Genomic DNA, 72089 nt, shown 5'->3' on the forward strand with positions numbered 1-72089 from the left:
GGAAAGAAGACAGAATTGTACAAGGCCTGGGTTATCGTCAACAAGACCAACAACTGTATTCTTACTGCGAACTGCACCTGTATGGCTGGGTATGTAAACCAACATAAGTTTACTATTGTAAATGTTCATTATTTACCCAATTGTCAGTGTCAGCAACGTATATGTAAAGCCTAACGTACAAAAAATGCTTTGTTCAGGTTAGGGTCATGCTGCAGCCATGCAGCTGCACTAATGTTCAAAGTTGAGGTGTGGGTCAGGATGGGAAAGACGGAGAGGTGTTGTACTTCAGGGACAAATATGTGGATCCACACATCCAAGAGGTGAAACCAGCCAGACTAAGCGAGATCAGCTTCAGAAAGGCTAAAAGGACAGACACCCAACTGAAGCCAGTCAGATTAAAGCGTAGACACAAGCACAACATTCCAAGATTTGAAGTGGTCTTGTTGTGCGGCCAGACAAACCACATCTTGGGGCATCGCCGGATGGAATAGCAAACTGTACCTGCTGTGGGAAAGCAACCCTAGAGATTAAGTGTCCATACAAATACCGTGATGGTCTTACAGGGAGTAGCGAGGACACACAGTTCTGCTTAGACAAAGCACTACAATTAAAGAAGAATCATGAATACTACCATCAAGTTCAGCTACACATGTTTGTATGCAACACCCAGTACTGCGACTTTGTGGTTTGGACAAAGCAAGTTGTTGCTATCAACCGCATCACCAGAGATGAAGAAATGCTACAAGCAGTCCTGCCTAAAGCTGAAAAGTTCTTCAAACAGAGTATTTTGCCTGAGCTGTTAACACGCAGCATGGATCCACTGATGCAGTCACCTACAGTCTGCTCACACTGTCAAAGGCCAGACTTTGGAATGATGATTGACTGTGCATAGTGCAAGAACCATTTCCACTACACATGTGCCAGAGTAAGAAGAAAGGTTGTGGATTGGTGTTGTGAACAGTGCAAAAAAAAACAAGTCAGAATGAAATTTTCTTCTAAGCAAATGATTTAATACAGTACTAATGTTTTACATTTTAACACTTGAATGTGCAATTAATTGTGTTGATGACAATAAACAGTTACTTACAGAATAAATCTAAATTAAGCTATCTTGGGACTATACATTTACAAAGGTTTGTTAGTGCTCCACAAACAATCACTATATCGTCTAACAGGTCAACCTGTGTGAGTGGAATAATAGTTGTCAGAATTTTAAATTTTTTCCATCTACCTATTATTCGTTCAATGTGTATTCTCACATTAGACAAACGCCTTGATATGTCCACTTTTTGAGCAGAGAGCTGCTTTTTACCTTTGGTAAAGTGAGGGATCCTAAGTGTGGCACCACGTGTGGCAAGCTCATCTCTGATGGTAAAACCCCGATCTGCTAGTATCTCATCATTATGCTCTAGAAGGTCATAAAATCCAGACTCAGCTGTAATTTGTTTGTCTGAAACTCGCCCACCCCAACCTTCCGACAGAAAAGAAATGGCTCCTGAAGGTGACATGCCAATCAAATATTTAATAGTGTTGTGGCTTTTATAATTCGAGTACGTCTGGGCTCTGGAGGTTAAATTTGTGGGTCTATTGATAAAAATTTCTGTACAGTCAATAATGCACCTGCAATGTTTATATTTAGGTTTAAAACATTTTGGCATATTCTTTAATACTGCATGCTTGCTTGGCCACTTTATGAGAGGCTTTAAAGTCGCAGACATAACAGGGAGCCAACTTCTCAAAATGTTTGAAATCTCACTTTCTGTGACATTAAATCTGAAAGCAATATCCTTGTTGCAGAGCCCTAGTCTAAGTTTCATTAGGACGAGCAATAGATGATCCTTCAGGTTCATAGAGCCACGCACAACCTCTACACTGTCTTTAAGTTTGTGACTCAACCACTCAAATAAGACACTGGTCAGCCCTCTGAAAAACAGAACCTGCACTGCTTTACTCTTGATAGAGCTAAAGGAAAATTGTGTATTCATGAGTGTTGCCTTTAGTTCCTCATTCTCAGTTTTCAGTTTGTCGATCTCCAAACGCATGTTGACACACTCTGTAGAAAGTTGGCTGTACTTGTGTTTCAGATCATCATGGAGAACCTTTGGGACTGTGGCTTCTGAAATAGATATTAGATAGTAATAGACTTAAGACTTAATAAAATAAGCACTGTCACTTGTTTAAGTTGAGCTTTTCTCAATATTTTTTAAGGATGTTTTCAAACAGCATGTGCTAAACAGAATAATGATCAATGTCATTAACAACACAGTTATGCTGTATTAAACAATATATAAACAAAACCTGATTCATCCTAATAATGAATGCCCTACATTAGTTAAGGTATTATAAGCTCTTACCAGTGCATTGATCAGCACCAGGCTCCATTCTGCAGTCATCTGAGGACAGGCAAGCTCCAGAAGCCTCATCACTAGCTTCTTTGGACCGCTGTACATCATCTGGTGGTCTGTGGATGGTTTCTTCCCTTTTTCTTTTTCTCTTAAATCTGATACACAGAGATGAAGTCAAACAGTCAGTCCAAAACAGTTTAGTTGCTTGGTAAATCATAGGAGGTTATCAGGTACCAAAACCAAGTCAAGTGTAAATTACATAGCATAGCTTAACAGGGCTTCACAAGACAAAGTAGACATTACAAAAATCTGGTCTGACAAATAATCTAAAAACTATCTGACCTTACTTGCCATACATTCTCTGCATTTTGATGCATGCAATGTGATTCCAGTTAGCAACTAAATAAGGCTAAAATGACAATATTTACCTCTCAAGTTTTGTATCTCCTTTGTCTATTTCACACTGGGTTGCGAAGGAAAAGACAGAAGGTACAAAGTCGGGACTATTGAAGTCCATGGAGACCTCTCCTGTCCAAAAAACAATATTCTAGTTATTGACAGTACGATAGTGTAACAGGTCTATTTAGCCTGAGTTTGCCAAGCTTACGAGACTAGCTAGTCGTCAAGACAACGTAACACAATTTAAGGTAAGTTAGCTAAAACGACTAAAACTACATTATTCTGTGTTCTAGCGTTAGATAAGCGTACAACTTTACCATTATTTTGTTGTTGTAAGCCAAACCAAGTGATGTGTCTGATTGAGTGAAGCTCTAAAGTTAACTTACCTGATATAACAGGTACATTCAGCCTGAGTTTGCCAAGCTTACGAGACTAGCAAGTAGTCCAGACAACGTAACACAATTTAAGGTAAGTTAGCTAAAACGACTAAAACTACATTATTCTGTGATCTAGCGTTAGATAAGCGTACAACTTTACCATTATTTTGTTGTTGTAAGCCAAACCGAGTGATATGTCTGATTGAGTGAAGTTCTTAGGTTAACTTTAACCTGATATGAAGTGTGAACTGCAAAGTCTGGCATTTTTAATAAGGTCTTTGTTCAAATCGGATCTTCTGATAGCTTGTAACCAACGACGTCTGCGGTTGGCATTAAACGAGTTGTTATCTGCTGGTATTCTGTAAAACTTCAGGTCACTGTTTACAGAATTACGATTCTGGCATCCCACGGCACAACACGACATTTTTCTGTTTGTCTTTTGCCACCGTCTTGCGCGATTGAACCTGTGTGACGTCGTTCTGACGTAAGGTGAAAATTGGTCTATAGGTCTTGCTGAAGGTATTTAATGGTCAAAATATTATTCATAAATATTCGAATATTAATATTAATAAACAAACAAACTTTGAATATGATTTTTGGCCAAAAGTCAATGCCCTACTACAATATGTTGGATAGATCTGTCCAACTCGCCCCCTTTAATGATTATTTCATTCCCTGTCCTTAGGTTTCTCGTCTCTCTGATTGTCCTCACTCACCTTAATTGTTTTCACCTGTCCCTCATCAACAGTCCCCTACTAGTGTAATTAGGCCCCGTTTACACGAAGGGACAACGCAGATATTTCCACTCGGTTTGGCCTCTCATTTACACGAAAACGATTATTTCTAAAATCTCAGACCAAAGTGGAGATTTCTGATAACGCCGGTTATGTGTTGTCGTGTCAACTGGGAGAAACGGGGCTTTAGGTTCTCAAACGTGCCTTGATGTAAAAGAATACCACTAATTATTCTCACACTGTTAATTTCTGCCAAACCAATTTCAGCATCTTTTGAACACGTCTTTTGAATCATTTCGCTTTAAGGCCTCTCTCCTGAGTAATAATAATACATTTCATATCAGGGCGCCTTTCAAAAACTCTCAAGGGCGCCTTCAAATTAAGACAAGCAAAATACAATTAAAAAGAAAGCAAACACATTTTTTAATTAAACAATGAAATATTCATTAAATTAAGTGTGTTAAGTTAAGGGTAATAGGCCAGTCGGAACAGGTGAGTTTAATGGAGGTTTTAAAGGTCCCATGACATGCCACCAGTTGTGGTGTGATTAGCCGTTACAAGCCGTTTTGGAAATCGGCCCCTTATGACATCACAGGTGGGCGTGTCCACCGAGATGTGTGACGGATAAATCAGTCTACCAGCCTACCCAGTGGACTATAGCAAACGTTGCTCATCTAGCCAGGAACGAGTGTAAGGCTGGAGGAGCTCAGAGAGGTATGGAGGAGCGAGTTTAGGAAGGGCCTTGAAACTGAGGATAAGAATCTTAAAATGAATGCGGTGTTGGACAGGTAGCCAGTGTAGCTGTTGAAGAATAGGATTGATGGTCGTTGAGTCGAGTTTCCGGTGAATCGAATGGTGAATGAGACGAACGAGAGAAACAAACCAGTTTGGTTCGTTCGTCCTAAAGACTCGTTCATTCGAACCGGTTCGCGAACGAACGAGCCAACACTAGTAACGATAAGACAAAAGGGAGGCAGAATGGGCTCAGGGTTCATGCAAGGGTCCCCTGCCTAGTATTAAAGCGACCAAAGAACAAGGCTTACCTCGCCTGTCGGGAGTTCAGCCTCTTGGCGGACTGAATGTAAGAAGTTTGAGTGGTCCGTCAAACGATAAAGGGCTGCTTGGTCCCCTTCCACCAGTGGCACCACTCCTCCATCGCCAATTTCACTGGCAGTAGCTCCCGGTTGCCCACATCGTATTTTCGCTCAAGGGGGGTAAGCCTTAGAGTAAAGAAGGCGAACAGATGCAACTTCTTGTCTGAGGGAGAGGTTGGGACAGACCCAGAACTGTCTGGGTAGAAATACTGTGTTCTGATGGAGGATGCTGGCTGGTGTGTAGAGCACGGGAGATGAATAGATGATGAGAGACTGGCCCCACTACGTGGCAGAAGTGGACGGCATGACATATTCTGCAAAACATTGCAGCCTACTCTTTGTGTTTTAGTACTTTTCTTAGTTCCATATTTTCCGTATATTTCCACATATTTTCCTACTGTATGATAAGTTGGTCTCAAGCAGGTAAAACAACCTTGAGACCACTTGCCGCTCGAATCATTATATAAAAATGCTCTTAGAATTCATGATAAAAAAACACGCCAATATCCACATTGCAAAATCCTGGATAACATAATCTCCTTAATTTGGTAATTCGAATTGTGCATGCTAATGTTGGCTGAATGTTTTTAATCATACACAATGCTGCACCTCCTCGCCTAATGGTGTGTTCCAGATTCCTCCATTCTTCAGAGTCGGAAGTCGGGAAATTTCCCAGCTTTCTTGCGGCATTTCTCAGAGGCACGATCCCTTTTTGTCTTCATCTCTCGGAATTCTGGGAGTAGACCGAGGGCAGTGATGATGTCCTCAACAAAAATGGCTGCGCCCGTGAAGAGATTTATTAGTGCCAAGCACAAAGTGCGAAGGTAACCTATTGTAATAGTTTGTTTTATTATTATTATTATAGCGCCACATTTGGCTTACACAGCCTAAACCGCTCCCACGCTTTTTATGAAACTTACTACAGATTTAGAGGCTGACTCAAGATTAACATTTACTTTACTTACTGACTTAATATTTAACTGATTGGCCCAAAGGTCGCACTATAGCAAATGTCCAAAAATGCAAACTATGAACAAACATATCTCCGCTTTAACTTAGAGTCATGAAACTTTGTTCACACATGCATATCCTAATGATGAACAAATTTGCCTCAAGAACCTATTATTTACGACTATCTTGAACTTTGTTAAAAACACTCAATAGGCTCTGTGCACAACTCTAGAAGCGAACTTCCAGTGTCGCCAGGTGTCGGCATACTAGTTTCCGGTCTACTTCCCGTATCAGTTACCACGGCAACTATAAATAGTAAAAAGATGGAAAACCCAACCGAACAACGGAAATTTTATGTTAGAAGACTTCACAAGCTTCAACGGAGTGAAGGCGGATCAAACCAACACTGCTGTGTACCGTTGTGCTCAGCTTCCAGCCGGTATAATGGCACTTTAAGTTTCCACCGCTTCCCAAAAAACCAAATTCTTCGGGCGCAGTGGATCAGGAGGACGGGGTTTGAAGTCACCAACCACACGAAGGTGTGCAGTCGGCATTTCGACAACAAGTTGATCGCATCAACTGGAAAAGGGTTACGGGTCCTTTTGCCCAACTCAGTGCCTTTGTTCAACTGGAACAACTTCATCGCGAGGCAAACACGGGCTGGTGTGTGGGAGCGAAGAGAGAGACCGGCGAGTCCCGAGCCTTGCTCCGACCCCGAAGAGCCTGAGCTACCCGTTCCGATGGTCTTAGACCATGAGTACAGTGCTACTAGTACAGTGTGTGTTGACCGTGAGCACTACAGTGCTATACAAAAAGAGATTGAGGTGCTCAGACAGCAGGTCCAGAGCTACCAGCTGCATACTATATTTGGGCTCGAGCGGTTTGGTACTTCCCCAGAAGACATCCGCTTCTACACCAGGTCTTTAGATTTTTTATTGTTGTAGAATAAATTAATGTTTTCTGGGTATGTTTTTAAAATACGTGAACAGCTCTCAAACAAAGCACAACTAGTTCCTGTTTATACGTCACTGGCTTTAGTTGAAAGCGTAGAGCGAGGTTTTTTGGCCCACCCACTAGAATAGCAAAATGTGGTTGGTTTATGCATCAGTCACTCACTAAAGTATCATGACGTCTTAACCAATGAGTGAGCGAGCTTTATCCTTTTTCTTTTTTTTTTGCCTAGAGAGAACAATAAATACAGTTTTTTGGATAACACTTTATCAACTAGGCTATATTGGGCACTATAACCATGCACTAACACTTTCATTTCTGAAGCTAAACATGGGAGATCATTTACTAATTGTAATGTGTTGAATATAAATAAAACACTTTATTTTCCATTTACAGTGTGTATTTGTGTGATGTATTTTTAAATAGATTTCCATCATATGAGCATCTGATGGCATTCTGGAAACTAATCGAGACAGCAACGAAAAAAAAAGATTAGGGTCACTGTTGGTGACAGGTATAGGCAGACTGACAGGTCACGTGGTGTTGGGGCTACGTCAGTCAGGATCAGTGGTAAAAGTCAGCTGTTTACGCGCGGGTTTGGTTTGAATGAAATGTTTGAGATGAGAGGGGGTGGACGGGGGAAGTCCAACTTTGCTGACCGCACAATCTATTAACATTTAACGCACTTTAGCACCAATCACTTTAGGACTATGCTACTATGGAATGTTTTTAACTTATCTCTAATAAAACCAACAAAACGCAGTACCCATTTTTAAGTGATTCTTTGAACAAGCAGCGCGTCTGTCAGAAACATATTTTCCCGATCTAGCCTCTCGGTGACTAAATAAGTGGTTTGATAGTCGCCATACATTTGTCAGCAAAACTGTGACACAACCACATGGATTGGAGCCACGAAAGGACCCGACATGACACAAATGGACGCGTGGAGCAACAAAGGAATGCATGATATGCAAACAATGTAAGGAGGACGCGCACAAACAAACAGACAACAAGGACGGACTGAAAGGATAGGCGGTAACGTACCCCTTCCCGTTCCGTGACTGCTGTGATACATGATTGATTGGAACACTTTGATCTGGTCCCGCCGCTGAGTGGAAACTGTCTGTCATTGTGAATTGTGATATCACGCTGTGTTCGCGCCGCGGCCCGCCGGGCCAAGCTGTGTGTGTGACAAACTAACGTGCTCTGCTCTGTCTCTATGCTATCGCCGATGGCTTTGACTGTTTTATGTGGCTGCTTTGCTTTGGATTCTCTCATTGTGATCATTTACTTGTGCGTTCAAGATGAGTGGAACAAGTGTTGGTTCAGATGTTGGGAAACAGGACATGGGAAAGAGGAAAGTAATTCTAACTGAAAAGGCTTTTGCAAATAAAATTGAGTCCATACAAAAGGAACGAAAAAGGAAAGTGGATGAAATAAAGACTGTGATAAGCTCTATGAAAGAGCTCATGAAAGATGGAAAACATGTTTCAGCTGTTAAAGGGAAACTTGATGGCTTGATGAAATTGTCTCACACCTCTAATGAACTACATGCTTCCTTAATGCCTCTCATTCCTCATGATGAACAAGAAAAACAAACCGGTTGGTTCTCAAAAATCATTAAACATAAAGATGATTTTATTGAGGATGTTAATGCATGGTTTTCTGTAACCAGACTCAGAGGATCCCCAAGCAGGCCTCTGCTGGAGGCTAATAGGTCAAATGAAAGCCCTCTGCTACATGAGGCTGCAGAAGAGGAAAATGGAGGTGTGGAAAATGTGGAAGTGACTGGGCCTCAGTCACATAATGTTCAGGATGATATTCAGCCAGATGACAGCATATCAAACTATAGCAGCCAGAATCATGGTTCAAAATCTATCAGGTCAAAAGTGTCCTCAACTGCATCTGCCCGTGTCAGAGCCGAAGCTGAAATGGCTGCTTTAATAGCTCGAAAAAGGTTGCTCGAACAAAAGCATGCTCTTGAGGAAGAGGAAGCCAAAATAAGGCATGCGCTGCAAGAGCAGGAAGCTCGAGTCAGAAATCAAAAGGAACAACTTCAACTTGAAACGGACATGGCCGCATCGGCGGCTAAGCTTAATGTTTTGAGAACCTCTGGGTCAGGGGTACGGAGTGTTGCTTCTCAGAAATTGGATGGAATGGAAGCCTATTTTGAAAGTGGCCTCAACTTTAATGCAGAGACCTTTGTACGGCAAAATGTTGGAGATGTTGGAAGAGGACAACCTGCAGAGTTTGGAGGCACAAGGCCGAAACAAAGGCAATGTGATGGAAACAAACATCTCCAGAGGACCTCAGCCCCCACACAGGCTCAGAGCACAGTCCCAAAGGCTACAGGAGCCCCACTGTCTCTGCATAGACACACACAATCTGCTTCCGGAAACATCAGCAGTGAACAGGACACCATGATGTCTATAATGCAAAAACAAAATGACATAACTTCGATGTTGGTGCATCAGCAATGCATTGCTTCACTACCTAAAAGAGACATCCAACTGTTTGACGGTGACCCTCTGCACTATCATGCCTTTATGCAGTCATTTGAGCAGACCATAGAACTGAGGACTGACGATGCTGTTGACCTCCTGCATTACCTGGAGCAATACACCAGGGGTCAGCCTAAACAGCTAGTCAGAAGTTGTCAACACATGACTGATGGCATTGGATATGCTACAGCAAAGGCTTTACTCCAGGAACACTTTGGAAATGAGCACGTCATAGCATCCGCTTATATGGACAAGATCTTTGCATGGCCAGCAATAAAGTCGGAGGATGGAAAAGCTTTACAAGCATACAGCTTATTCTTGCGAGGATGTCACAATGCCATGAAAGATGTTTACAACCTATCTGACTTGAACACGTCTGCAAACATGGTCTCTGTGATCAAGAAGCTGCCTTACAAGTTGAGAGACAAGTGGCGAGCGAAGGCATGCGACATTCAGGAAAAGCATCGGAAAAGAACTATGTTTGCTGATATTGTGTATCGGACTTGGAGGTCGGAGGTCGCTGGATTGGACAGTGACTGGTACTGTGAAATGCCGAAGATCTTCACCCAACATCAAATGCCTGTTAACAGAGGTAACATCCCACGACAGCAAGATCTGGAAAGATGGCCACATCTGAAGCCTGTCTATCTGCCACAGATAGATGCAGACATGGAGATGTTAATTGGCTTGAATGTTCCCAGAGCATTGGGACCACTGGAAGTCATCCGAAGTGTGGATGGAGGGCCATATGCGGTCAAAACAATGCTTGGATGGACTGTAAATGGACCCCTTGGAGGAGAGGGCAGTGACGATCCTGTGTCTCAGTCTGCAGTTAGCATCAACAGGATCTCTGCTGTCACTCTTGACGAGCTCTGGAACCAACAATTCAAGACTGACTTCCCTGAAAACAGCCAGGATGAACTGAAAGGGCTGTCAAGGGAAGACTCTAAGTTCCTGGAAATGGCTAACGAGACTGTGGAACTGGTTGATGGCCATTATGTTGTTGGATTTCCGCTGAAGGACAACTCAATTACCATGCCCAACAATCGCAAAGTTGCAGAGCAACGTACTCTCAACCTCAAGAGGAGGTTTGGCAGGGATGCGGCATTCCAAAAAGACTATACTACATTTATGGACAACCTGATATCCAGTGGATATGCAGAGAGAGTGCCAGCTACAAGTCAGGAACGATGCGACGGCAAGGTTTGGTATATCCCTCATCACGGTGTATACCATCCCAAGAAAGGGAAGATCCGTATCGTCTTTGACTGCGCAGCATCATTTCAAGGCGCATCACTAAATGCACATCTCTTGCAAGGACCTGACCTGACAAGCGCACTGGTGGGAGTCTTGACCAGGTTTAGGATGGAGCCCATTGTTCTGATGTCTGACATTGAGGCCATGTTCCATCAGGTTCGAGTGCCAGAGACAGATGCAGATCTACTTCGATTTCTCTGGTGGCCCAATGGGGACTTCAGTCAACAGATGGTGGAATACCGGATGGTGGTCCATTTGTTTGGCGCAACGTCATCACCAAGCTGTGCTAATTTCGCTCTCCGAAAGTGTGCTGAAGATAACAAACAGCTCTTTAACCAGAAAGTGTTTGACACCATCATGCACAGTTTCTATGTCGACGACTGCCTGGCTTCAATAGCCTCAGAGGATGAAGCCATAACCCTTTACCAGGATTTGGTAAAGCTCTGTGCCAGGGGAGGCTTTCATTTGACGAAGTGGCTGAGTAATAGTCGTCGTGTGCTGGCAGCAATACCGGAGGAGGAAAGAGCGAAGGACGTTAAAGACCTGGATCTGGACCACGACATCCTACCAGTTGAGAGGGCACTGGGAGTGCGTTGGTGTGTCCAGTCTGACACCTTTAAGTTCAGTATAAGCTTTCAGGACAGACCGCTGACACGCAGAGGAATCCTTTCTACTGTCAGCTCTTTCTACGACCCTCTTGGAATCTTGTCCCCTGTGGTTTTCACAGCGAAGAGGATCATTCAAGACCTATGCCGGCAGGGGCTAGGATGGGACGATGTCATACCAACATCTGTAGCCCAGGAGTGGGTCAACTGGCTCAAGGAGTTACACCTGTTGGAGGGCTTCAGCGTTGGACGATGTTTAAAACCGCCCAACTTTGGAGAAGCAACCAGCGCCCAGTTGCATCACTTTGCTGACGCAAGTGAGGAGGGATACGGTACCGTCACCTACCTGCTGTTGCACAATGACTGTTCTCAGATCCACGTTGCCTTCATAATGGGAAAATCAAGGGTGACACCTTTAAAGCCTGTGACGATCCCACGTATGGAGTTGATTGCGGCTGTGGTGGCAGCTCGCATGGACACGCTATGGAGGAAGGAGCTGAGACTGCAGCTGCAAGACAGCGTTTTCTGGTCAGACAGTACATCGGTGCTGAAATACATCAAGAACCAAACATCAAGGTTTCGCATCTTCGTAGCGAACAGAGTCACAGAGATCCTCAAAATGTCTGAAGCTTCACAGTGGAGGTATGCGAGTACCGCACACAACCCTGCAGATCTTGCCTCCAGAGGCATGAGAGCGGAGCTGTTCCTCAAGAATGAGACATGGATATCTGGACCTTCATTTCTCATGCAGGAAGAGGAGACTTGGCCTGTTAACCCAGACAACTTGGGAGAAGTTCCACCTGGGGACCCAGAGGTCAAGGTGTTGTCTGCCGTTGTCTCTGTGGAACAAGAGGAGGATGCTGTGCTGAGACTGATCAACCGCAGCTCATCTTGGAAACGTCTCACGAGAGTGATGGCATGGATCTTGAGACTCAGAACCTTACTTTGGAACAACATGAAGAGGAGAGAAGTCACTGCATGTGATTCTCAGCCAGCATTGAACCTAACTAAACACAAAGATGTTCTTGACAAGGAGATTTGCCTCTCATTGGAGGAGATCAAAGGAGCTGAACTGGAGATAATCAAGATCTGTCAAAGAAGAAAGTTCTCTGAAGAGTTATCTTGCCTCCAAAAGGGAGAGTGTGTGAAAGGGAACAGTCACATTTACAGACTCAGTCCGATACTGGAAGAAGGTGTGTTGAGAGTCGGAGGCCGACTTAGTAAGGCTGCCATGCCCGAAGAGTCTAAACATCCAGCCATAATAGCAAAGGATCTCCACATCTCAGACCTCATCTTACGCCAGATACATCGAGAGGTGGGCCATGGCGGTAGGAACCATATGCTGTCAAGGCTGCATCAGCAGTACTGGATTCCTGCTGCAGGCGTTGCCATAAGGCAGATCATTTCCAGATGTGTCATCTGTCGTCGGCTGCACGGAGCTGCAGGTCAGCAACAAATGGCAGACTTGCCTAGTGACAGAGTTTCGACTGGAGAACCTCCGTTCACTTATGTCGGAGTTGACTATTTTGGACCATTTGACATCAAGCGTGGCCGGAGTCTTGTGAAAAGATATGGAGTTATCTTCACATGTTTGACAATAAGAGCTGTACACATTGAAGTTGCCTCATCTTTGGACACAGATTCGTTCATCAATGCTTTAAGGCGCTTCATCGCAAGAAGAGGACAAATCAAAGAGCTGCGTTCTGATAATGGCACTAATTTCATTGGTGCAGAGCGTGAGCTGAGAAGAGCTGTTGAAGGATGGAATCTGGAGAAGATCAATGATGTGCTCTCATTGAAAGGAATCAAGTGGACGTTTAACCCTCCCACTGGATCACATCACGGCGGAGCATGGGAGAGGTTAATACGTTCCATCAGGAAGATTCTCAATTCCACTTTGAGGACCCAAAGTCTGGATGAGGAGGGACTCAATACAGTACTCTGTGAGGTGGAGTCAATTCTCAACAGTAGACCTCTCACGAAGGAATCCACAGATCCGAATGACTTGGAGGCTTTAACACCTAATCATCTTCTGCTGCTTAAAGTCAAGCCCAGCTTACCACCTGGTCTGTTTCTCAAGGAGGACAACTATGCACGCCGGAGATGGAAGCAGGTGCAATACATTTCTGACCTGTTCTGGAAAAGGTGGATTAAAGAGTATCTGCCACAACTACAGGAACGACAGAAATGGACAAAGATCAAGAGGAACTTTGTCCCCGGTGACATAGTGATCATAATGGACGATTCTGCCACTCGCAATTCCTGGATCATTGGGAGGATTACAGAGACAATGCCAGACAGGAACGGACTGGTGCGACAGGTCCGGATCAAGACCCGCACCAGCCATCTGTGCAGACCTGTGACAAAGATCTGCCTTCTTCAGGAGTCGACGTAGTCATGAAGGCTTCCCTTCTTTTCCATGGATTTGGATTATATTGACTATTGCCTGACATGACCTTTTTTCGTGACTTTGGATTGACTTTACTTTGGGGCGGGTTCGGTTCAAGAAGGATGAAGACCTGCAATGGCCATATGAACTATGAACTCTCTCCTTGCGCACCAAAAAAATGTGAAAAATTGGAATTGTATTGTTTTTCTATTATGAATTTATGCGTTGGTAATTATTACTACTGTGTAATAACATGTAATAATTAGGGGCCGTAATGTTGGTGACAGGTATAGGCAGACTGACAGGTCACGTGGTGTTGGGGCTACGTCAGTCAGGATCAGTGGTAAAAGTCAGCTGTTCACGCGCGGGTGAGGTTTGAATGAAATGTTTGAGATGAGAGGGGGTGGACGGGGGAAGTCCAACTTTGCTGACCGCACAATCTATTAACATTTAACGCACTTTAGCACCAATCACTTTAGGACTATGCTACTATGGAACGTTTTTAACTTATCTCTAATAAAACCAACAAAACGCAGTACCCATTTTTAAGTGATTCTTTGAACAAGCAGCGCGTCTGGCAGAAACATATTTTCCCGATCTAGCCTTTCGGTGACTAAATAAGTGGTTCGATAGTCGCCATACAGTCACTAAAATCAACAGAAGTTATGCCACAAGCACAACTACTGAAAGCCCTTTAACCAGACCAACTGTAAGTATAGGCCTACCCCCACACACACACACACACACACACACACACACACACACACACACACACACACACACACACACACACACACACACACACACACACACACACACACACACACAATGGACATATAATAGTGAAGATAGACATAGCCATCATGATGTTTTCTCCACAGTGAAAAAATAGAGTAGCCATAGGACGTCGCCATGTAATGGCTGACAGAGAATGAAAAGTATGCTTCTAACAATTAACATTCATATAACATTTATCCATCCAGAAACTGCAGCCAATAGATGAGCTATTCCTGTTCCTCATGTATCTGTCCACCGGCTCCACCCAGAGGGAGCTTAGTCACAGATTTACAATACACAGGGCAACAGTGAGTCGGATCATCGTGACATGGGCCAACTTTCTGTACATCTTACTGGGCTCCGTGGCTATCTGGATGTCACCAGAAGCTGTGAAGGCCCATATTCCACAGGAATATGCAGGCTACAGTGACACTCAAGTCGTAGTTGACTGCACAGAGCTACGATGCCAAACACCATCATCCCTGCTCCTCCAGAGTGAAGTTTTTTCACAGTACAAATCTCACTGCACCTTCAAGGCCATGGTGGGAATGTCCCCGCATGGAGCCCTGACATTTGTGTCAGCCTTATTCGAGGGGTCCATGAGCGATAAGGAGGTGTTTCGACAGTCAGGCATAACATCCCTCCTCACACCTGACATGGCCATCATGGTCGACAAGGGGTTCTTGGTGGATAGCCTTGTGCCCGGGACGGTCCATAGTCCTGCCTTCCTCTCCAAGAGGACCCAAATGCCGGAAGTGGACGTCCTACAGATGCAGTCAATTGCACGTTTGAGGGCCCATGTGGAGAGGATGATAAGGAGAGTAAAGGAGAACAAACTCTTTGATTCAGTGATCCCTCTCTCCATCACAGGGAGCATAAACCAAATTTTTACTGTGGCATGTCTACTATCCAATTACCAGAATGGACCTCTGGTCAAGAGATGGAGACAGGAAAATTTGACCTAAGGCTAGCTATTGGTCTTTGCAGTGCTCATCATAGCACCGAAGGTCTAAGTTAATAAATAATCAAATCACTTTTTTTGTCTCAAAAAATCATTTCAAGTTTTCATTAATTGTATAGTTTTAAACTCTATTTTTGTCTTTGGCCAAAGTGCTATCTTTCTACTAAGTTACACTATATTTATTAACATATTCACTTCATACACCTTTAATATATTTCCAAGAAACTCATCTCAGGTCCTCTCACCATAACAGACTGTGCAAAGGATGGGTGGGGAAATTATATCATTCCCTTTTTGAGGTGAAATCTAGGGGTGCTGTTATTCTTATTAACAAGAATACTCCTTTCATCTTGCAGAAGGTTACTGCAGACCATCTTGGAAGATCTGTTGTGGTCACAGGTACCCTGTATAATGTACCTTTAATCTTGGCCAATGTTTATGCCCCAAATTGGGATGATGTGCAGTTTATGAAAAAATTCTTGTCCTCATTACCTTGTTTGAATACACACAGGCTTATTTTAGGGGGTGATTTCAACTGCGTATTAGACCCAATACTGGATCGCTCCTCGAACACCAACTACAATATATCAAAATCAGCTAGGACGATTAATGCTTTTCTACAAATGTATAATATGTCTGAACCCTGGCGCTCCTTGTATCCCAATTCTAAGCATTATTCATTTTTTTCCCCAGTACATAACTCCTACTCCCACATTGATTACTTTTTAATTGATAACCAGCTAATGCCCTCGGTTAAGGACTGCAGATATGAGGGCATTGTCATCTCTGACCATGGGCCCGTGGTTCTACAAATATCTTTTCCAAAGAAATCTGCTCGGCGTCCTTGGCGTTTTAGTAATGTTTTGCTTGGGGATGAATCATTTGTTAAGTATATTAATACGCAAATGTATATTTTCCTGTCCATAAATGATACGTCAGATGTTAGTAAATCCACCCTCTGGGAATCCCTAAAGGCTGTTTTAAGAGGGGAGATTATCTCTTACACCTCCTGGGAAGCCAGGTCGAGAAAACTGCGTCTTAAAGACCTTTCCGACCAAATTAAACAATTGGATTACAAGAACTCAAATTGCTCCCACGCGTGATTTTTTAAAGGACAGATTGACTCTGCAGACAGAATTTGACCTAATAACTAACCGCCATACAGAACAGCTCCTCCTCCAGTCTTGATCGAGGTTATATGAACATTCTGATAAGGCTGGCAAATTCCTGGCTCAACAGGTTATACAGTCTATGAACTCTACTCTCATTACAAACATCCGAAAGCATGATGGTCAAATTTCTAATGATGAGCAGGAAATGAATGATGAATTTAAGAGGTTTTTTTCATCTCTTTATACTACTGAGGTGATATATGACCCTTCTAAACTTGAACTCTTTTTTCAGAACTTAAATCCACCTCAAGTTAATGTATTATTAAAGGAGCAATTGGAAAAACCTATGTCTAAGGAGGAAATTAGGACGGCCCTTTACAGTATGCAGAATGCAAAAGCTCCAGGCCCTGACGGATTAGGATTTAGAATTTTTGAAAAAATTTGGAGATAAATTATTGCCAATCTTGCTATCAGTTTTTGAGGAGTCCTTTGTCCTTTGTCCACCAACCCTTTGTCAGGCCTCTATTTCGGTTTTACTGAAAAAGAAGGTCACCGTCTAGAGATCATTCTCCCTTCGATTATTTCACCTGACCAAACTGGTTTTATTAAAAAACGCCTATCTTTTTTTGATATTCGTAGACTTTTAAACATCATACATGCCGCAGACGGTCAACACTTGCCCGAGGCAGTAATCTCTTTAGACGCTGAAAAGGCGTTCGATAGAGTGGAATGGGGTTACCTATTTTGGTGTCTAGACAAATTTGGTTTTGGTCCAAAATTCATTTCTTGGGTAAAATTGCTATATAACTCTCCAACTTCATCAGTGCGCACTAATAACACCAATTCCCAATCTTTTCCATTACAACGCGGGACAAGGCAAGGATGCCCAATTTCCCCATTTTTATTTGCTATAGCTATTGAGCCCCTTGCAATGGCAATACGCTCCTCTCCTGAGATTCGTGGTATTGTAAGAGGGGGTAAGGAACATAAAACGTCATTATATGCTGATGATCTTTTATTATATATAACTGATCCACAGAACACCTTGCCCTATATTATGAAGTTATTAGACCTCTTCAGCAGCATTTCTGGGCATAAGATTAATGTTTCGAAAAGTGAGTTTTTCCTGTCAACTCTGCCGCTAAGTCCATATCCTTTAATTCCTGTCCTTTTAAGGTGACATCTGACCACTTCACCTACCTGGGGGTGGTTGTTACACGTGGCTTCTCTGACCTTTTTAAGCTTAATTTTGTTCCCCTTCTTCAATAAATGGTCCATGCTTCCTCTCTCTTTAGCAGAAAGAATTAATCTAATTAAAATGAACACGTTGCCCAAATTCCTCTACCTTTTCCAAACTATACCAATCTTTATCAACAAGTCTTTCTTTTCGCACCTAAATAAGATTATATCTGACTTTATTTGGAATAAGAAGCCACCCCGTATCCGTAGGGAATTTTTGCAGAGGCCAAAATCAATGGGTGGTATGGCTTTACCACATTTCCAATTATACTATTGGGCAAGCAACCTTAGAGCTATGGCATATTGGCTTAAAAACTACATCGACAATGAGACTCCTACCTTGGTTCAGATAGAGACAACTGCCTGCTTGCCATCGTCCCTCCCTGCTTTATTGTATTCTGCAATGCCTTTCACTCCAAGCTATGTTTCAAGTGCCCCCTTAGTTCATCAGTCTTTATGCATATGGGCTCAAGTGCGACGACACTTTGGTTGGCAGGCTGGCTCGCTCTGGGCCCCAATTGCGTCTAATCATCGATTTGCCCCTTCATTTCATAATGACTATTTCTCGGTCTAGCAAAAGAAGGACATTCTCATTTAAAGACATGTACATAACAGGTGTTTTTGCTTCATTCGAACAGCTCAAAACTAAATTTAATCTTCGGAATGTACATTTCTTTAGTTATTTACAGGTTAGGGACTGGGCACATAACAATACAGGAATGTTCCCTACAATCCCCGAACCTCAACCTATGGATAGTCTCTTTCCAGCAGACCTAGAGCTCAGGGGCACAATATCTGTTATATATACAAAACTTCCTTCTGTGCAATCAGAGTCTCTGGATGCATTGAGAGCGGCGTGGCAGGCTGATCTGAATGTACAATTTACAGATGTTGAGTGGTTGAATGTTTTTTTAAGAATACATTCTTCATCTATATGTGCCAGACTTGATCCAGTTTAAAGTGGCACACAGACTCCATCTCTCTAAAGCCAGAATCTCAAAAATGTATCCATCAAGTGATAGTTCATGCAACAGATGTAAAAATTCACCTGCAACACTAGCTCATATGTTCTGGCTTTGCCCGAAACTTGTTAGTTACTGGTCCTCTATTTTTGACGCTCTATCCAAGATACTTAAGAGACCAATAGCTCCAAACCCTCTTACAGCCGTTTTTGGTATTCAATGTGAGGGTGATAATCTTTTTAGAGCACAATCAAACTGTATTGCCTTTGTCACTCTTATAGCCAGAAGATTAATTCTACTTAATTGGAAGCAGGCTACTCCACCCTCCTTTAAACACTGGATTAGGGACACACTACAATTTCTGAAGCTTGAAAAGTTAAGATTTGCTTTAAAGGGTTCAAAGGACAATTTTAGCAATGTTTGGCAGCCTTTCATTACATACCTGGGCCCCGTTTCCCGATATAGATGGATCTTCGCTCGTAAGATGGTTCGAAAGAGGGATCTTTCGAACCATCGATAATTTATTTGGAGCGTTTCCCGAAACTCCTCTTAACGTGAACGCGCATTCGCTGCACTCAAGACGAACGTAGGATTGTACCTGTCCACTGACATGGTGCTGAAACGGGCTATGACGCAGGGGGAGACGCAGGAATGTCGGAGGAAAATGGGGTTAAAGAGGGTTAAAATATCTCCCCATCAAGGCCATCCGCAGAGTAGCCTACGAAAAGAATAGATTGCAATAATATGAATGCTAAAGATATTAAAACACAATTGATTAAGCCTAGGCCGACATATATATCAGTCCTGATCCTGAACGCACTGTGCATACATTTATTCACGGCATTTCCCCCCCTGAAATAATTCCATATTACAAAAATCCAAAATAGCTTGTGTGACAACTACATTTATCTTAATGTGCTGATTTCTGAAACATATTGCGCAGCAAAGAGAGCCGACTTTATCTGATTCCGCATAAGGTTTCTTTGATTGGTCACGTGAAATGACCCACCTATAAAAAAACCTGCGGAATATGGAAAGGGATTCTACAAAATGGCGGACAAGGCACGTAAGAGAAAAGCCTTGTTCAAACCTGAGGAACTTAACGTTCTGCTTGAGGAGGTGGAGGCAAACAAAAGCCTCTTATTTGACCGCTTCAAAGGTGCCCTCAACAACAAGCATAAATCTAAAAAGTGGGGAGAAATAGCTGAGAGAATGACTGCGGTCACTGGCATCACTAGGACCACTGTGGACGTCCGGAAAAAATGGCAAGACTTCGTCAGTCTTGCCAAAAAGAAAGCGTCAGAATTAATCAATCCAATATGACTGGTGCGGGGGTGCACACGGCGCAAGCCCTCAACGACGAGGAAGAGCGAGCCATGGCCATCATAGGCTACTCGGCATCCCAAGGCATCCCCGGGGGAGTGGATATCCTTGTGGGTGTCACGGAAGAGGGAGATCTTTCAAGTGAGCAATTGCAGGAGGATGAGGAACCCAGGATCCCCCACCAGTCCAACTCGGCTGCCCCCACCCGTCATGCTCACTTGAAGGTTATCCCTCTTCCGTGATACCCGCAAGGATATCCTCTCCCCCGGGGATGCCTTGGGAGGCTGAGAAGTCTATGATGGCCATGGTTGGTTCTTCATTGTCGTTGAGGGACTGCGCCGTGTTCACCCCGCACCGGTCTAATTGGTTTGATGTCGATCTTCCGACGCTTTCTTTATCGCTCCACATCGGACCTAGTGACCGCATTCATTGTCAGCTACCCCCCCCCCCCCCCACACACTTCTTAAAATGTTGCTTGTTGGTGTGGGCACCTTTGAACCATTTTTTCTTTGAGTTTTTAAATAAAAAAAACATTGTTTTTCAAACGATGTGTGAAAATCATGCAATTACTATGTTTCAGTCAAATGCAGCCTATGAACCACAATGCTCTCCACAAATGATAAAGCACACTTCAGTGGCCGCTGAGCGGCTGTGTTGCCTTCATTGTCGAACATGTGTGCATGTTTTAAGCTTTTAAAATTACTCTTGGTTTAAATCCTTGGGAGGAAAAAGATTTGTCTGGCTACATAGCATCATTAAAAAGTAATTTTAAATATAGGGCTACTACTATATAATAATAAAGACTATAATACATGTGGAAACACCGGCAATGAGTTTGATATACCCTTAACAAATTAACTGTTTAACATAACCGAGTGTCTGACTGATTGTTAATGTGTTGATAGTGTTGTGGAGGCATGACGCATTTAATTAACATTATTCGTTGGCAGGTTGTAGCAATTAGTCTCGGAACATAGGCCTATATAGTGCAAGGGGCCATGCAGTAGGCTACGTCAGTGCAAATAATGGCTGGTAGACAGCGTGTGCTAGCGCTCCGTGAGCAAGAGAGAGAGAGGCAGAGGCCGAGAGGCCGAGGCGTCCCCGGAGTCGCCTTGTTGCAATTAATGCTCGAATCCGGGACAACTTTGACCCCCTCGAGGTCTACAATGACTCTGCAGTCATCCAGCGCTACAGGCTGCCCAGGGAGCTCATCAGACAGCTTCTTGGGACGATCAGCGAAGACCTGAGACGCACAACCAGGAGGAACTTTGCGCTCACACCGCAAGTACAGCTCTTGGCCGCCCTCAGGTTCTACGCCACAGGGAGCTTTCTGCAGGTCGTCGGAGATGGCCAGGGCCTGTCCAAGGCGTCAGTCTGCAGGTCGGTCCAGGCAGTGACGTACAGCCTCCTCCGACTGGTTCCGCAGCACGTCCATTTCCACACCAGGGACGAGATGAGGGCGACCGAAGAAGATTTATTTTGGTCGTTCCGCATCCCTCAAGTGGCCGGAGCCGTGGACGGAACCTTAGTTCCAATTCTTACGCCCCATGTGGATGCCCATGTTTTTATATGCCGGAAGGGATATGCCGCTGTCAACTGCCAGGTGGTGTGCGACCATCAGGGCATCATCCTTGATGTCGTGGCGAGATGGCCTGGAAGCACACACGACTCCTTCGTCTTCCGCGAGTCCTCCATCGGCCAGCTGGCTGCAGCCTCCAGGGGAGAGTGGCGGTTCCTCGGAGACAGTGGCTATCCTCTTCGCCCTCACCTCTTCACACCTGTGACTAACCCGGGAGACGTCCATGACGAAGAATACAATGAAGCCCACCGGCGGGCCCGCTGCATCGTTGAGCGCATGATCGGGAGGTGGAAGTTGCGCTTTAGATGCCTTCACAAGTCCAGCGGAGGGCTCCAGTTTTCGCCGGCCAAGTCATGCGCTGTGATATGTGTGACGGCTATGTTGCACAACATTCCAGCTAAGGCTGGGGTAGCTTTGCTTGAACCGGAGGACATTGAGGACGAGGAAGATCGGTGTGAGGACGGCCTCCCTCATAACTACGCGGCTGGTTTTCATGCACGTCGAAGAGTGATTGTACAATTTTTTTTTTTTTTCTTATCATTTTTTTTTTTTACTTTTATTTTGCTTTGGATCCCAATAACTCCAAACTGTGCACACACACCTTTTATTTTATTTTATTTTTTATTTGTTGTTGTTGTGGTGGTTGTTGATGTCATTGTTTGTTTTATTGTTATTATAATAATTATTGATTTTTGTTTGTCTGTTTGTTTTTGGGGATAAAAAAAAATAAAAATTGTTACATTTGTAAAAGGATGTTTTGCTATATTGTGAAAAATCAATAAACAAAGTGGTAAAAAAATAAATAAAAATACATCACACAAATACACACTGTTATTGGAAAATAATTCTATCAAGTTTGCCTCAGAAATGACAGTGTTAGTGCATGGTATTAGTGCCTAATATAGTTGATAAAGTGTTATCCAAAAAAAATTATTGATTGTTCTCTCTCGGCAAAAAAAAGGAAAAGGATAAAGCTCGCTCACTCATTGGTTAAGACGTCATGATACTTTAGTGAGTGACGGATGCATAACCAACCACATTTTGCTATTCTAGTGGGTGGGACAAAAAACCTCGCTCTACGCTTTCAACTAAAGCCAGTGACATATAAACAGTGCGCACGAAGTGTGAAATTATTACTGCTCATGCTTGTCAGCATTGCCATTTCTATGATGTGATTTCGAATCGAAAATAAGGACAAATAATCCCAGGATGAAAATGATCACCAGCATAAGGATTAATGCAAAAGAGGAACATTGTCGGAAGGCTTTTTGCCGACAACTCAACGCTAATCATGGACTAATCACTGCAGGAAAACTGACTGGCGGCGGACTGTTTTTTTCATCTGACACATCGTCTTAATAACGGAATACTAGTGGATTTACCATGGGATTTACAAGCCAAAAATCATCGTGTTTGAGGATTTTACTGCACACCTGCTACCTACGGCGAGTTGAAAAAAGTCGGGGTGGCAGAGTAAACTAGCTCAATGTGCATCACTGATTTTGTATGGAGACATATATGCTATTTGATATCCAATACATTTTAGTGGAGTTTGAGGCAATGTGAAGCTGGTGTGTTTGTGTCTGTGTGCGGCTCGCGTGCCTGCACCGTGTTGGGGCCGTGGTGGGCGCTCTCGGCTGGAGCTCTCTGCGTGTTGTGGTGGCTGACGGGGAAAGTGCGCTTGTGTGTACATTTGTGCTGTTTTTTTTTAAATATACATGTTTGGATTGATTATTTGATTAAACATATGACCTCAGCTAAATCCCCCCACGGACACTGTTATAAAAGAAACAGGCGTATAACGGTTTGTTTATAACGGTTGGTTTATCGCTAGCTTTAACATACACTCAAGCTGTGAGGCTTCTCTGATTTCTTCATGGACCTGTGGCACAATGCTCTGATAATCACCTCCGATGTTCCCTTATCTTTGCTAGACACTAAAAAATGGACATACGTTGGTACAGTTAGTACAACAACGGACAGTTATGTGTTTTAAATACAGAAAAAAAATGTTGTCGCTAACAAATGTTCACTAAAAAGCCGGTAGTCTGTCACCTACCCTCAAAGTTACGCAAATAACTCGAAATATAGAGCTTAAATCCTTTTTCCCGCTTGCTTGTAGGGGCAAGGGAACTAGCACCAACAATGCGGTGAACATCGTTAACATTTATTGTCGGTAGGTCTTGGAGACATCTAGAAAAGCCAGACATGTTCACGCTATGGACTGGGTCAGTAAGTAGACCGGAAACTAGAATGCCGACACCGTCAGTTGACTTCCGGGTTCTAGTGCACAGAGCCTATTCCCCTCCTTGTGCTTCATAGTTATCATACCGAAAAACAAATAAAGTGAGTTAAAAGCGATCCGGATTGGACTACTTTCTTCAAGAACGCGGCAGCATGTAAACCCATTAATAGCCCTCCAGATACTCTTTGGTGAGACCCTGGGTTCAATTTACGCCGGAATTACACTTTAAACTACACCAGTGTCCACTACTTGTAAAGAAATTTCGCCCTCCTATCTTTCTGACATGCAAATTTGTCAATGACTTTCTGATTAAAGTCGGTCACCTCCATCACAGGTTTTTTCTCCATGGATAGGATGGCTAAGGCATTCAGCCTGAGTCATGGTGTTCCTGAGGAAGGTTTTGATCCTCTTCAGTGTTGAAAAACACCCCTCAGCCTCTGCAGTGGACATGGGTGTGGTGATCAAAATCTTTAGTAGTGTGACAGTCTCTGAAAATACCTCTGACAGGTTATTGACCATAAATATCTGAAAAAGGTCCACAACACCACAACAGTTCTTGAATTCCTCCTTCCCTTAGATGAGACTCAGCTCCGTCCTCAGCTTGCTTCCATTCAGCATTGGATATGCCTTTAAGGTGGAGCTCAGTGCAACTTCAGGGAATGAGTTGTGGTACTCTCTAGTAGGGCTGGGTATCACGGCCAAGTTCCTGAATCGATTCAATTTCGATTCTGAAGGCTTTAAATCGATTAATCACGATGCGATTCGATTCAATCCGAATCGGTTCCATCTGCTCCTAGATTGAATGATAATTTTCTTAAATTGTAAGGAAATATTCTTTATAGGCTATCATCATTAATTCATCACAAATCATTAATTGTGACTAAAATCTTTTAGTTGTGACTGTTAATTAACATCCTTAGCAAGATTTTACATTCTATTCAACGTGATGGCCTGCCTAATTCAATATATTAATGAAATTATCTCCATGCAACACACTGCAAAAGACATGTTTTTATTTTGTAGGTTACATTAATGACAATCCAGGCAACTATAAACAAAACTGCCTCCATCTTCCTAAAATATATAAATATAACCATTGTAAAGATTATACCATTTAAGATAAAATATTCAAGTATTAAAAAACTCCTTAAATTCATATTTTTTCAACATATTTACTAAAATATTAACATTAAAAATTCCTGCATCTTCCAGCAAGTAAAAGTTCAAAAAAGGCAAAAGTGCAAAAGTGCAAATGATGAACGTTGCAAAAATATCAACGAAAGTATATTATTTAACTCATTAAATTCATCAGAAACTTCAACCATAAGCCTCCATCTTGCAGTAAGTAAAAAAAGTGCAAATGTAAAAGTGCAAATGAACGTTGCAAAATAATATTCACCAAAGTATATTATTTAACTCATTAAATTCATCAGTAGCTTCAACCATAAGCCTCCATCTTCCAGTAAGCAAAAAAAGTGCAAATGTAAAAGTGCAAATGAACGTTGCACAAAATATTCACCAAAGTATATTATTTAACTCTTTAAATTCATCAGTAAACTTAGACTTTCAAAACAGTAACAGTCTCGCTTAGAGATTCTTGTTTAGGAAAAGGAGCTCATTGACATGCTCTGGGGTGATGCAGCTCCTTTTTGCTGTGATGATATCACCCGCAGTGGAAAATACCCTCTCCGATGCAACGCTGGTCCCTGGGACGCAGAGGTAGTGCCCTGCCAGGCGCGCTACGATTGGGAGCTCCCCTTCACGTGACCTCCACCAGGTCAAAGGGCTTTCATTCAGGGAAGAAGGTGGTTCTGCCCTGTATTTAGTTATCTCTTCCTCCGCCCGTTTAGATGGAGTTTTTCTTCCATCTGCATGTACCGATGGTGCTCTGTAGGCCTGTCCAAAGAGGGACTCCAACGCACTGCATTTCCTGGGCGAGGTCACCCTCTCTTCAGCTCCTTCCTCCTCCTCAGTCTCACCATCAGTATTTGCCTGTTAAATAACAGGAAATAATATTATTCACATAATTCAATAGAGAATGTTTTAACCAGTTAAAACATGACCCGTAATAAATGTATTGTCACCAGAATGACAATGACTTAAAGCTGTGTGTAATGTCATAGAAGTGCTATGGTAGTAAAGTGTTTTCAATGACTATAAATGTGATGATACACAGAGTAGTACAACATGTTTTTTAGACTGTTTATATCACACATTATCAAGAGACGTGCATTAGCAGCAGACAACCTTTTAACCATTCCATCAGAAAATGAATAGCCAATCATGATGTTGCCTGGCAATATTGCCAAAAAAAGTTGCCCTGTGTATCATGGCGTTAAATGTTCCACTGGTGGAACAGTGTTTACTATTTATTTATTTATTTAGTATTTACAGTTTAAATACTTACATCAGGTGCAGCAGTAGCAGCCTCAGCCTGGAAAATACCTCATCTTGCTCTTCAGCAGTAAGGGAGGGGAGGGCCTTAAAACGCGGGTCCAGCGCTGTCGCTCCATACAGCATCCCCTTCTGGGCACCATATCTTTAAGACATTTTCAGCACAGTGTGAGGATAAACCATCGGCATTATGGCATTTATACACTTAATCTCGCATACAAATACAACGAGAGAGAGAGAGAGAGAGAGAGAGAGAGAGAGAGAGAGAGAGAGAGAGAGAGAGAGAGAGAGAGAGAGAGAGAGCTTAGCATACCTTGTCCTTAAGTTGCTCTTCACAGCAGCCTTCAGGTCCCTCACCACAGGGGAATCCTGTTCGCTGGGGGTCATGGCATCCTGCAGCAAGGCGAGCAGTGGTGCGATTATGGATAGCGTTGGACGCTTGTCTTCAGATATGGCTTGTGTGGCTGCCTTCAAGGGGCTGCAAGGTCCGCACCAAATCTTCGGCAGTTGTCACGTCTTCCTCGGTCAAGCTGCACAAATCCCTCTCATTGCGACGGACGTCTGGTGACAGTAGAGTGGCAGAGATAGCTGGCTGCTGTTCCAGAAAACGCTCGACCATGTCCAGTGCGCTGTTCCACCGGGTCACAACGTCCAAAGTGAGCTTATGTGCTCGAAGTTGGAGCATCTTCTGTTTGTCTTTGAAGATATGTGTGGCCGTTGTGCTCCGGTGGAAGAAAGTTGCTATACACCTCACTCGACCGAGGAGACGTGACACTGCCGGGATTTTCAGGCCCGCTTGAGATGCCAAATTTAGAGTGTGAGCGAAGCACCCGACGTGCGTCAGCTGCATCAGTTCCACTGCCCGCACCATGTTGGCAGCGTTGTCGGTTACTACTGCTGGGGTCTTGCTGGTCAATCCCCACTCCTCTATGGCCCCTGACAGCATGCCAGCGAGGTTTGTAGCGGTGTGGCTGGTGAGCACCTCGGTTGTTTGTAACACATGTGACACCAGACACCACTCCGTGTCAATGTAGTGGCACGTCACTGTCAGGTAAGACTGCGTTGACAGTGATGTCCAGGTGTCGCATGTAATGGCAACCCTGTTAGCTGCCTGGATTTTGATTCGAATGGCCTCCTTCAGAGACTCGTACATCGTAGGTATTAATTTTTCAGCAAGGTGTTTTCGCTGGGGCATTACGTAGTGGGGTTCCATTACCTTGACGAGGTTCCTGAATCCGTCGTTCTCGACAACACTGTACGGGCGTAAATCCATGCAGATGAATTTTGCGATTGCCTCTGTGATCTTTAAAGCCCGCGGAGACTGTGACGGTATCGCCAGCATGTCCTTCAATTTCCTCTGTGCTGCTCCAGGCGGCTTGTTGCAAGCTAGCATTGTAGCATGGTACCGTGTAAGGTGATTCCTCAGGTTTGTAGTATTCCGACAATAGCTGAGTTCGGATTCACATATTCGGCAAACAACCTTAGATTTGTCCTCCGCTCCGTCCTCAGTCATTTTTAAATTAAAATGTTTCCAAACGTCCGACTTCATATGAGCCGGTGCTGGCTTGCCGAGCAGCGTTTTTCGTGCCTCAGCCATAACTTGTCTCCCAAACTAAAACTCCCGCCAGCAATGCGTTCGCCGTGTGTGCGCGCGCAAGAACGCAACGACGTAGAGTGTGCAGCTGCGTCATCATCAGAAGGCTGAAAAAGCGAGAGACACACCACAGATTTTTTCTGTGGAAGCACACAACACAGGGTGGAGGCGGAAAGAGGGGGAAAAAATCGATCTCGTGCCCTGTGAATCGATAGCGTGAAATTTAAACGAAATCGATCCAAAATCGATTAAATCGATTTTTTTACCCAGGCCTACTCTCTAGGGATGGGCATGAGTAATCAACGATCGACGAATTGATCTTTAAGAATTTCGTTGATTACGTAATTTTTTCATCGATTAAACTAATGCAGTGCGCAATTAAACATTTTACCACACGGGGGCAACATTAAAATTTGCGGCTCCTCCCCCGCAATAAGCATCCCGCTTTGAACGGTGAACTCTTTACGCCTAGCAACTATAAAAACTACAAAATGACTATTAATGCAGGCCATGTGGAAAATGCGCCGACTTTGGCTCAGCCTGGCTCCGCCCTCTTCCGCTACGTAGCTAAGATGGCTGCCGTTGAGTACGAAAAGTGTACATCGCCACACACTTCGCGATTTGACCATTTTCAGTACACTTACTTTCGCCCGATCTGAATCGGAACGCCCTACGTACTCAAACTTAGGCTAGTAAGTACGGATAGTATGGCTATTGGAACACGGCCATGTACTCATGAAACGGACGAGGCCGCGGCGAAGTCTGGTGTGGGACCATTATTATTTAAAAAATGACTTCTTGGGGAGCACTATAGGCCCACCACTCAAGGCAAGGTTAGCATTGAAGCAGAAATAAAGAACTATCTGAGCCCCTGGATTGTGGAAAGTTGTTCCCCCGCCTTGCCAAGTTAGCACGGAGGTATTTGTGCATCACGGCAACGTCGGTCCCCTCAGAGCGGGTGTTTTCGGCGGCTGGACTGACGGTCACCAGGCTGCGGTCGCGTCTGACCCCAGAGCATGTCAACATGCTCATCTTTCTGAACAAAAATCCGTAGACTTTTTGGTTAAGTTGTAACATGATTGTTTTTTTTATATGATCGTTATTATTTTGGGAGGTAACTAGGGTTGTGTTTATTTTTAGTTATGTTTATGAGCACCGGCTTCGAGCTGCATGCTCCGTTGCTTAGAGCAGAGTAGCGCATAACTATTGAACGGATGTGGTTTAACTGAGTTGTTCATCTAATAATAAAGATCCCAATTAGGAAAACACGGTGCTTTTGTATTTTCATTTCATTTTGAATATAGCATATAAATACTTAAGTAATATCACACAAGAGAGTGCGTTGCATCAGCACGGCTGTGATTGTGCCGAAGATAATGACAGCTGTGCTGATATTCACTACAACAGCACGACCTTGAGTGTGATATTGCTTTTATACAACAGTTCTACAAGTACCATTAATTAGTTAACATTTGTTTGTTTATTTAATTATTTATTTGGCACCGCAAACATAAATGGATCCGCGACTGGGACTGAACTGCTGCAAAGCAACACACACACTAGCTAGCAGAACATAAACAGCGGAGTGATACATGTAAAGTTAAAAGTCCCGGTGCTGTTATACTTGGTCGTAACAAAATTTTAAGATAAAATATTAACGATTAATCGACTAATTGATCGTTAATTCTCCCAAAGATCGACTAAGACAACTTAATCGAATGCCCATCCCTAGTACTCTCCATACCTATTGGACTGCAGCAAGGTGGCACTGATGAGGTGGTCTGTGAAGGCGAAACGTTCCTTGGTGTGTCCCATTATTGTATCCAGAGGCGAACAGAGTACAAAGCTTCCTAACTTGAGTAAAAATACAGATACCCCTTGCTAAATTTTACTCAACTAAAAGTACTACAGTCAGATGTCTACTTAAGTAAAAGTACTGAAGTACTTGTTTTTAAAAGTACTAGAGTATCAAGAGTACATATTTCTAAATATTGCATTATTACTGCCACAGAGCTTACATTTATGTATTGAAACGTCCTACATGGAGTTATGAAAAATGTTAATACCTCGGAGAATGTAAAAGGAATTGAAAGTAAAATCAAGTAATTTTCATATTTTTACCATGTTGCTTTATTTAAAGGTCCCATGACATGAAAATCACACTTTATGAGGATTTCTAACATAAATATGAGTTCCCCTAGCCTGCCTATGGTCCCCCAGTGGCTAAAACTTGCGTTTGGTGTAAAACGAGCACTACCTGTTCTGCTCGCCTTTGAAAAAACGGAGGCTCAAGCGCGCTGATTTGGAATGTCTTTATTTATGTCGTCATAAAGCATCTAAGCTCCTCTCCTTACTCTGCCTGGCCCGCCCAGAGACGTTGGCCCGCCAATGAGACACGACCGTGCGAGCGCCACATGTGTGTGTGTATTCACACACACACACGTGGCGCTCGCACGGTGGCGTACATGAATTACGACATTTTGCCGGTTGCCGCGAGGCACCATTGCCTGGCAGCGGGCAGGCAGCGAGCGGTTCAGTCTACTTCAGATTGATGTGAAAGTGGAAAAACCAGAGACGTCCCAGAACCCGACAAAGTCGATTGTGATTCATAATATTGCCTGGAGGCGCACACAGCTTTTGGCCGTGATAATATGTATTATATGATATAGATATCTATGTATTATATGATATTATTTAGATATAGAGCTCCAGGACTGTAACGCAAGTGTTGTACACTTCCTTGTTATTTGGATAACTGTTCTGCTTTTGGTGTTATGGTGCATAACACGTCGGACTCTCGTCTCTGGTATTTCTACAACGAGACTCGTAGTGGGGGTTATCTCAGCCAAGGTTGAGAATGAATTGGGGGGGAAGGAACTTTGGCTTTGACTCCCTCAAGAACATGAACCACGACATGGAGGAGAAAGGGATTGTTGGCGGCGAATGTCTCCCGCTTGAGCCCTGCTGAGGGACCACCGCCGGAGGCGGAGGTGCCTAAGCGTTGCCCGGCAACAATACCTATCTCCTCCGTGATGCGGTTCAGTCTACTTCACATTGATGTGGACGTGGAAGAACCAGGAACGTCGGAGAGCCCAACGCGGTCGTTTGAGATTCATAATATCGGCTCATGCAGCTTTTGGCCGTGATAATATATATTATATGATATAGATATCTATGTAGGCTATATGATAATATTTAGGTATAGAGCTCCAGGACTCCCGTGTGATCTAGAATATTTACAGAACACGGCTAAAGGCTGTGTGCGCCTCGCCATTGCAATACATCCACTGTAAACAGAGCGCATGGTACCGTGGCAGCAAGCTGCTCAGGGCCACACCCCCACCCTCCTCCTTGACCTGCCTCGCTCCTCCTCATTGCATTATAGCTACAGACACCAAAACAGCGCATTTGGGGGAAGCTCAATGTGCGACTGGCTCGGAGTTGCTGTAACTCTGCACCACGGCTGAATTTCGGGAACATCTTTGAATACTGTGTTAGTTGCCCACTAATATCTATATTAAAGAATACATAAAATAGCATGTCATGGGACCTTTAACATTTCTCACTTACCCACAAGGTAATAGCACAATAGTATACAGTATAAAAGTATACTCAAGAACATAAAAACAATTGCTTGTATCACACACCTACACAAACAGATAAGAGCAAGACAGAGATTTCAAGAAAGATATGTTAAGGTAACATGGGCTGCATCCGAATACTCATACATGACTGCTATATAGTATGCATTTTGTAGTACGCCACAAATATAGCGTGTCCGAATGCTCAGTACGCATTGTGTAGTACGGAAAATGTTTCTGAATGCGTACTACCGCCACAGTATACAACGGTAGGTCACTACGCAGTCCCACAATGCAACCTGAGTCTGGTAACGAACAAAGAAGAGATGGCTGACCCGACACCTCCAACAACGGCTCCCGCAAATTTCGAAATATCGAAATCTGTATTAAAGTAGTTTCTTTAAAGTATTAAATGTAGTAAAGATGTCTAAATCGTTCAAGCTCTTTAAGACAAAGCTTAAAAAACAATTCCTGTCTAAATATGTCTAAAGATCACGTATCACACCTTTTATATGTATCTAAATAACTATCATATGCCCATTTGATCTGTTTGCATGTCGATCGCAAATTCTAGTACTTTCCCTACTGTGGTTTGGGGGGTGGGAGGGAGGTGACGTGGCACTATCCATTTGGATACTGCGGCGATACCTTGGGTTTGTATACTGTATTTTTTATTTATGTATTTTTCTGTCCATGTTTCCCGTCTACCCTATGTCTTGTCCTGTCTCAGGTTTCCCCGCCGACAAGCAGCTCCTTGCAGCTCCTTGCTGCTTTTTTGGGTTTTCTCCTGTTTTATATTTTAATTTCAAATGAAATGTCAAATTGTACAAGTAGATTGTAAGATATGAATAAAAACACATCGTATCGTATCGTATCGTATTGATGTATCCCTTGTTTTTTATCCCTCGTCTTGTCGATTAGTTAGCGCTACTTCAGGCTGGACAGGGAGCAGTTTGACAGCCTGCTGTCGAAGATTGGGCCGCTGATCCCCATGCAGCATAACAACTACCGCCGCCTGATTCCACCCGCGGAGCGTGGAATCGCCATTTACCTGCGGTTCCTGGCCACGGGGGAGTCCTACCGTACAATTGCCTACAGCTACCGTGTGGGCATTAGTACTGTGGCAATCATCGTTGACCAGGTCACCAGGTTCATTTGGGATGCCTTGGTACAGGGGTACATGCCAGTGCCCACCACAGATGATTGGAGGAGCATTGCGGAGGGCTTTCGTGAGAGGTGGGCCTTCCCTAACTGCCTTGGATCCATCGACGGGAAACATGTAGTTACCAGGGCCCCAAACAACTCAGGGTCCCTATACTACAACTACAAGGGAACCTACTCCATCGTGCTCCTGGCAGTGGTGGATTCACAGTACTGCTTTCGTGTGGTGGATGTGGGCAGCTACGGAAGGACCAGTGATGGTGATGTCCTGGCCAATTCCATCTTTGGCCAGGCTCTGCGGGACGGCACACTTGGCATACCAGAGGATGCTCTGCTACCAGGTGCTGATCATTTGGGACCGCAGCAGATGAGGCCTTTCCGCTGCGCCGTGTCCTCATGCGGCCTGCGTCATTGGGGTCAGCCCTAGCAATGTGGATGCCTGTGTAAAAGCGACCTGTATCCTGCACAACTTCATCAGGAAAACCACCCAACAACACGACCAGGACCATCTGCAGGACCATCTGCAAACCGTGAAGCTGCTGGTCTACAGCGTATTCACCGAGCAGGCAGCAACAACGCCACACGGGAGGCCCTCCGTATCAGGGAGGCGTATGTCTCCTACTTCTCCAATGAGGGAGCTGTTGGCTGGCAACCTGGTGTTTGAGCATTCATTTAAAACGGCTCTTTTAAGAGCTACCCAAATACAATAAAGAGCATGACTTCCATTTCTGCAATAAATTATACATTATGTAGTAGCTATCCTATATGTTTGATCATCTCACCTGTATATACATAATTCCCAGTGATGCAACAGTCAATGCAATACTCCCCCAAGTGGCTAAAATAACTAAACTAAAGGGTGAACATAGATGGCTCCTACACATTGCATTGCATACTACATTATAAACCATGGTAGTTGCAGTCATTTAATGTCCTGAAAGCATAGGCCTATATTTTACTATAAAATTGTAGATTTTAAAATAATAAACACAACAGCTTGTTTTTGGAAATATTTATTCAATTTAACAAATGCTGATAAAAGTGCACATGTGGGAACTTAACAAACAAAGAAACAAACTTGTGTACATGTGAAAGAGAACATCAAAACAAAATTGTAAAATTGAAGTGTGTGTGTGTGTGTATATATAAATGGCATGTGAGGGAGAAGAACAGGGTGCAGCTGACAGCACTATGAGGGTAATAAGTTCACTATAACACCCCTCACAATGTTGTCAGCTGCACCCCCTCATCCCACATGTCAACCTCACGATATTTGGCCTCGTACACTATCCTGTACATTTGGAACTTTAGATCCTCTCTAGTCTTAAGAGACAGCTTTTTGAAATCCTCTTGGAGGCTTCGAAAGAATAGTGAGCCAGAGTCCTCTGGAGGGCTCCGACTCACTACTCGATTGCTAACACTCTCTATAGCTGTGATGAGCCTCTCCGCATCAAGAGTCTGGCCTCTGCCTCGTCCTGTCTTTCTCCTGCTCTTTCCTGCTGCCTGCTCCTCGGCCTGTGGTGCTGGCCGGTCAGCGGCCTGTGCTCTCCCTGGTGCCTCCTGGTCCTCGACCGGTGCTCTCCCTGGTGCTGCCTGATTATCGACAGGTGCCTCCTGGTCCTCGACCGGTGCTCTCCCTGGTGCTGCCTGGTCTGTGTCCTCTTCACTCTTACTCTCACTCACTGGCCCTGCCATGTTGGTCAGGCTTTGGCGGTCTTCCATGAATGGATCTATGAAGGCCATTATGCGGGCATACTTCCATGGCTTCCCTCCACCTGCACCACTCCTCCATCTTACCTTTTCCTTTTTCCTATTCTTCCTGTAGGAGTCCCTGAGACCCTTCCATTTCTTGATGCACTCATTAACTATTGAACACAAAACAGAAAACACAGCTGTCATTATCATTATATATGTCACTGACAGTAATATATTGTTTCACTTCTTATGTCAAATTACTTATTGTAAGTCGCTTTAGATAAAAGCTAAATGGTCATTTGTCAGCTGTCTATCCTCAATTAAACCGCATTGAAGTGACACGTTTGTTCCGTGCATTATTAATTAGCATTATTATGCGTGCATTATTCCTTTGCACAACGTATGTATTGTCGATATTTGAAAACGATATCGTCCCATTCAGAGCAAGGAAGATTAGTATGCTAGGATCTCAGTTAGCAGGCATTTATGGCGCCTATTTTACAATAATCTCAAACGTTTTATTAACTCACTCACCAGACCAACCAACCACGCGTGACACCTCCGCCCAGGCCAGAGCCAACAATTCAGCCGACATTTAGTACACTGAGTGAATAAAGGTAGGTAGGAACCAAAGTGCCCTGGGATTAGGGATGGGAATTGATAAGAATTTCACGATTCCGATTCCGCTTATCGATCCGATTCCTTATCGATTCTCTTATCGATTCTCATTGGGTGAGAAAATAAGTATAAATGTGTTTGTTTTATTAAATCTCTTCAATATCTGATCAGAAGTGCTTCTAGTAATAGGAAATTGTACATTTTCAAATCAATTGGTCTAGACGAAAAAATATATGTTTGGCTTTTTAAGCCCAAATGCCATCATTATGTGCCATACAACTAAAAACACAGACTGAAAACAGCCAAGTAAGAGCTTGTGCCTTTTGGAATGCTAACAGTGCTCATTTGCATTCAACTTTTGCATTAACAGTGCTCATTTGCATTCAATTCAACTGACATAAACTAAATGAAGCATTGATTAGACAGATTTATTAGATGGGCCTGCCTAATAAGCCGTTGGAACACACAAGACCGAAAACCATAGCAATGCCGGTAAACAAACCCCGAGAAGCCCACCCCTATGAGAGCTCCCCACGCTACGGCCATCCGGAGGCGACAGAGCTGTTGGCCGTGATATTATATATACACAATTATAATATATTATATACTATTATATATAGAGCTCCGGGAGTCGCAAACTGCACAATCACTTTCTCCTCCATGCCGGAGTTCACCCCGGACTGCACCGAGTTTGACGGCTGTACGCTGATTGGCTGTTACGTTACACATGTCACTCAGTTATCACGCTGTTGAACGCTGATTGGCTGTCATCACGACAAAAACTCGCCGGTTTTCTCCCGCGAAAGATTCGCCCTTATACGCGTCTCTACGTTCACTTTATATGGGATCTTGTCGCCCCGTCGCGTTTGGTGTGAACGCACAATGCGATTCTTCCTCGGCGGCGACATGTTTGCTGCGTTCTGAACTCAAATCAAAGCAGCGCGTGTGTGACGTCGCGACGCATTTGCCGCGACCGGAACCGATAAGCGGAATCGTTAAGCAGGCTTGCTAATGATTCCAAGGAATCGGTTGACTCGGAACCGGTTCTGAACAAGAACCGGTTCTCGATTCCCATCCCTACCTGGGATCCACGCAAGCGAAGAGCGTCTACATTCCGATTGGCTGTCAGTGTTTTGCCGCTGAAGCGCGTCATAGTAATTAGCATAAAGTTCAACAGTTTTCAACTTTTCTTGGTCGCTCAACTTTGGCCGCTGGTAGCGTTGGTCGCTTTGGTCGCTCTTGCCCATAGAAAGTGAATAATTTCCGGTGATTTGGTAGCTCAATTCGCTTCTGGTGTGGAAGTACAGTTAGTCTTCGTTTTCTTACAGGACTGTTTGCTCCCCTCTTAAGCCCAAGCACCCCTGCCTAACGATCCCCAGGCTTGCCTCGTTAGAGGGAGGAAGTCCATATATGGCTTGGGGGATGGAGCCAGCAGGTTGCCAGACCTACCACTCCCCTCACTCCTCCCTGGCGTCTGCCACAGTACGTAAAAGTAAACATATGTTTGAAGACTTTGGTTAAATATTGTTGTTTTATGTCTTCTGCAGACAATGTAGTAAAGACAAGGGGCTGGGGGGGAAGATATCCATCCAGGAGGGGAAGAGGAAGTGGGAAAACCTCCCCGCAAAATACAAAGTAAGTTTTTGTGCTTCTACACCAAAGATCATGCTAAGTGTGTGAGGACTGCATAATTTTAAGGCAAGGCAAGGCAACTTTATTTATATAGCACTTTTTATACACAAGGCAGACTCAAAGTGCTTCACATATAAACATTGTCATACAGTAAAAGAAAACATGCAAAGAAATGAGTAAAATAGAAAGTGCATTGTATTTAAGATCAGATCAACAGTCTCTCTGGTATCCGCGTCTGGACTCCAACCCGACCTAAAGGAACTTGGTACTTTCTCTAGGACTCCAACCCGGATTCTAGTAACCCTTATCCTTTCTCTCTGGTATCAGATCATGTATCTTTCTGGTAAAAATAGAAAATTAAATTGAAAGTTAAAAAGGCTTTTTAGTAAGTAAAATTGAAAGTGCAATGTATTTAAGATCAGATCAACAGTCTCTCTGAAACCCACGTCGGGACTCCAACCCGACCTAAAGGAACTTGGTCCTTTCTCTGGGACTCCCATCCAGATTCTAGGACTCTAACCCAGACAGAACTTGGAACACTAACCACGAACCCACGTCGGGACTCCAACAAGACCTAAAGGAACTTGGACCTTTCTCTGGGACTCCAACCCGACCTAAAGGAACTTGGTCCTTTCTCTGGGACTCCAACCCGACCTAAAGGAACTTGGTCCTTTCTCTGGGACTCCAACCCGACCTAAAGGAACTTGGTCCTTTCTCTGGGACTCCAACCCGACCTAAAGGAACTTGGTCCTTTCTTTGGGACTCCAACCCGAACTAAGGAACTTGGTCCTTTCTCTGGGACTCCAACCCAGATTCTAGGACTTTAACCCAGACAGAACTTGGGTCTCAAACCCTTATCCTTTCGCTCTGGTATCAGATCATGTATCTTTCTGGTAAAAATAGAAAATAAAGGGAAAGTTAAAAAGGCATTTTAGTAAAATAAAGGCAAAGTATTTAAGATTTAGCAGAAAGCTAAAGCAAACATTAAAGTCTTCAATCTTGTTTTAAAGGTGCTCAGAGTTGGGGCAAGTCTTAAATCCTCAGGGAGTTTATTCCAGCTATTTGTTGCATAGTAACTAAATCCTGCTTTCCCATGTTTCGTGTTTACTCTGGGGATAATTAACAGATTGGTCTCAGAAGATCTTAGTGTTCTAGAAGGCTTATGTAGTGGAAGCATATCAGTAAAATATTTTGGGCCTAAACCATGTTGGGATTTATAGGTTAGCAACATGATTTTAAAATCAATTCCTTGTAACGATTTAAAAATTGGTGTAATATGTTCACATTTTTTGGTCTTTGTTAAAACTCTAGCAGCAGCATTCTGAACAAGCTGAAGCTTCCTTAAGAGTTTGTTTTGGGAGACCTGTAAGGAGACCATTGCATTAATCAAGCTTACTAGTGATAAAGGCATGTGCAAGTTTTTGTAAGTCTTCGGTGGACATGAGCCCTCTAAGTCTTGCTACATTTTTAAGGTGATAATATGCAGATTTTGTAGCTGATTTGATGTGACTGTCAATGTAAATCAGAATCCATGATAATCCCTAGATTTCTGGCTTTGATTGAGGTTTTCAGGGACAGAGAGTGAAGGTGTTGGGTTACTTTAAGCCTTTCCGTTTTAGCACCAAATACAATTATCTCTGTTTTATCCTCATTTAGCTGAAGGAAATTTCGGCACATCCAGTCTTTCACTTGCTCAATGCACTGGCACAGCAGATCTATGGGCCGATAGTCATTTGGTGATAGCGATACATAGATTTGCGTGTCGTCAGCATAGCCATGATGGTCAATATTGTTATTTTGCATGATTTTCCCTAGTGGGAGCATGTAGATGTCGAATAAAGAGGGTCCTAAGATCGAACCTTGTGGGACTCCACACATCACGTTGGTTGATTCTGATACAAAGTCGCCAATGGAAACAAAGTAGTTCCACTTTTGTAGGTAGGATCTGAACCAATTTAAGACTGTGCCTGAAAGCCCCACCCAGTTTTCTAACCTGTCCAAAAGTATTGTATGGTCTACAGCAGGGGTCTTCAATTAAAATTGAACAAGGTCCAGTTGCTAAAAATTCCTTCCAAGAAAGGTCCGAACCTACCACGTCATAATAGCCTTCTTTTGTCAAATACAATCAACACCGCATATTACCTTATAATTTCAGATGTATTTATTTTCAATTTCCAAATTGCTTACTTTTAACCATGAAAAACTAGTAAGACAAAGTAACGCATATTAATATTTCAAGTAAACAAAACAGGTACATTAGGCCTGCAATTCAAGTAAACATAAAAAAGTGCATAAGGCCTACATGTGAAGTAAGCAGAACAGGAACACTAGGCCTACACTTCAAATAAACAAAGTGCATTTAGGCCTACATTTCAAGTAAGCAAAACAGGTACACCAGGGGCCGTATTCACAAAGCATTTTATCTTACCGCTAGGAGTGCTCCTAACTCGCGCTAAAACATTTTACGTAGGAGTTTTTTCTTAAAAGTTATTCACAAAGCCGCTGAGACCTACTCTTACTAAGGATAAATCACAAAGAGTGACGCTACGTTGCTATGGATTACGTCAATTCTCGTGCATGAGTTTAGAAGCGGTCAGTTCGGTGATTGGTTGTTCAGACGAGCCCACTGAATCACCGAAAATCAAGGAAATAGCCTAGTCTAGAAATGAATTCCTATTAAGTAGTTATAGTGCAGTTTGCAGAATACACGCATGACAATTTTGTGCAGACCACGATAATGACGTAGCCTGCACGTTCAAGAGAGAGAGAAAGCAAACAATAAAAATACGTAAAATTTAAAAGAAAATAAATGTTATGAACTACACAAGTGTTGACTGATTTGTGCCAAGGTGTTTACCTAAAATGTGTTTTCAAAGTGATCCCTAAATGCCAGTCCACTCGGTTCCACACGGCCAAATTCCTTGTCATGTTGATCGCCATCATCATCATCATCATCATCATCGTCTGGCTGTGGAATGTTCCTCCGCTTGAGGAGGTTGTGTAGAATGGCACATACAGTGATTACTGTGCTTGCCCTCTCTGGGGTGAGGCGTATTTCGCCGTGGAGGACATGAAACCGATGTTTCATCTGCCCAATTCCTCTCTCCGCAACATTTCGGGTATGTTTGTGTGCTCTAGCATATATGGAAGAAATCAGTAAACAATAATAAATATGGATTCAACAAGTAAAAGGCGTCAAAGAGCCAATACGATGTGTTTTACGCATATGACTAAGCGTAATCACTTACATGTTATACTTTAACTGTGCTCCCGGTTGTGGATTGAGGTAGGGTGTCTAGAGCCACGTCTTGCATGGATAGTCACTGTCACCCAGCAAGTGACACCCAACTGGTACATCTCAAAAAGCTGCCTCAGACCGCTCACCATTAAAATGCGAGAATAATGGGTAGCTGAAGATCCAGGCCACTTTGCAACAACATCCAGTAGGCTATGTTAAAATTTGCATCAAAAACAACCTGCGTGTTGATGGAATGCACTTTCTTCCTATTGACGAACATTTCCTCGTCTTTTGATGGCACAATTATTTTTATGTGCGTCCCGTCAATAGCACCGACCACACCGGCCATATCTGCAATTGCCATGAAGTTGGCTTTGATCCTGTGTAATTGTTGAATGTCTAAAGGAAGGTTTATGGCACGGCTGACTGATGGTTGCGATATTTTTAAATCGTCGGCATTGCAAAGTTGCATTTCACCTGTTGCTAAATAACGTAGTGTGGCCAAACATTTTATTTCGGGACTGATCAGATTATTCCTGTTAGTCTGGGATGTTATTGCATTGCGCATTAAATCCACAACAAGTTGAATACCCTAACATTTCATCTCGCAGGCATTTTACGATTCTTTGTGAATAGGTCTTACCTAGTTGGGAGTCCTCTTGAGGACGTGAGCTTTTAACTTTTAAGTTAAAAGCTTAACTTTTAACTTTTAAGACTTAGGTGCTACTTTTAGGCCTAAAATACTTTGTGAATTGCTCTTAGTGAAAAAAGTTAGGAGTCCTAAATTTAAGAGTGACACGCCCATTATTTTTAGGAGTTACTCCTAAATTCGCCAGTTAGGACCTACCTTTAGCCCTAAGATCCTCTAGTGGTGTTAGACCAAAACAGGTCCTCACAGATCTCTTTCTTGTCTTGATTAAACAATCGCACAACCAAAAGCTGGGCATTATCCGTTACATCTAAAGACTCATCAATGGCTAAGGATGGGGCACTCTGAACAGCCACATGAAGCTGTGACAGTGCGTCATCCAGGGCCGTTGCACCAAATCCTGGGCCCCTATACATGAGGTACTGATGCCCCCCCCCCCCCCCTCGATTGGGGGGGGGGGGGGGTAGAACGATTGTTGACGGGGGGGGGGGGGGGGGGGAGACGAGGCCATGTGCGACTCCTAACACTATGGGCTGGTGGATAATTCGAATTTCTTTTTTTTTTTGCCATGGGCCCCCCCTCTGCCTTGGGCCCCCCCACGACTTCCTCACTTTCCCCCGCAGTCCGTCGGCCCTGGCGTCATCTGATAACATTTCGGATTTTCTGGTTGTCGTTGCAGCTCACATTGGGATTTGCTTTATTTTTTCACACAATTCATCCCTTTGTTTACCTTCAAGTAACGTCTCGGCAGCGGCGTTCAACTACTCCTTCACAACAGTCATGTCAATGAAAGTTTTTTTATGTTGCCCCAAAATCCATGCAATCTTAAGTGAGCATTAATTTGCACGTTGCTGGCCTGTAAATGAGTGTGTGAAGACACGCGTAGACCTCTCATACTGAGCACTCAGCTCGGATATTTTCCACGCTCTTACTTCTGACTTCTGGGGATACTTATTGTAGGTTAAATATTTCTAATGTGAAGCTTCAGCGTTTTCCTTTCGACGCATACCTCATCCAATATCCACGATAATAATCCACCGGACCACAACGTGATGTTTTAAAGGGTTTACTTGTCCAACGCAAAATACAAAAAACAATCCTTTTCCACAATGAGGTTCTAATTAGAGGTACGAGAACGAGAGAGAAATTGAGAGGTCAAAAAACTGTGTGGCTCCAAGCTTGTTATCCTGACGGTAAGACCGGTAGTTAAAAACAATTAAGTTCCTGTCACACTTCAAAATAAAGTGATTAAATGTACGCGTACACCGAAAACATTGCAAGTGAATTACAAAATAAAATTCTATGCATTCGAAATTAACACAATTAACTATTATTATATTTACTATTATTTCACTTATGAAAATCCAACTGTCATTGTAAAATATGAACTTAAATAAAGCGAATAGGCATTTAGGCGCCTACATTACCGGCCCCTAATTGTTATCAATCTCTTTGAAACAAGGAACACTAGTTCAAGCAGGAAAGTCCTGCTTGAACTGCAGCTGCCAAAGCTGTTCTAGCTTAGCTACGGAGATGCGATTTGCTGTGATTTCTGTCACTTTGTTTGCTTCTGTGTCATCACTTCCACCTCTGAGTGGTCCGTTTACTGTCCAGCCTAATACTGTCCTGACGGCGTATGGTCCATCATCCACACTGCTGATCACCTGTAACGGCTCCATTGCCTTGGGAACGTTAGCTCCGATGAGTAACCCAACCTCTGCTTGAATAGTTGGAAGATTCACCTCTTTAAGGTAGGGCCAACAGTTAACGTCCTCTTGGCAGGGAATATTATCCTTGGTTACAGGGATGTTTTTTTGTGAGAAAACCTCAGCAAGCTCAATAAACTGGTTGCAATCCAGGCTACTGATTTCCAGTCCGGTTACGATGCGGGTGTTGACGATAGATTCATTACCCATTGTTCTCAATGAGATGCTTGTATTGCGTCCACTCATGTTCAGTTGGTTAATCAGTGACTCTGTAGCAAAGGTCGCTGAGCTACCTGGATCCATAAACGCGTAGGTCGCCACTGCTTTGGATCCCTTTTGTGCCTTAACGTACACCGGAATGATTGAAAGAAAGCAATCTTCCTTACCGGCCCCTGTGACACCAAAAGTTTCCGTCATCTGTACAAGGGCGCTTGAAATGGATTGTTGATCGCAGCTTTCCTTTGTTGTTTCGTCTCTGGAGTATTTAGTGTTCATGTGCAGCAGGGTACGATGCGGTCGGGAGCATTCTCGGCATTGAGCCTTCTCCTTACAGCCACTGCTCATGTGACCATGTTTCAAACACGCAAAACACAAACCTTTGCTTCTCAAAAAGTCAATCTTCTCCTTGTGTGGCTTGCTCTTTAATTTTCTGCAGACTGTGTTGCTCTTCTTTGCAATAAAGACAAGGTTTGCCATAGGAGTTCACTGAGACGGTTTGGGCATTTGGTGTCGCTTGTTTGTCGTTCTCCATCTCTTCTCTTCGGGTTTCTGGGGAAACAACTGTTGTTGTAAACACCTTCCTTGGTTTGAGTGTCTCTGTATATTGTGGGTTTGGCTTCTGTCGCACTGGGTTTCTCGTGCCTGCGTTGGGGTCTTCAATGTTTCCGTAAAGCGGGTGTAATATATATCTAACCTGCTTGTTGACAAAGTCTACAAAATCCTTAAACTTGACTCGTTTCTTTGTTTTTTCTTGTAGGTCGCAGGCAGACTTTCTCCATGCTTCCTTGAGCCTGTATGGAAGCTTGTTGGCCAGTGCTTTTATGTTAGCTGTGTTGTCCAAGTCTTCCATGTAGCTAATATCTGCCATTGTGTTGGAGCAGCCTGTGAGGAATAACGCGAAGGACTGTAGTGCATTGCCATCCTCTGGCTTGATTGTCTGCCAATCCAAAGCTTGATTTATGTAGGCCTCAGCTATCTTGTAGTCGTCACCAAAAAACTCTTTTAGCATTTTCTTGGCTCTATCATAACCTGCTGAAGGTTCCATGTGAATGCAGCTCTTAACCAACTCATGTGGTGGTCCACTTGTGTACTGCAGCAGAAATTGTAGCCGATCACGGTTGTCATCAGTGCGGCTTTCAATTCCATGTTCAATAGATCTGATGAAGGTGTTATACTCAAGCGGGTCACCCTGGAATGTTGAAATGGTGAGATCGGGGAGTAAAGCTGCTTTGTGATTCTTCACAAGGTATTCTGTGACATTGGCTTGCTGAGACATGGCTTTGCAGAAGCCATCGAAAACACGTTCGTTGTTGCAATCCATTTTCGGCGAAGGCGGGGCATTTTCCAGTGGTGCAGGCAGCATGTTGTGCTTAACCTTGGGTGGTGATGAGACCAACTGCAATGGTGGTTGAAAGCTGGTTTTCACATTAGTTTCTCCTTTTTGTTCAATTTCAGCGCTGGTCATTTCCACTTGTGTGTTTTCATATTTTTGCAAAACTTCGATTTTTGCATCTGATTCAGCGAGCGCTGTCTGCATTTCATGCATTTCCTTTCTAGCCTTCATAGCAGCCTCAACTCAGCCTCTCGACACTTTTCTTCTGCTTCCCTGCATCTTTTTCCCGCACGCCAAACCGCTTCTTCCTTTTCTAATGCCAACTTGTCTCTTAAAGCTGCAGCCTTTGCCAACAATGATGCACGTTCCATTTCTGCCTTTATCCTGATTGTGGAAGATGAGGATGAGACGCTTCCACATTGGGATCCAGTTCCAATTTGTCTGCGTTTAGTGGTCGAGCGGTTTGATGATCTAGATCTAATATCAGATTGCATCTCTTCCATGACACACTCTACAGCCTGCTCAGAGCGTTTCATAACATCCTTCATCCATTCCTCACTTTCCCAGAAGAAGGTGTTATTAGCTTCATTTTTAGGATCAAACCAAGTCTTTTGATCATCCAGAAACTCATCCTCAGCCATGAGTTGTTTCAAATAAGAATTTTGGTTGCAAAAATCTTGATGCAGGTGATTAAAATCGACGCGCAATTTATTTTTAACAGTGTCGACATTTGCATCGTCTTCCATTTATTGCCGGATTTGATTCTTCATGCTAGTGAGCTGTGACAGCTTGTGTCTTCGTGCATTTACTGCTTTAACTTTATTTTCTTCCAAAGCCTTCTCAGTCCTATTTACAGGTCGTTTTTTAAGTTCCTGTTCATCCATTGCAAGTGTCGGTATTTATTTTTTATTTTTTTACAAGTAGTAGACTGATAATGTTCAAGCACCTCTGAATAAGCCTTGCATCAAAAGCTGTTTATTTTCCTTATTTGGACGTCCGCAGACTGATGTCGGGGCGAGTAGCTCATACACACGCGCGCGTGCGGAGCGTCCGTGCCGTCATCGTGCGCTATCTTAATTAAAGGGGCAAAAACTTACAGTTGGTTTTTGACGGTTGGACCGTCGAAAGGGATCTTCTTGGATTTTATTTTCTTCCGTAAAACACCGAGCTCTCAGCGCCACGTTTCCTTTGTCCAATATCCTTTCTCAGTCAGGCCGTTCCAAGATCCATTATTCCGTATGAAGAGCGAGTTTTTTGACTAATGTAGGTTCAATATTTCTAATGTGAAGCTTCAGCTTGACGCTCCGTTTTCCCTTCAACGCATACCTCATCCAATATCCACGATAATAATCCACTGGAACAGGACGTGATGTTTTAAAGGGTTTACTTGTCCAACGCAAAATACAAAAAACAATCCTTTTCCACAATGAGGTTCTAATTAGAGGTACGAGAACGAGAGAGAAATTGAGAGGTCAAAAAACTGTGTGGCTCCAAGCTTGTTATCCTGACAGTAAGACGGGTAGTTAAAAACAATTAAGTTCCTGTCACACTTCAAAATAAAGTGATTAAATGTGCGTGTACACCGAAAACATTGCAAGAGAATTACAAAATAAAATTCTATGCATTCGAAATTAACATAATTAACTATTATTATATTTACTATTATTTCACTTATGAAAATCCAACTGTCATTGTAAAATATGAACTTAAATAAAGCAAATAGGCATTTAGGCGCCTACACTTATTCTCGAAGGATCTGTGTTTGGATTCGTAATGCCGCTTAATATTCACGCTTTTTATCAGCGCCACGATTTCAACACATAAAAGACACAACAAAGGTTTTGTACTGCCTTGCGGGAGAATGAACATGTATTGGTCAGTCCATTCATCTTTAAAATGTCTGTTTTCGGGGTCAACTTTCCTTATTTTCGAGCAAGCCATTTTCTCATTCCAAATCGCTCTTCCGGTAAACAAAAAATTTGAATGGCTATTATTTGAGTGACGCTATAACGCACATGCCGTGACAGACGGAGGGAGGGGGGGAGTTCGGTGAGTGCATGATCTTCGCTCTGTGAAGATCATTGCTTTTTGCTGTTTTTATGCTGTACAACAGACTATTCTACTTTTCAATTTGTATTTCAGTGAGAAATGATTTCCCTAACGTAATCATGCTTTGTATAGTGAAATCATAAAAAAAATATATATATGTATTTTTTTTATTATTATTTTTAATTGGTCATGGGTCCGGATAGGAACGTCACTTGGTCCGGACCCGGAACGCAGTCCGCCGTTTGGAGATGCCTGGTCTATAGCATATAATCGAGTCGTCTGAGCGCATTTTAATGCATTTTTCACGATTTACCAGCACTCGTTGTGAATGCTAACCGCCGCGCAATACGTTTTAATGGGAAGCGCGACGCGCCATACTATCATTCGAAATTCGTCTCAACAAACACTCTATGGTCTATAGCATGTATAACCGAGTCGTCTGTTCACAGTTTAATGCAGTTTCCACAATTCTAGTGGAATTCCACGATTTACTTACGTGATGGTTGAAACTAGTGACGGTTGAAAACTATCAAAGTAGTGGAAGCTTATGTCAATATGCGCTCCCCGCTGGCAGCCAATCACGTCCCGCACGGAGACTCAAGTGAAACTGTCCAATCAAACCATGCGTGGTGTTTGGCCCAGTAAATGAAACAGACCAATCAGACAGGACTGGTTTTTCTGCCAGGGCGGGGGAGCAAGTGAAACAAGTGAGACACAGGTGTAGAGCACAACAACATTCCGGTGGCGCAGAGATGACACGCACAATCATGAAGAGGTCTATATTTAAATTTTTATTAATATCTCAATTCTAATAATCAAATAATTCACCACATATTCTTCTGTTTTTATGACAAGGAAAAAAAGGAAAAAAACACCGCCTGCGCATGCAAAAAAGGAACGACGCCAGAGACACCCAAAGTGTGGGATCGAATCCCAGTCAAAGCGCAAAGTAGGTACTAGACGTGGAAAATAAATAACTCATTCATGGTTTTTACCTCGCATTGTTGATTTGAAAATGAAGAAAAAAACGATTCATTATTGTTGTGAAATTATTGTTTACAAGCATATGAATGGAATAAGTTTTGCATGGTTTTTATGGCTTTTGGGTATGGCCCAATGTAATATAATACATTTGCTGTAAGTGTTATGACTGGTGTCTTCCTTTAAATAAACAAACCATTCATTATTATTCTTGTGGACTTATTGCTTATATAAAAAAGAAAGAAGGGACAAGCATGTACAGTAGAAAAATAATATTTATTTATTCATACATATATATAAATAAATATTTAGTTGTCACTTGGCAGTGTGTGCATGCACTAACTAACTAGGTAACCCTAACTAACCAAGCCTGCAAACAACTATATACACTGACCCTGCAAAACAACCACAGACAATACACAAAAAAAAACACTCAAACAACTATATACACCTGCCCCAGCCAGAGTGCAGGACGGTGGCTCCACCCTGGTCCCGCTCCTTCTCCCTCAGCCAGTCCTCCACACTGTTACCCGCCGCGACTCCGCCGTGGCTTTCTGTGTCCGGGCAGAGGTGGTCGTTCCCGGTGGTGCCGTCGCCCTCCGCTCGGCCGCCTTCCTCCTCCGATATAAGGTGCTGTAGGGAGGAGCAGGAGGTGCAGGCAGCTCAGGGCCGGCGTGCTGTGCGGCGGCCAGGGGCGGAGGGAGGACGTGTGGAGCTGGCATCGTCCGAGGGAACGTCAGGTGGGGGGGGAGCACCCACACACTCTGCCGGGACAGTGAGAGGTCCACAAGGAGAGGCTGTGTTGCTCTTAAAGGTCCAGTTGCAGCTGCAGCAGCAGCCGTCGGCGGGAAGGCCGGGTAAGCAGCCGAGGGGGCAAGCTGTCGAGGCGCCAGTAGCCGTTTGCTACTGGCCGTTTGCCACCGGTGCTGCCACAGCCGGTGCCGCTGCCGGGGCTACCGCCGCCCCCCCTCGCTGCCGCTGTCATCGCCCGGCCTTGAGGCACCGCCGACGTCGCTGTTGCCGCCGGACGATCCACCGCCGCCGATGATGCCGGGCCCGGCGCTGCCGCCGCGTCCGCCGCCGGTGGTCGTCCTCCGTCTGCTGCAACGCCTGGAGTCAACACAGTCCTCTCCTTCTCTTGCTGCGTCCGGGTAAACCTGAGAGCAGGTGGCGACTACCTGGACACCATCGAGAGAGTGTAATTCAAGCGTGTCACTGTCCAAAGCATGAAACGCACCACAGCGAGAGCGTCCTACTGTTCAGCTCAAAGAGCTGAACTGGCGCCCGAGCCATCAACCTCTGGTGTCCCAGGACAAGGCCCCGGATGCGGCGGTATCGAAGCAGTGCGCTGTCCCACCGTCTACCCCGGGCGCCGCCGTGCACACGGGTGCCCGTGGGGTACAGGTTGCAGAGCTGGACGCACACTGCTTCTGCCAGCCGGCTTGCACTGGGACTGCTGGCGGGTCCAGAGGTCTGTCCCACAGCAGGGGAATCCCCATGGTGTCTCGCCCATTGGCACCGCCGAAGGTTTGCAGGAGGTCATCGATCAGCCGCTCCGTCTCCGCAGCTCTGCGCGTGCGGCTACGGCAATGGATAGCCATCTCCCTGCGGCTGACGTGCCTCCACACTCCGGCGTCGGACGAGAAGGTCATCCCCTGCGCCTCGAGCATCCTCCTCTTGGCGTCGAGCAACCGGGCTGTGTCCTCTGGGTCCCACAGGCAGACGCTGGCAGAAGGCTGCTGCAGGAAGGGCTTGTACAGCTGGTGGCTCTCGGTTGTGACACCCGACGCGTAGCTTCGCGTCATGTGCCAAATGTCCAGCCGGACCACCAGCTTGTCCCACTCCTGGAATGCAGCAGCTGACTTGGACCCCCCGTGGGACGAACAGCGGTCCCGGTCGACGTAGAGGAGCCTAAGCTGTGCTACCCCAGCGTCCCGGTACCGCCGCATTAACCCCGCGGCCATGGGCAACAGGCCACCCCCCTCGTTGGCCGTGAGCACGGACATTAACACTTGCCCGTGCTCGTCCACGTTGGTCTCCCAGGCTGCGGTATGGGCGGCGGCACTGGCGAGCTTCCGGGTCACCTGTTTGAAGGTGAGGCGACACACACAGTTCCATAGTCTAGGGGCAGCAGCAGAAAAGGCCCGATCACCCATGGTGCACAGCTTCGTATGTCGGATTTGGAGGGTGTGAGTGGATCCTGAACGGAGTGTACGTGAATTTGTCGGGGGGGTGAGGAGTTCCTGAAGGTAGAGGGGGGCAAGTCCGTGAAGGCACTGGGGGGTGAGGAGGGAGACCTTGTACTCAATTCTGAGTGGGACAGGGAGCCAGTGCAGTGATTTCAGGATGGGGGTGATGTGGTCATGCTTGCGCACCCTCATCAGGACCCTGGCAGCACTGTTTTGAATGTATTGGAGCCTCGGATGCTCTTGCCAGGGATCCCAATGAGGAGTGCATTGCAGTAGTCCAACCTGGAGGAGACAAAGGCATGGACGAGCTTCTCTGCATCAGCCAGGGTGAGTGATTGGCGGAGTTTGGCGATGTTCCTGAGGTGGTATAAAGCTGTCTTACAGAGGTGTTTGATGTGGGTGTCAAAATTAAGTTGTGGGTCCATTTTAACACCGAGGTTGGTGACGGATGTGGAAAGGGGGATGTTTTTGCCAGAGAAGGTGATATTGGTGATGGTGGGGGAGCGGAGCTGATGTGGCGTGCCAACAAGGATGGCTTCCGTTTTATGGCTGTTAAGTTGTAGGAAGTTGAGCTTCATCCACGCCTCTATCTCCTCCAGGCAGGTGGTCAGTGTGGATGTTGGCAGAGGGGCAGAAGAAGTGGGGGTTGTCCTGATGTAGAGCTGTGTATCATCAGCATAGCAGTGGTAAGATAAGCCATGCCTGCTAATGACACTACCCAGGGGGAGCATGTAAAGTGAGAACAGTGTGGGGCCCAACACCGAGCCCTGGGGGACACCGCAGGTGACGTTGTTGGTGTGTGATTTTGCTTTGCCCAGGGCAACGTGCTCAGTTCTGTCAGTGAGGTACGAGGTGAACCAGTTCTTTACATTTCCTGATAGTCCAATGGTGTATTGCAGGCGGTGAAGGAGAATATTGTGGTCAACCGTATCAAAAGCAGCTGTTAAGTCCAGGAGGATGAGGAGAGATGGGGAGCCGGTGTCTGCTACCATCAGGAGGTCATTTGTGACCCTGACCAAGGCTGTTTCTGTACTGTGGCCATGGCGGAAACCAGACTGGAATTTTTCAAACAAGTGATGTTGTATGAGGTGATCCTGGAGTTGTGCTGCAACTGTTTTTTCCAGAACTTTTGACAGAAATGGGAGATTTGAGATGGGCCTGTAGTTGGAGAGGACTTCTGGATCAAGGGTAGTTTTTTTTAATGTTGGTCTGATGACAGCAGTTTTTAATGCAGATGGGATATGGCCGGCCAGGAGGGAGTGGTTAATGATATTGGTGATGAGTGGAGAGACAGCAGAGATGTTGGCCTTCAGCAGAGCTGTAGGGAAGGGGTCTAGTGCACAGGTGGATGGCTTCATTTTCCTGATGACGTCCTCCACCTCTTCCTTTGTGATGCTGGAAAAGGAGCAGAGGGTCTGGACAGAGTCAATCGTTGGGTCAGCAGTTTGAAGGGGCAGGGCAGTAGTGGTGGAGAGGTGTGAGCGGATGTTATTCACTTTTTGTTTAAAAAAGTTGATGTGCATGTTGCACCTCTCCGTGGTGACATCAGATTGGGATGGTAAAGGGTGTTTGAGAAGGTGATGGATAGTTGAAAAGAGCTGTTTGGAGTTACCAGGGCTATTGTTGATTAATTGCGTAATAGAACCTTGACGTGCATTATTCAGGGCGTCAGCATATGCCCTCCTTTTTCCCTGTAGGCCTGTGTGTAAAACGGTCAGACCAGAGCCTTTATTCTCCGCTAAGGACAACGCCCCCCACCTTATTGTAACGGATTCACTGGTGTAACCAGGGTGCGAGCGCGAGAAGGAGACTGACCTCGATGTTAGGGGTCGTGGAGATCCAACAGAGATTGCTCAGGGACTGTCGTATAAGTCCACTGAATCAGCAACAGAGAGGGAGTCATTTGAGCCAAGGAAGATTTGAAGGTCCAGGGCCAGGGCGATCCTGTTGATTTTTCCATTCCTGAAGTGTATCTGCCGCTTTGGTTTGTGTGGGAGGAAGGAAAAGGGAGCTCCATTGACACAACTCTGTGATCCGAGACCCAAGATCATAGACTGTAGGTTCTGAGGGGTGGTCGGAGTTTGAGATGACCAGTCATTGTGGTCCTCTGTAGTGTGTGGGGCACAACATATTGTTGTAGGTTGAGGGAGTCTACGCAGCTGAAGAATCATCAGGGGCTGGCATGGGGTGTCAACTGAATAATTTAAAATCACTACGAATGATGTATTGGCAGAGTAGTACAGAGTGTTGTGAGGATATCAGACATTTCCGGAGAAAGCATAGTTGGGTTTTGGGGGCCTGTATATGAGAGAACAGTCCATGGGATGGGGGGGCTTCATGTGAATGCAAGACATTCCAAAGGAGGAAAGTGTGTGGCACACCATGGGGGGACAAGCTCCAGGCCTGTTTTGTGGATGACAGCTAGGCCACCACCGTCGTCCAGTTCGGCGGGCTGCCGCCAAGTAACTGTAGCCTGGGGCAAGGCTTCGTAGGGCAGAGTAACATCTGGCGGTTGCAGGTTTCTGTTACACTGAAAGTAGTCCGTTTTCGTCCCTGATAGGCCTCTGCCAATAAAGCTGGATTGATTATTAAGGATTGAGTGTTGAAAAGTTCAAATTTAAACCAGTGACTGTTGGTTATTCTCTGTACCAGGTTGCAGAGCCTTAAAATCCACTCCGCGCAGGTTGGAATCCACGCATGAAATCTATCCAGCCGGGAGCGGGGATCTCGCTATGTTACGTACTTTTGCCCGCGCCCGTCTCATAGGAACCGAATGGATGTGATGAAGCCGGCAGGCTACCATAAATAAAGTTTCTCCCTGAGCCTCTGTGGTAGATCGAGGTCCTACTGCAATAGTCCGAGCTGCTTAATGGTGGAAATACGTGGGATGAGCGATTGTTGGACTGCAGCTCGGTGGGGCGAAGTACTCAACATCACCTGTGTTGAGTGATGGTTGCCGCTTTGGAGCTAGGTACTGACCCGACGCTCTGGGGAAGAGCTGGGAGTCAGTGCAAAATCCCGAGACAGTAGAGACGCTTACAGGTTGACAAGGGCATATTCCTCACCATATCACCGAAAAAAACGCCAGCAGTGACCAGAAAATGTCACAATCAGCTACTTGTTTTTTAAAGCCGTTGTTATTAGCGTTACTAGGGACGCCAAAATAACAAGTGAGCTACACGGCTCTTCACAATAACACAATAAACACTGGAACAACTAAAGACAGTCCATAAGCTTGCTTTTCGTCACTGATGTAGGCTGCAGGGAACCAAGTAGAGATTATATGTCAACAAAAAATCCCTTTTAAAGTAATTGACAAATTGGCCCAAAAATTGCTTGGAGAAGCGGCGAACAGACAGCGCCAGCGTCCTCTCCGTTTGTTGCCTAGATACCAATCTAGGCAACCTAGTCAACATGTGATGACATCACCTCTGTTGGACCCAAAGTGAAGCCCTTATGTAAAGGGTCTATTCCGGTTTCAAACCCACAACCAGCCTGATGTCTGATAAACACCGTGCGGAGGCATAAGGGTGGCCCAGTAGGACCCTGGGTGGAGAGACGCTCACCCGGCCATCCATGTGCTCCTGCAGGCTGCTGTACAGAGACTTCTTCTCGGAGGTCATCCCGTTGCTGAACGCCTCCTTCCGCCTCCACAGGATGCCGTCGGGGTTCAGACCCAGGCCCTTGAAGGAGTCCCGGAGGAGGTGCTTCTCCACGCCGTTAGACACACACACACACACACACACACACACACACACACACACACACGTTAAATCTGTGAATGTGAAACCTGCAATCAACAAATCTTTGTTTACAAAAGGAATACAAGGGGGTAGCTGGCATAGTAAAAATAAATAAGGATTATAAAACCTTATTTGTGTGTCAACACAAGGCACCGGAGTAAACATTGGTTGAATTATAATATTGTGTATGGCCAATTGTATGTTGTGTATTCAACATCAGACTACATATTAAAGATCATAAAACAGCCAGTTGGTATGGATTTATATTAATTTATGAGGGATATAAAAAGGTTCTTTATCACAGCAGATTTTGCGTGTATGTTCAACACCAAATCAAGGGAAACATGCAACATGTGCAATGGGGAGACAACGCCAGGCCGAGTAACACAGAGTAACCACAGATGAATGAACTGACCTCCTGGAGAGACTAACGCCCTGACTGCACTCACCACTTCAGTGTACCATCGGTTAAACATTGGGAGTTGACGTAAGACAGACCTGGGGGGTCCTCACCTCCTGGGGAGAGTAATGCCCTGACTGTGTTGAAGATTAATCGAGATATAAACACTTAGACTAATTCAAGAGAGAGAGAGTAAAATAAATCGAGGGGTCCGGAGCAAGAATTGACAAAAGACTTTATCGTGAAGAAAAACAACAACGACAACAGCCTGAGTAGATCTATAGAGTCACTGCTCAAACATCGATTCCAGCTTCTCTTTATACACACATACATACAAGAATTCCTTTGTCCCAATGGAGGTTTCCGCCCACATCAATCTTCGTCTTAGCAACTTATCAACAAAGTGATTTTGGACACCAGTCTGACCCAAGGCTGAAGGCTGAGGTCAACATGGCTTAACCCCGTAGCTTCCTGCTCGTTTCTGTGTCCCACCATCTGTTCTGAACCCAGGCTCTGCAGGTATCATGTGTCTTCTACCATTAAAAATATAAGGCCTGATAATAATCATGGTTTACCATAGAATATACTCATTAATTTCTACCACACATCCCCCCTTTTTTGTAAGATAAGATCATAACAAAAACATAACAGTCGTTTAGGCTATATTTTGCACTACATTTGATCATCATTAAAAACCTTTAAGCATGTTCAGGAATCTCAACCTGTAAAATTCTCAGGATTTTAAACCTGTTTAAGGCAAAGAGATCTATCAAATGTTTAACTAGAATTCACACATAACATAGTATTTTCAGCATGCATTGAAAATTAGCATTTCAGAATATATGACATAAAAATATGAAACTCAAAAAATGACATTTCAAAAAATAAGTAAATAATAGAAATTAAAAACTAAGATTGTCAACAAGCTTGCATAGATTTGGATAGCTCTGATTATCATCATGTACCGGTATACTATATAAACGTGGGGGGTTAGGGCATTGTGGTTGCTGCTCCTGTTCGCAGCCACCAGGCCCTGGAACCCATTAGTCCAATGTCCATTTGTTCAAACTGTCCGAAATGGTTGTGGTTCACATGGAGAGGTCACCAGTTAAGAAAATAGGACCTCCTTCTGATGTCCGATTCTCACATTCCGGTCCCCTCTCCAGTTTCACTCCAATCTATCTCCCCATAGAGCATCCTCTCCCAGTCACCCGACTCCTCTATGCCAGTCACCATGAGGGCCATCTCCTTTGAAAGCCTGGAAGCTATCACAGATCTGACTATGGGAATGCAGCAGCAGAAGATCAGACCCATCACCGTCAATACTATTAGGAGTATTGCACCTATCTTTGCGAACATCATTCCCAATCCCCACATACCAAACCTTGTTTCAAGCCATCCAAACATTCCCTGATCATGGCCTGCATTATCCTTTAACTCCTTTCTTAAACTTTTTAGATTGTTCATCGCAAGTGTGAGTGATCCATCTGGGGCAGTATTATTTGGAATGAATATACAACACATTTCACCTATATGAGCACAAACTCCCCCCTTTTCTGCTAAAAGCCAATCTAAAGCCTGTCTGTTCTGCCAAGCCACAGCTTTAAGAAGTATATATTCTCGCATATTTAATTTATACTTTCTGTTATAGCCCCATGTATTCCTGACGTTACTGTTAAACACCATTTCATTGGATTAAATTGGATATTTTCTTCACACCGATTTTTCCTATGCACATGTTCATAATTCTGGCGGAAGGTTAATGCACATAACGGTTGGTTATCCGACATAACAGTAAACACAAATTCATTAACTTGATTCTGCGGTGGTATCTGAGCATATAAGACTATTTTCCCTTTCTTGTTGACTATTCCTGAGTGAGTTGGGGCCGGATTGTCCTGTGTTTCTCTCTGGCTTCCTTCAGTACCAGCCCCTGATTCCTGGTTCTTCCAGGTTTGTGTTGTCTCCGTGGTTTCATCCTTCCTCGGGGTCTGTCCTTGTACCAGCGGAATCTGGCACAACCCGTAAAGGATCAGGAACAGGCTCCCCATTTTCAGCATCATCATGTTGCTGTATCTCTTGGCTTGACTGGATCTGGTCCTGGGGCAGCTGGTCAGCCCCAGGTGTGTCTGCGTCTGGCTCCTCCTCCTCACGCTCATCCCTGGCTTTAGGTTGAGCGGCTTTTGTGCAGTGGTTGAGATGATACCACGTGGCACTTCCTTCCACTTGGATGGCTGTTGGTGTTGCGTTGGTGACTTTGTATGGTCCTTCTATCCTGGGCTCGTTCCACTTTCTACTGAACATCCTGAGGTACACTTGGTCACCTGGCTCCACCCCCCTTGGTGGCTCCTCCTCCAACTCTGGAACTCTGTCTTTCTCCTGTTGAAAAATAAGCCTGTGTATGCCAGTTAGTTGTCCCATATAACGTCTTAATTCAGTTTCCAATTGTTCTAATGGAGGTCCTTTATGAGGCCCTCGAATGACAGGTGAAGGCATGGGTCGACCCGTAAGCATTTCATGCGGGGTTAGATGCGTCGTTCTGTTAGTTTTCATGCGATAACTCATTAGTGTCAGTCGTAGAGCATTAGTCCTTTAATTTAGTACTCTAATTTAATTTAGTTAATCTTTGTCTTAAGCGTCCCATTCCTCTCTCCACCATACCTTGTGGTTTGAGGAATGTAGACACGGACTAGTCTTTATTTGACATGCAGATGTTAAATCACTTGTTTGAGTGTTTTCTGAATAAACGCTGCAGTATCACCTTAGCTAATTTGTGACGGAATTCCAAACCTTGGCATGACTTCTCTAGTCAGAAACTTGATTACCGTAGCCGCACTTTGGTCTTCTGATGGGACTGCTTCTACCCATCTGTTGAACACTGTTTTTTTCAAATATTTCACACTCATTTAGTTGGATGTCAATCATTGTTTGCAAGTATGGTGAAGAAAAACCTTGTTTTCAAATTTTTTCCTAATTCTCCGCAATACCTCCCCCCTTGCGCAATGGTCAAAACCATGCCGTACCTGGGATACGATCAATCCCCACCTATATGGTGGTATAGATCGCAAAGTGGAGGGATGGAGACAGAGTCTTCAGCCGCATCTGCCTTATGCAGCCATGTGTGTGCGCAATGAATACACATCAGGGCGACTATAAAACAAAAGATAATTTATCAGAGTTAAAATTATTAAAGTGTTGCAACAGCATTAGTGGCATTTGAAGGTAAACCCACTACTTCCGAATCCAATTTGACAACATAGCATGTATGACTCCTTCCCAGCAGATGTGGCGTCAATCCACCTATTGTCCTTAACTAGGGAGATGTGAAAGAAAACAAAAATCACAATATTAAAACTTGCATTTTCAATATTGGGCGACTCACTTCAGTCTTAACCGTTACTCAAAATCACAATTCTCTTCATAATCCTACCCGATTGCCCTTCACTATCTATTTAAATTGGACGTTTTATTCTACCTATTGCTTGCATTTAGTGTTTTCCATATTTTGATTAACTACTATACCAAACCCAAACCCTCTATGTTGATTTTAACTAATTTATTCAACACTGAATTGATACATTGTTTCTATTTACTAATTAACCATATTGTTTTATCTGAAGCATGCTTTCAGTATCCCCTTGTGTATTCCATCAGTCTGAGTAGGGGAGGGTTCTCCCTACCTCGGCCGTCCTGACACACACACACACGAGAACAGGCTCACTCACACATCCTTTCTTATTCTATTTTACTTATTTATTTTGAATGACATTCGTCATTGTGGATAACCTGAATTAGAAATTTGGATAACGTTTTATCATACTTATTTGGTCTAATTTTTAAGTATTGCCGATTGTTTTTTCTAAATTATAAGATCACTTTTAATAAATTGTCTATTACTTATCATAATCTCTGAGGAAATATTTTATTTGTGTTGTTATCTTGGCACCTAGACCTCGTCAGGTCCAAGCACCAAAACAACATCCACCTGTCCACGCAGAGTCCATGGGTCCGCTCCTCTTTTGATGAGTCACTTTACCCTGGCGCCATTGAACCCATTGACTCCTGTGGAGTGTGGTGTGCAGACAATTTTCATGTTTTGGAGTCTAAATAATTATTCCTAAATCCTGTGATCACCATGTAACTTACTAAGGGACACATCAACACTCAGCTAGGAGGAGATGGGGATCGAACTAGCAACCTTTCGGTTACAAGACACCCTCTACTTACGGAGCTAAACCGACCCCCAGCCTCCTCTCCGCTGATTTATTACCTCTGCGTCGGTCCGCGTCCGCCCTTTTTGCTATCATTACATTCCTCTCCCTTCTCCAAACACCTTCTCCCTCTGATCCAACCCGTTGTCTCACCAGTGCTCTGTGTACCAAGATGTAATGATATATACCACATGGTGTTCCGACGCGATGCAGAGTCTCCAAGAGCCACAGAATCACCAATCCCAGTGGTGGTTCTATGTTTTCTCTAAAACAGTGGACATAGGTTACATTCAGGGACCAAATACAGAGTACATCCAAGCACACAAATAATCTATTCAGCACAATGCAAATTCAATCTCTTTCTCTCTGTGGTCTCTCTGTCCAGCCCCCACCGGCGGGTTTTCCTCACTTACGTTCCTTCTCTCTAACCCACTTTACCTCTCTTTACCTACTTCCTTTGCTTTCACAAATCTCCATGCATTTTCACTTTCAGTAATCCTTTCCTTTCCTTTCTGGTTTATTCGTTTTTGGACACACTCCAAAACTAGATTATTAATCTTAAAAGGCCATCGAAAGATATGAATCTCCCCAAAGAAAATTCTAACTGGAAAGCCTTCTCCAATCTCATCGGCACTTCTCGTTGCCAATCCACACACTCTTCCTCTTCTCTGTCTCACTCTTCACAAATCACTTCATCTGACCCCTCTAACTCAACTCAATGCTAACTCTTTCTCACTCACTCACTCACTCACTCACTCACTCACTCACTCACTCACTCGCTCACATATACAACTTAAAATAAGAATTCTCAGATTGTCATCCTTGGAGCTGTCATAGGTATTAACTGCGTGTGTCCCGAGAATTCTAAGGTTTTGGTGAATTTTCCTGCCATGGGGAGGTGAGAGGCATAATTTGGACCTACGCAAGTATTAGTGGCTCCAGTGTGGGCCATCATTAGCATGCCTCTATAATTGATCAGAACCTGCAGTATTGGTTCCTCATCAGCTTGTTTTGTGATTGCTGCAAGCTGACCCTCCCCCTGTGGATTCCCTGGGCACCCCTAGTATCCCTGTCCCATAAAGGGACCTGCCTGGTAGCTACCTCCTTGTTCCTGCCTTCCCTGATAGCTGATACCCTGTCCTTGCTGTGGTGGATAAGGGTTAGCCAAACAATTCCTCCTAATATGTCCTTCCATGTTGCACCCATAGCATATTAAAGGACCTCTGCGTTGTCCTTGGGATCCTTGTTGTTGATTGTTTCTAAACTGTCCTTGGTGTCCTTGTTGTAAATTGTTTATATACTGACCTTTGGGCCCGTTATTCTGATTCTGCCTATTCCCATTTGTTGGGTTCCCAGTATTATGTAGGTGTATCTGAATGGTGTAACTGAATGGTGGAGTGGGTGACCATTGGCTCTGAGGCTGTTGTACTGGGGTAGAGAATCCCTGTTGAGGAGGTTGGGTTTGTGGTGCGCCCTGCTGGACGGCTTGCAATATTGTTTCAACCGTCTCTGAAACAACCGCCTGTTTTTTCTTCTCTTTTTCTCTTCTTGTGAGTTCTTCCAACTGAAGCTGAGATAGCTTCCTCTGCACCTCTTTGCTTTGTTCCTGTATTTTGTGTTTATTTTGCCGATATTTCTCCACTGAATGAACCACATGGTCGCAGAAGTCTCTATGTGGTTTATTTGTAACCAGTCCAACCACATCATCTAGCTTAACTTTGATTGGGCTAGGTAGAATCTCTATCACAGAGTTTCTAAACATGACAGAGAACACCGGATGGATCTCAGGATCCTCATCCGTCTCCATGCGCCATCTGTCTACTTGGGCCTGCAGGTAGGATGCAGGATTCTCTGTGTCGTTGATAGGGAGGCCTTTCATATTTTTATGATCGATATGGGTCGGGAACTCCCTTCTGAGTGTGGTCCACATCGCCACTCTGTAGCGATCAAGCGTAGTCCCATCATACATTCCGTCCATTATATCCAACCCTCCATTCCTCAGTACAGACATCATCTTAGATAACCCCAATACTCTTGCCAACAGAGCTTTCAGGTCCCCCACTGCCATTAACTTTCCCACTGAGTTCCTCAAATGTTCTAACCCATTTTAACGCCCCGTTATGTATGTTGGGGAGTTTAGAAATGACTCCCTCCAGGTCCTGTGAACCCCAAGGTTGATATTGGACCTGTTGTCCTTTGACTAGAATGGGATAATTACCTGGGAGGGTGTCGGGTGCCTTTTTTCCCCTTCGTGCTCTCCTTAGTTTCCCCCGTGACTGGAGTACTAGGGGGCTTTGTATTGATGTACTGCAGCCAGACACCTCTGTGTCTGGGTCTCCACTGACCCTCCCTTGTGTGTTACATTTATTATCTCCTTCATCTAGTGTGACTTCCCCTTTAAATTCCACGTTGTCTGTTATCAGTGGATACATGTTAGTTGGTTTGTACGGCTGTGGCTCAAGCTTCAGAGGCAAAGGTTGAGCCTCTTCTTCCTTTGTGATTATTTTTCTGGCCACTCGTTGTAATGCGCGCCACCTCTCTCCCTCCATTTCGAACAAAGCTAGCACTAACCTTTCCCTGTCTCTCATCTCTAAGGCCTTTTTACCACTTCTATTAGGTTTGTAGTTCCTTATTGCTTCCTCCATGTCCCTACACATTATTGGATCAAAAGTCCCTCCCATGGGCCATATCGTGCCTGTTTTAGCTGTTCCTTTCTCCCATTTCTCAGAGATCCTTGTTATCTCATCTCTGAGCAATGGATTGTTTTTGCTCAAAATCTCTACCACTGTTGGTGCCATTTTAAATTATTACTTTATTACTTTTATTTATTTATTTATTCTGAAATACACTATTTATTAATACAATTTATTTGAGTTTATCCTACTAGTTAGTTTAAATACTTTATTATCTCTAAGCTACAAATGTGAACTCTTCCCAAGCGCTCGTCTCCCTCCCGAAGATTGGAATGTGGCCCCAACCCTTCACTGTTATCAATTCTCAACCCTGCCTTACAGGCTCCTGCTCGTCCCCTGTGTGTGCTCGTGCACATGAAGTTAGAGTCAGCTCGATTATGTTTAAGTCAAAGAAGATTTACACATTTATTCATTACTTCAACAAATTAACTATTCTCTATCCGTCTAATTTATTTATGTTTATCAACTACTTTAAACAAATTAACTATTCTCTGTCCGCCTAATTTATTTATGACAATCAACAAAAAATGAACCGGGTCGTAAGAATCTCAGAGGTAACTTTAATCCTAACACGATTTAAATACAGACAATAAACCGATTCATACAATTTTAATATTATATTGAAAAATGTCCGAATTGTTTGTAATTAATTACAAAGAAAAAGGTTGACCGAGCGTAGAAACTGGCCTTTTGGTTAAAACATGAACAGTCGGATGGATAATCAATCGACCAGAATTTCAAACAAGAACCTATTGCCACACAGCACCAAGATCAGAGTTACAGACTGGCCCTTTCTTTAGATCCAACACTGCAGCGTGATTGGAAGATTAGCGGGTCAAACTCATTCAAACGGAACGTCAAACGACAAGCCCATTCTTTTAAAATAATGTCTGAATACATAACCATTCGAACAGATCAAGAACAAACAAGAAACTTCTCAAAACACCAAGATCAGGATTAGCTAATCACCTGAAGCTGTATCCCAACCAAGAGACTTATCTATTCAAAAGTGTGAGAAGCCTGTTTTCTCAAAATAGCAAGATCGGAATCAGAAATTCACCATCATTGGTGCAGGATCTGCAGGTCAACTGCACCAAGATGAGTATTTAAAATTCACTAGTCAGCATCCCATGAAAGCTCCTCAAATAAAAACGACTGAATTCATTCCCAACTGACAACTCAACTCCAAATAGGATACTGTCAGAAAAAATCCTACAGGTCTGTTTCTTTCGACCTCCGGGCCTGCTGGCCCTGTCCTTGTTAGAACTTTCCACTAATTCGTTCCTCCACAAGACAGTCACAGGACTTACAGTAAGCCTATTTAACCAAAACACCAAATAACAACAACTCGTATCAAAATAGGGAGCCACAAAACGTCTTGGTCATTTAGAACCACAGACGCGCGTATGGCCCATGTGCGCGCGCACGTCAATCTCTCCCGGAGCCCCCGTATCTCTCACTCGCTCATTTATGTATAATTTTGGTTCGTTTGATCAAAGACACTTTACCTGCTGCTGAGCGTTTCAGACGGGGCAAGAACAGATCAAACGACTCTATCCTATATATGGCAAGACAACTTACCCTTGAGCTCTGGTCGTATGATCCGTTCGCGTCCCGTCCTCTGGCCCGGCAGCTGGCGAGTCCCTATTTCATCCTGTTCGTGACGCCAATATGTTGAAGATTAATCGAGATATAAACACTTGGACTAATTCAAGACAGAGAGAGTAAATAAATCGAGGGGTCCGGAGCAAGAATTGACAAAAGACTTTATCTTGAAGAAAAACAACAACGACAACAGCCTGAGTAGATCTATAGAGTCACTGCTCGAACATCGATTCCAGCTTCTCTTTATACACACATACATACAAGAATTCCTTTGTCCCAATGGAGGTTTCCGCCCACATCAATCTTCGTCTTAGCAACTTATCAACAAAGTGATTTTGGACACCAGTCTGACCCAAGGCTGAAGGCTGAGGTCAACATGGCTTAACCCCGTAGCTTCCTGCTCATTTCTGTGTCCCACCATCTGTTCTGAACCCAGGCTCTGCAGGTATCATGTGTCTTCTACAATTAAAAATATAAGGCCTAATAATAATCATGGTTTACCATAGAATATACTCATTAATTTCTACCACAACTGCACTAACCACGGCAGCGTACCCTTGGTTAAGCATTGGGGGTTGACGTGAGACTGACCTGGGGGGACCTCACCTCCTGGGGAGAGAAACGCCCTGACTGTACTAACCACTGCAGTGTACCATCTATGGCAGGGGTTTTCAAAGTGTGAGAGAGTGAGCCCCCCCTCTGAGAAAAAATTTCAGCTGAGCACTTTATTTGAAGGTGTATACATAAGACTGTCATAAGACTGTCATTACACTGTCATAACCATGACATGACACCTGTCATGAACATTATGAATAGTTATGACTGGTGTCATAAAGTGTCATTCGGTCAAATATGTCAAGTTTAAGGGTGGCTTTACACGACAACGCTCCCGGGTGAAACCGACAAAATATTTTATCAGATGTGCCTTTCGTTTAGACGGGAACGTGACGGTGGAGCGTTTAAGATTTCCACTCTGGAGGGTGGGTTAATTTTTTTGCGTTTTTGGGGCTTAAAAACGCAAAAAAATTAACCCACCCTCCAGAGTGGAAATCTTAAACGCTCCACCGTCACGTTCCCGTCTAAAGGGTTGAAAACGCATAAGTGTGCTCTGAGCTGCGCACGCTGGCTATCCTTGCCTACGCGTTGACGTCATACCCATGTGCAGTACAGCTAAACACCAACAAACATCAGAATCAACATTATTTTAATGGCCACACATACAGGAAATTAACATGTCGTATTATATCCATCAGTCTGAGATTCTATCTGCTTTTATAACTATCCAGGAGTCATTTCAGCAAATAAGCCGAGTAGTAACACAGATAACAGAAAATAGAAGGCGCATTAATTACCTAGTCATAGGGCAATTGTTTGATGCTCCAATTCGTCGGAGGCGAACCAGACAGGTGTGGATTAGACCCGGGAGAACCAGTCTATGGTGGGACAACTTTGTTCAAGGCGAAGTTGACGACAGAGCATGGCGTGAAAACTTTCGCATGTCCAAAGATTCGATTGTCGCCTTGAGTGAGGAACTTCGCCCATACATAGAGGGCATAATAACCAACATGAGAGCACCTGTGGGGGTCCAGAAAAAGGTAGCGTGCACTTTATATTATTTAAGGGACGTCTAAGGAAGACAGCGAACGCCTTTGGCTTATCACGTCCGACTGTGTCGGTCATCGTAAGACAAACATGCAAAGCCATAACGGTCCACCTCGGTCCGAAATATATCCAGTTGCCTTTTACTGTGCCCGAGACCGAGTAACTCGTATCCGGATTTCTGCGAGATCATGGAAAGCCCCAATGTTTGGCAGCGGTAGACGGGACAAACAGGGAGAAATTCAGTATGTGACAAATAAACTCCATGTATTTTTGTATTGTCTTGTAAACATACCTGAAGTAGATCTCTCCTGGATTGGACTGAGTTCTCGGGGCTGTCTATTGACTCTACCGGTGGATCAGATGATGTAATGCTCGACTCGCTAGCACTATCCACGGTGTTGTTTACTTCAGCTGTTTCGACACCAGCCTCTATTGTGCTGGTGGCTGGCGACCCACCCCATATGTCATTGCATAAATCAAAAAAAAGTGATATCACTCTCCCATGGCCACTCCGCCGTTGAGTATCGACAGCCTGCCTATATTTTGCCCGGACTCCTTTCAGTTTGGATCCGATTTGGGTTTTGCATAGAGCCTCCTTCTCATGGGGATATGCCGTCCCTCCAGGTATAGGATACTGACGCAGAAATTCGGTCCATATATCCACATATTTCGTCTGACAGGACTCCCAGTCCACTCCCTCTTGTGCCTTTGTGGCTTTGTAATCAACTGTTGTATGCAGCAATAGCTCAACCTCCTCGTCTGTCCAGACAAAGTTTTCTGTTTGCTTCTTTGCCATGTTTTGGTTTTCGGAATTTCGATTTCGCGCTAAGGAGAGAAGTAGAAGGACGTTTCGCATGCGCGCGCTCTTGGTGTTGATGGCAGTGCTTCACAGTACCACCTAGCCACCTGGCATGCATACTACATCAAATTTCACACATTTTTGCGTCCCCGTGTGCATGCAGATTTCCACCCAAAGTCGCTCGTCTAAACGCGAAATAAAAAGTGGGAACGCAACGCCACTTTTGCGGTTTGTGTTCAGATCGTTGTCATGTAAAGCTAGCCTAATGCAACATTGAGATGTCTTTGTTATGAAAACCTGACATAAGCTGAGACAAAATAACTTGTCGATGTCTTTGTTATGACAACCTGACATAAACTGAGACAAAATAACTTGTCGATGTCTTTGTTATGACAACCTGACATTAACGAAGACAAAGTATTGTGTCGATGTCTTGGTTATGTCGACTTGACATTAACCAATAACATGACCTGTCATAAACATGTCATAGTAGACTTAATAATCAAATGTAAAGAAACTTTCGATTTATGAAAGATTACATTAAACTGTCATATGCGGAATTTTTTGAGATTGACTGTCATGAGACCTTCATTATACTGTCATGAATGATTCTGTTTGCCTCAAGTAAAGTGAAACAATATGGACACTTCAATAACATGTCATGAAGCGTTATTACACTGTCTAATGCCTTTACAACAGGCTCATGAAGGATTCTGTTGGCCTCAAGTAAAGTGAAACAATTTGGACATTTCAATAATATGTCATGAAGCGTTATTACACTGTTTAATGCCTTTACAACAGGCTCATGAATGATTCTGTTGGCCTCAAGTAAAGTGAAACAATTTGGACATTTCAATAATATGTCATTAAAAGTTACTACACTGGCTAATTTTGACATTGTCATGAGACCTTTATTATACTGTCATGAATTATTCCCTTTACCTCAAAGTGAAGCAATTTGGACTTTTCAGCAAATGTTATTACACTTAATTACACACACAACAGTGTGCAGTAGTCACAACTTCATTAATGTAACATGAAGCATTTGGGTATTACATAAGGAAAATAGAAGTCAAGACAGTCTCTTTTATTTACATTAACACACAAAACAAAAAATGTATACAGTTGTGGCCAAAATGAAATAAGAACCACTTAAAAAAAAAGCACTTTCCAGTCCTTAAATGAACAAGTACGAGAACAAAACAGTTGCATTAAAATAAATAATATTTTAAATGGCTGCTCAAAATAGATAAAAAACCATAAATACTAGATGTTTTGTTGAGGGAATTGTGAGGAGATATTCACTGATTTGAACAAACTTTCAGTGTTGCTCATGCCCCTTTGAACCCAGAACCCATGCCCCTGTGAACTTAAAACCCAAGCCATTACATTATCGGGAGGAGCTTGCTCTGCCATGTCCTTTGTAATAGCATTCCTGCAGCGCTCTGCGAAGTCGGCTATGTTATCATCGTGCTCTCTATTGAGCTCTTTGAAACGATCTGGGAAGGTGAGGAACAGCTCTGCAATCACAGCAGTCCTGGTAATTGTGTTCCTGTCAACCTTCAGCTTTTCAAAAGCCTTCTTCATCGAGCCATATTGCGAGAATCTTTTCATTGCCTTTTCATACCGCCGAATAACTCCGTCTGTTGTGGTAACTTAAAGAGCCCATGCCATTAAAATCACATTTTTCCTATTGTTTGTTAAATAACATAGGTCTGAATAAGTTTGTGAGCTGTGGTAAGTTTGACATCTATGCAGTTTGTCTGCTGAATGCAATAGGCAATGAAAGGAAAAAGGCAGAAGAAATGAGCTGATCTGGATAAGGTGACACTGTGACGTAGCGTTGTCAAATTATTATTCATGGCCCTGCCCACTTGGTTGGTTCGTAACCACCCACAAGAATTCTGAAGGAGTCGTGATTGAGCTAGTGCTAAATGCTAATACGTGTACGGTAGTTGCTTAGTTCGTAGTAACAGGCTAGTTACAGAATTTTGAATGCAATGGCAGAACAACATCGAACTACATGAACTGCGACATGCTGCCTGCCACCGGTTGCCGCGAAGCACCACCGCCGCGAAGCACCACCGCCCGGCAGCGGTCAGCCGGGCGGTGGTGCCTGGCGTTGGCTTTGACTCCCTGAAGTCATGAACCACGACATGGAGGAGAAAGGGATTGTTGACCGCGGTCGTCTCCCGCCGGAGCCCCGCTGCCGATGGACCACCGCCTCGGCTTCAGGAGGCGGTGATTAGCGCTGACCGCTGCCGAGGCGGCGGGAAGCAGGGCTCAAGCGGGATACATTCGCGGCCAACAATCCCTTTCTCCTCCATGTCGTGGTTCATGTAGCCTACTTCAGGGAGTCAAAGCCAAAGTTCCTTTCCCCCGATTCATTCTCAACCATGGCTGAGATAACCCCCACTACGAGTCTCGTTGTAGAAATACCAGAGACGAGAGTCCGACGTGTTATGCGCCATCACACCAACAGCAGAACGGTTATCCAAATAACAAGGAAGTGTACAACACTTGCGTTACAGTCCTGGAGCTCTAAATCTAAATAATATCATATAATACATAGATATCTATATCAAATACATATTATCACGGCCAAAATCTGTGTGCGCGTCCAGACGATATAATGAATCACAAAGGACTTCGTCGGGTTCTCCGACGTCTCTGGTTCTTCCACTTCCACATCAATCTGAAGTAGACGCGGTCGTTAGAGATCCATAATAACCTATAGTCTGGAGGCTCACACAGCTTTTGGCCGTGATAATATATATTATATATTATATGATATAGATATTTATGTATAATATGGGTTTCAAAGAGCCATTGCGATACATCCACCGTAAACAGAGCGCATGGTACCGTGGCTACAAGCTGCTCAGGGCCAGGTGATAATATAAATTATATATTATATGATATAAATATCTATGTATAATATGGGTTTCTACGAGCCATTGCGATACATCCACCGTAAACAGAGCGCATGGTACTGTCAGTGGCTACAAGCTGCTCAGTGCCACACCCCCACCCCCCCTCCTTGACCTGCCTTGACACGCCCACCGTATACAGAGCGCATGGTAGTGGCTACAAGCTGCTCAGGGCCACACCCCCACCCCCCTCCTTGACCTGCCTTGACACGCCCAACGAAACAGCGCGTTTGGGGGAAGCTCAATGTGCGACTGTTTCGGAGTGACTGTAACTCTGCACCACGGCTGAATTTCGGGGACGTCTTTGAATACTGTGTTTGTGGCCCACTAATACCTATATTAAAGCATCCATAAATAGAATGGCATGGGATCTTTAACAAGAAAAAAAACAAAACATTTTTATCAGGATCCATTTGCATGGTTATATTAGACTTAGCTCCTTTTCTGTATGCCCGTGACTAGCAATGATGCCATTGCCAGCCTGGAAGTACCAGCACAGAAAAGTAGTGTCCTTTCTTAACTGCCTCAGAGGCTTAACCTAACATAACCAGCCAGGATGGAGGATGCCGATTGAACCACTAAGGTAAGTAGAATCCTTCATCTACTTTGGAGGCTAGTTACACTGCCCAAGGTCAAGGTCAAGGTTGCTTTATTCATACCCGTGGGTAAATTTGGTTTGCAGGGCAAGAAAAGGGCGTTCACACACTTAGCATACACAGAATAAAAAAAAGAAAAAAAAAGGACACAACAAAAATACAGAAGACAAGACAGACACGCAGAAAAAAATCACAGAGGTGCTCAGTACATCAGAAAGTGCAACAAAGTTATGCACCACTAGTGGCGCTGCAACAATTTATTCGTATAGATAATGGCTGCAGGAACAAAACTGTTCCTGTAGCGGTTTGTTCTGCTTTTGGGAACTTTGAGCCTCTGTCTGGAGGGAAGCAGCTGAAATGCACTGTTTAAAGGGTGGGTGCTATCATTTTGAAAGGATTTCAATAACCTCTGTTACTGTTTGGTGTACAGGGCTTCCATGTTCGGCTGAGGCTCACCAATCAACTTACCGGACCATTTTACAATCTTGTTGAGGGAATTCTTATTTTGTAAAGATATGTTTCCAAACCATGATGCTAAGGAAAATGTTAAAATTGACTCAATAAAAGCACAATAAAACAAAGAAATCTGGGTTTTGTCTATGTTAAAAGAGGAAAGCTTCCTCAGACAGTGTAGGCGCTGGTGACCCTTCTTGCACACAGCTTCACAATTTAAATCAAAATTGAGGGTAGAATCTATTACTGGCCCAAGATATTTATATGAGGTTACCTGTTCAATGGTCTGACCTTTTATTGTGAGGGCCTCCTGACTGTGAGCCTGCCTTCTAAAATCAATGAACATATCCTTTGTTTTGGACACATTTATCTGAAGATAAGAGTCATCACACCATCTAAGAAAGTCATCTATAACCGGTCCATGGCTGCTCTCCCCACCCCTAAGCAGGCTGACTACTACCGAGTCATCCGCATACTTTAAAATCAATCTATTTTCGTACTGGCTCCGACACATGTTGGTATAAAGAATAAAAAGCAAAGGCGAAAGCACACAGCCCTGTGGGGAGCCAGTGGATGAGCAGACAGGGTCTGACAAAGCCCCGTTTATTCTCACTCTCTGTGTCCTACATGTTAAAAAGTTAAGAATCCACCCTGCAAGATTCTTACTCACATCAAATTGTTCTAAAAGCCGGTTAGTTAAAATATGGGGCTGGATGGTGTTAAAAGCTGAACTGAAGTCAACAAATAAAAGCCTGGCGTGAGATCCGGGTCCCTCCAAATGACTGAGAATTGAATTAAATAAAGTGACTGTGGCATCCTCTACTCCCCTGTGTGGCCTATATGCAAATTGCAAGGGGTCAAGCACACACTCAGTTTTCCTTAAAAGCTCTGTTCTCACCATCTTTTCAAAGGTTTTCATTAAAATAGAGGTAAGCGCAACTGGTCTAAAATCACTGAGAGTTTTTGGACAGCTGGATTTGGGAACAGGGACTATGACCACATCTTTCCATATTTCTGGCACATGCTGTGCTTTAAGAGACATGTTAAAAATGTAATTGAAGACATGACTGAGTTGAACTGCACATGACTTAAGCAGACGCCCACAGATTTTGTCTGGCCCATGACTTTTATTCACTTTGATTTTAAGAAATGCCTTTTCTACTTATTTTTGTTCAATTTTAAAGTGCTGAGTGTCTACAAGCATATCCTCCAGTTCCTGAGTTGTGTTGCTAAAATCCACTGTGTCAAAACGATTATAAAAAACACTAGAACTGCAAGCAGTTATGCAGGGGTCCAAACAATGTGCATTTCGCCGGCACAACGCGACAAGAAATGTGCATTTCGCCGGCACAACGCGAAGCAAGTATTCAAACGCTACCGTGAACAACCTGTGGATATAAAGGTTTTGACTGTGAGAGGTTCGGTGTGGGAGTTTCGGCCCCAAACGCATTTTCCGCAACCGTTTAGTCGTCGACGGTTGGATCAAAATAGTTTTTACTGATTTGCAACGCGAAACATATATTCAAAACGCTACCGTTTCGTCAACGATGGTCGGATCAAAAATAGTTTTGCTGATTTCTTGTCGTGTGCGTCTGAAGATGTCGTGTGCAAAGTTTGGTGTCAATTGGGCCAGAAATGTGGGAGGAGTAGCGAAAAGTCAGTTTAGCTGTTTTCGCGATCATGGCCTATGCCAAAAGATGCAGCTGACTCCAGTGAATCTGTGCGTATAACGTTTTTGACTGTGGGAGCTTCGGTGTGGGAGTTATAGCCTAAAACGCGTTTTCAGAACATTCCATTGGCAAATTAGGAGATATACAATGTCGTCGTTTTTTGGCGAAATTTTCCAAAGACAATTTTCCTTTGCCAAATAACTCCCGCCCACATTAATAATTCTTGGCCATATTTTTTATATAGACTCGGGTTTGCCCCTTGATGGTTTCCTTATAGTTTGAAGAACATTCCTTGGGCCAATTAGAAGATATACAATTTCCTCGTTTATTGCGGCCCCTAATGGCGAAATTTTCCGATTTTTTTATAGAACAACATTAAGGTTAGCACCAACATGTGTGTGAAATTTGGACTCGATCGGATATGTTATTTTGGGTTTTGGGGGATTTTTGATTTTCCAAGTGTAACTTAGCTAATAAACAAATATTCTAAACGCTACCGTTTCGTCGTCGACGGTCGGATAAAAATATTTTTCAGCGATTTCTGGAAATGTGGGAGTAGCAGCGAAAAGTCAGTTTAGCTGTTTTCGCGATTTTGCGTAAAGAAAATACTGACGTAAATGGGCATGGCCTATGCCAAAAGATGCAGCTGACTCCAGTGAATCTGTGCGTATAACGTTTTTGACTGTGGGAGCTTCGGTGTGGGAGTTATAGCCTAAAACGCGTTTTCAGAACATTCCATTGGCAAATTAGGAGATATACAATGTCGTCGTTTTTTGGCGAAATTTTCCAAAGACAATTTTCCTTTGCCAAATAACTCCCGCCCACATTAATAATTCTTGGCCATATTTTTTATATAGACTCGGGTTTGCCCCTTGATGGTTTCCTTATAGTTTGAAGAACATTCCTTGGGCCAATTAGAAGATATACAATTTCCTCGTTTATTGCAGCCCCTAATGGCGAAATTTTCCGATTTTTTTATAGAACGACATTAAGGTTAGCACCAACATATGTGTGAAATTTGGACTCGATCCGATATGTTATTTTGGGTTTTGGGGGATTTTTGATTTTCCAAGTGTAACTTAGCTAATAAACAAATATTCTAAACGCTACCGTTTCGTCGTCGACGGTCGGATAAAAATATTTTTCAGCGATTTCTGGAAATGTGGGAGGAGTAGCGAAAAGTCAGTTTAGCTGTTTTCGCGATTTTGCGTAAAGAAAATACTGACGCAAATGGGCAAGGCCTATGCCAAAAGATGCAGCTGACTCCAGTGAATCTGTGCGTGTAACGTTTTTGACTGTGGGAGCTTCGGTGTGGGAGTTATAGCCTAAAACGCGTTTTCAGAACATTCCATTGGCCAATTAGGAGATATACAATGTCGTCGTTTTTTGGCGAAATTTTCCAAAGACAATTTTCCTTTGCCAAATAACTCCCGCCCACATTAATAATTCTTGGCCATATTTTTTATATAGACTCGGGTTTGCCCCTTGATGGTTTCCTTATAGTTTGAAGAACATTCCTTGGGCCAATTAGAAGATATACAATTTCCTCGTTTATTGCGGCCCCTAATGGCAAAATTTTCCGATTTTTTTATAGAACAACATTAAGGTTAGCACCAACATGTGTGTGAAATTTGGACTCGATCCGATATGTTATTTTGGGTTTTGGGGGATTTTTGATTTTCCAAGTGTAACTTAGCTAATAAACAAATATTCTAAACGCTACCGTTTCGTCGTCGACGGTCGGATAAAAATATTTTTCAGCGATTTCTGGAAATGTGGGAGTAGCAGCGAAAAGTCAGTTTAGCTGTTTTCGCGATTTTGCGTAAAGAAAATACTGACGCAAATGGGCATGGCCTATGCCAAAAGATGCAGCTGACTCCAGTGAATCTGTGCGTATAACGTTTTTGACTGTGTGAGCTTCGATGTGGGAGTTATAGCCTAAAACGCGTTTTCAGAACATTCCATTGGCAAATTAGGAGATATACAATGTCGTCGTTTTTTGGCGAAATTTTCCAAAGACAATTTTCCTTTGCCAAATAACTCCCGCCCACATTAATAATTCTTGGCCATATTTTTTATATAGACTCGGGTTTGCCCCTTGATGGTTTCCTTATAGTTTGAAGAACATTCCTTTGGCCAATTAGAAGATATACAATTTCCTCCTTTATTGCGCCCCCTAATGGCGAAATTTTCCGATTTTTTTATAGAACGACAATAAGGTTAGCACCAACATGTGTGTGAAATTTGGACTCGATCCGATGTGTTATTTTGGGTTTTTGGGGATTTTTTGATTTTCCAAGTGTAACTTAGCTAATAAACAAATATTCTAAACGCTACCGTTTCGTCGTCGACGGTCGGATAAAAATATTTTTCAGCGATTTCTGGAAATGTGGGAGGAGTAGCGAAAAGGCAGTTTAGCGGTTTTCGCGATTTTGCGAAAAAAAAAAGACTCCAGTGAATCTGTGTGTCTAACGTTTTGGACTGTGGGAGGTTTGGTGTGGGAGTTATAGCCCCAAACGCGCTTTCCTTGGTATAGCGCCACCTAGT

General features: G+C 43.8%; 3 protein-coding genes across 4 annotated transcripts; 1 reads left to right on the forward strand and 2 right to left on the reverse strand.

The window, feature by feature from the left end:
• Window positions 1-443: 443 nt before the first annotated feature.
• On the reverse strand, window positions 444-4922 carry LOC130387192 (uncharacterized). Its single transcript, XM_056596198.1, has 4 exons — window positions 4899-4922; window positions 2774-2873; window positions 2355-2500; window positions 444-2116 (listed from the first exon to the last, which is right to left on the reverse strand). The coding sequence occupies exons 2-4, from the start codon at window positions 2860-2862 to the stop codon at window positions 1107-1109; spliced, it is 1245 nt and encodes a 414-aa protein (XP_056452173.1). The 5' UTR covers window positions 2863-2873; window positions 4899-4922; the 3' UTR covers window positions 444-1106.
• A 118-nt stretch (window positions 4923-5040) lies between these two features.
• LOC130387193 (E3 SUMO-protein ligase ZBED1-like) lies at window positions 5041-30195 on the reverse strand. Of its 2 annotated transcripts, XM_056596199.1 has the most exons (3): window positions 26509-30195; window positions 26209-26340; window positions 22261-25793 (listed from the first exon to the last, which is right to left on the reverse strand). In XM_056596199.1, the coding sequence occupies exon 1, from the start codon at window positions 27790-27792 to the stop codon at window positions 26641-26643; it is 1152 nt and encodes a 383-aa protein (XP_056452174.1). In that variant the 5' UTR covers window positions 27793-30195; the 3' UTR covers window positions 22261-25793; window positions 26209-26340; window positions 26509-26640. The 2 variants fall into 2 exon arrangements, with proteins under 2 accessions (XP_056452175.1, XP_056452174.1); XM_056596200.1 differs by lacking the exons at window positions 22261-25793; window positions 26209-26340 and adding an exon at window positions 5041-5075.
• LOC130387191 (uncharacterized) lies at window positions 6417-13767 on the forward strand. The gene has a single exon (XM_056596197.1). It carries the CDS (start codon window positions 8156-8158, stop codon window positions 13607-13609), a length of 5454 nt encoding a protein of 1817 aa, XP_056452172.1. The 5' UTR covers window positions 6417-8155; the 3' UTR covers window positions 13610-13767.
• Window positions 30196-72089: the final 41894 nt, after the last annotated feature.

The sequence above is a fragment of the Gadus chalcogrammus genome, chromosome 8, assembly GCF_026213295.1.
Source record: "Gadus chalcogrammus isolate NIFS_2021 chromosome 8, NIFS_Gcha_1.0, whole genome shotgun sequence".
Taxonomy (NCBI): domain Eukaryota; kingdom Metazoa; phylum Chordata; class Actinopteri; order Gadiformes; family Gadidae; genus Gadus; species Gadus chalcogrammus.

Excerpts from the sequence above, each read along its gene's own strand:
- LOC130387193 (XM_056596200.1), bottom strand. The coding sequence starts at position 27,792 with ATGGCTGAGGCACGAAAAACGCTGCTCGGCAAGCCAGCACCGGCTCAT.
- LOC130387192 (XM_056596198.1), bottom strand. The coding sequence starts at position 2,862 with ATGGACTTCAATAGTCCCGACTTTGTACCTTCTGTCTTTTCCTTCGCA. Across the intron at positions 2,501-2,773 it reads GGAGATACAAAACTTGAGAG|ATTTAAGAGAAAAAGAAAAA; the intron begins GTAAATATTGTC and ends TCTGTGTATCAG. Across the intron at positions 2,117-2,354 it reads TGGTGCTGATCAATGCACTG|AAGCCACAGTCCCAAAGGTT; the intron begins GTAAGAGCTTAT and ends TATCTATTTCAG.
- LOC130387191 (XM_056596197.1), top strand. The coding sequence starts at position 8,156 with ATGAGTGGAACAAGTGTTGGTTCAGATGTTGGGAAACAGGACATGGGA.